Source organism: Cryptomeria japonica, chromosome 5 (genome assembly GCF_030272615.1).
Source record: "Cryptomeria japonica chromosome 5, Sugi_1.0, whole genome shotgun sequence".
NCBI classification, from domain to species: domain Eukaryota; kingdom Viridiplantae; phylum Streptophyta; class Pinopsida; order Cupressales; family Cupressaceae; genus Cryptomeria; species Cryptomeria japonica.
Window position 1 is genome coordinate 375,181,594 of NC_081409.1, and position 72,089 is coordinate 375,253,682.

Genomic DNA, 72,089 nt, shown 5'->3' on the forward strand with positions numbered 1-72,089 from the left:
TAAGTATGTGAATTAAGTATTACAGAGGTTCAACATGTAGGATTATAGACCATTATGTGTTCTCTTTACAATTGGAATGAAATTATCTATTTCAAATTGTAGTTGGAAGTTTGATGTATGCTATGGTCTGTACTATACTAGACATTGCCCAAGCAGTGGGAGTTCTTTTCAGATATATGTCTAATCCTGGTAGAGTTCATTGGGATGTGGTCAAAAGAGTCTTTAGATATTTGAAGGATGCCTCAAAGTATTCTTTGTGTTATCATGGTAATTTAGTTGGAGACATGATGCCCCTTGATATTCTTGGTTATGTGGATTCAAATTGGGTAGATGATATTGACAGCATACGATCCACTAGTGCTTATGTATTTACTTTATTTGGTGGTGCAATTAATTGGATGAGTAAGCAACAGACTATGGCTTCTTTGTACACTACAAAAGTAGAGTATATGGCGGCTACTCATGCTTTTAAAGAAGCCATTTGGCATAAAATAATGTGTTCAAATATTGGAATAAAACAAGGAGCAGTGACAATTTATTGTGACAGTCAGAGTGTGATTTGGATTGCTAAGAACCTAACATTTCATGCCCAAACCAAACACATTGATGTTCATTATCATTTTGTCAGAGATATGGTTGAGGATGGCAGGGTGAAGTTGGTTAAGGTAGAAAATTTGATGAATGTTGCAAATTCTTTAACTAAGGCTATGAGAACAAAGAAGTTCAAATGGTGTTCAGAGTTTATGAGCCTCATGGCCCCTAGCAATTAATTTATTGTGTTGATACTCCCTTTGCTCTTACAAGGTGTTCAACAAGTGAGAGAATGTTGGGAAAATGGTGTCTCAACCTTGCATTTACATGAGGTTACTATTTATAGTAAGTTTTCATTTGAGCACGAAATGGTGCAAAATTCTCCTAAAAGCTTTGGATTGGTTAGATAAGCATACTGGTAAATTTCCGTCGCAAGATCATAGGTAGTTTTGAAGATATTAAAGTTTCTGTTTTTGAAAGGTGAGATGAAAGGTTTAAAATTAATTTTGAGGACTTTAGAGGCTCCGAAATGACTTAAAAACTGGGCGAAACTAGCGTAGTGGGTTTTGAGGTGATAGAGCACTTCGCGAGCTTTTCGGCGCATCAAACAGTTCGTCAATCGAACACACGGTTCACAAGTTATGGCCTCCAAAAGTTTGGACTTCTGAAATAGAAAATAATTTGCATTGAACATATAAATGAGTTGTAAAAGGGAGGAACACGTGTTGATGTGTGTTTTGACACATCATAGGGTATCTAGAATGGAGATAAGGTCAACTATACTTTATTGGGTGGTTTTAGCCTATGGTTTTATAATGTCGTTTGATAGTTTCTTGTATTGTATCTCCTATATATGAGGTGTGTGAGATAGAGATTGTATGTGAGAGTCTTATGGCTATTGAGTTACCTTTGAATCTCTGGTTAGTGGTACTCCTATGAAGAGCTTGCTTTGCAAGTATATTGTGATATGTTATTGATTGTTGAATAATATATTGAGCTGCTTTTGGAGTGTGGGTTTTTTTCCCCCGAAAGGGTTTTCCCCACATAGATCATTGTGTTGTGGTATGCATGATATTATGTTTATTTCTGTTAAGTTTCTATAACTGTTGTAACGATCTGTAAAAGTTTTTTTGCATTACCCTCCTCTCGAGGTTAGTGTAGGAAGTTGTTCTAGTACTTAACCTCCTTATAGTAAGAATGTAATCCTATCTAACCTCTTTAGGGTTTGGTGTTTGGCAATTCAGTTGAGAATTATTATACTTTCTTTTTGCTCCTCCAACTCTTTTGACTGAGATCAAGGCATATAAAAAAATGCTAAATCAAAGAATGCTATTTTGAGTGGATTAGCTGATGCTGATCTTATAGAGGTGATGCACTACTACACTGCTAGAGATGTCTAGGAGAAGATTAGTGGTATTTATGAAAGGGATACTAAAGTCAAGCAAGCCAAGCTGTAGATCCACAAAGGAAAATTTGAAAACCTAAGAATGTCAAAAGATGAGGATATTGCTAGCTAGCTACTCTAGGTAGATGAAGTTGTCAATGCAATCAGAGGTCTTGGTGAGGAACTGAAATAACCGATTGTGGTGCAAAAGGTACTCAGGTCTTTTCCCAAAGCTTATAGTTCTAAAGTGTCGTCTATTGAGGAAGACAAGGATTTAAATAAATCTTAAATGGATCAATTGTTTGGTGCACTTACTGCTTTTGAAATGAGAGAATCTGATAAGGAAGACCTAAAGAAGGAAGCATCCTTCAAATTTGGTAGGAAAGAAAAGAATGAAGCATCTGATCAGAGCAATGGTTCTAATGAATAAGAATCAAATTTTGTAAGAAAGCTAAAGAAGGGCACTAGTAAATACAAAGGTAAGTTACCTTTCAAATGTTTTAACCATGACAAAAGAACCTACAAATCATCTCCCTATGAGACAATAATAGATATTCCCAAACCCTTTGCTAAATTTAGAAGCAAGATGACACATTTGAGGATGAGTGAGATCCCTTGTTTGAAAATTTTAGAATGGGTGGGAGTGTAGGGGATGACATCATTTAAATTATGTATGTTAATATCATTATTGTAATGATGTTAAAGTGATAGGTAAAATGAATTAATGTGTAGAATTAATGACAAATTGTGATGAAAATAACATGGAAAAATGTAGGTGTACATAAACAATTCCAACTTATAATGAGAATCCAAACATCATATTATGCTATTTTAACATCTAACATCAAATTAAAAATATTAGCCATCTATCACAATCTTTTTCATCTCCAACACTAATATATATATTTATTTTAATATTTCATTTTATCTTTAAATATAATATCCTAGATCTTTTCATAATATTTTTTTCTCATAATTGTAAAAATAATTGAAGACACACAATTAACTTAGACTTGATGTCAATGGGCCCTTGGTTTGCTGGTGAAGTCAAATGGATTTAAATGAGCAAGGGATGAAGTCGAGAAGATACTTGAGACAACTTTTATGAAATGGTGGAATAGATATGGGAAGGGGCTCAAATACGGTCCATGTTCCAATTATTGTTCATTGGATTTCACTAGTGAAAACCCCATTAAAAAAATCATTTAGTGGGCCAATGGGCACCCATTGATATACCCAAAAGTTGGAAAAATTAGACCAATTGTGCAACTTTATTAGTATCAATAACTCACCACAATTATTGGGGCATTTGTGCATAAGTATTTGATCATTTGTGCAAATTTTGTGGTGGTCAAAGCAAATGGTTAATAGGGCAATAGGGAATATGTTTGAAATGACACTTTGAAATGACCATTTTTTGACCCTTGCGTGCGTAATGGACCCCACAATGTTCGTCTTTACTACCCAAAAGCTAGAACAATAGTTGTGAGCATTAAGTTGCATATAAAGAAAACAATTTTTTTTGCCGAAATCTAATATACCACTTAACAACTTAAAGATGCACAATGTTAACTATAACAACTAATGATACCCTTTCCCAAATCATAACAACTAATGGTACCCTTTCCCATCATTACTTGCCTTGAGGCAATCTACTATTATAATGATTTTTTTTTTCAATTAACTACCTAGTTTCATAAAGCGATCTTGAGCTCGCATTTTTCCGAGTCGAAAGATCTTTTTTCTTCGAGAAAAATGTCCCTTTTATCTGCATATTCAAGGTTTTGTCATGGATTCTTTTCTACCAAACTTGTATAGCTATCCCGGCGATCAACAATTTTTGTTTTTGAAAAAGAATCTCCACGTGGATGTAGATGACAGGTGACACCTGGCAATAAAGTAATTCCCTGTCATTTTCGCGCTAAACCTCTTTGCCTGGGCACCTGAAATTTGGAGGAAGCTGCTTGTCGGGTTACCTGAATGGTAGGTTTGGTGGGCAAAGTCCTGTAATAGCACGTTCAAATAAATCCCCAAAACAGGCTATATAAATCTCACTTACAGGGAGAAAGAGGGTGAATGAAGATGACCCGCCCAAATACGCAGAGAGGAAGGCCCTCCAATGGGGCGGTCCCGGCCGAAGGAGCCTACACCTATGGGTACCCAGCAGACTCTTCATACTATGTGGTTCTGCCCCCGGCCCCGTACGACCCTGCCATAGGGCGCCGTCGCCGCTTCCTCGGCTATGGCGCGCTCTTCATCTTCGGGACCATCTTCATCTGTGTGGCCATCTATTTCTTTTGGCCCTCTCAGCCTCAAATTGAAGTCGTCCGCTTAAACCTACAGAATATCAGCTTCCAGACCGCCGATAAATCTGGCTCAATTATCCCCCACCTGTACATGAACATAAGCATGGGCATGACCATCAAGGTGAAAAATAGGGACTATTTTGGTCTGGATTATGATTACCTGAGGGTTGGGATTGGGTACAGGGGAAGGGCAATTGGGGTGGTTAATTCGCAGAGCGGAAGTTTGTCTTCCCGGGGCACGTCCTACGTGGATGCCACGCTGGATCTGAATGGAATCGAGGTGTTGAATGATGTGTTTTACTTGTTGAGGGATCTTGATAGAGGGCAGCTGCCACTTGATACTACTACGGTATTCCACGGTCGTGTTCGAGTTTTGTTCGTTAAGTTCACGTTAAAGGTAGGAATAATTTTCTGCCTGTTGCCTTGGATTTATATATTTTCTTTCCTAGCAAAAGATTGCCTTTTGAAAAATATTCCTAAATAAATGCAGTAATTTTGCTTTGTTTGACAATTATATTGTATCCGCTTTGTTGCAGAGCGCAGATTTGAGCATTAATTTAATCTTCATTTTATTTGATAGAATTGATGAATACTAAACAATGTCACCCTTCTCATTAAGTTTTTACAATATATAAGAATATTTGTTATTTTTTATGGACCAGTTATAACTCAAACCCTAATACCTTTGGTATGCTGGGGTTTTCTGCCACTTGACCTACCAGCCCTTTATGGTTTGGGGCGTGACTTATTTTCCAAAAATGCAACTATGCATTGGTGTATATATTCCTTATAAATTTTCCCACGGCATACACCCAACATTGCCTAGTTTTTGACAGACTTTTCTTCTACGTCATTGGCTCACGGAGTATGTCTCTGCTCGAGCTTAAATGGAAACCTGGAACATCTTGCTTTATCTTTAGACCTCAGTCCATTTGAGGATGCATTGTAGCACGTTCCAAAAAAGTGAATGGCTCTCTCGCAGCTCCTTATCTTATTAGAGAGGGTGCCTGAGATGCAACTAATATTTTCTAAGGATGCTCCTGAGTAATAACTGGGTTTAATTGAACAGAGTGAACAACTCTAGTGATGAATCAAGTGAAGGTTCAGTTGCTGAATGGTGATTGGTGGGAAAATTGAAGTCAAGGTGTCATTTATCAACCAAGGGGATCCTCTATGATACTCATATTCTCCTACTATTGGAGACGTCAAGTGAAGGTTCAGTTGCTGAATGGTGATTGGTGGGAAAATTGAAGTTAAGGTGTCATTTATCAACCAAGGGGATCCTCTATGATACTCATATTCTCCTACTATTGGAGACGTTTATGACATTTGATAATATGTTCGACCAAGTGAGGGGGCTAAGATTTGCCAGAGTTATCTGAAATCATAAAACTCTACGATGAGAGGATTAGATCCATTATTTAGTGTAGGCAGGACTATTGAACACATCCTTGCACACAAAAGCTCATTAAAAAAATTTAAGAGGTTATTAAGATCATGTACATGCAAAAGCTTGGCTAATTTTCAAATTGCTGTAAGTTAAGGCTAAGAACAGGCAAGTAGAGATTAAGTGTTTATATGTTGTATAGTGAATAAAGACTGTTCTGACGGGGTGCACCACTATACAACAAAGAGATCTAAGATCTATCTGGAAACGTGAAAATAAGAACATATCTGAGTTTTGAATGTGTTTTGGTTGAACCATGCAACAATATATCCTTTAATCTATTTCAATTGCAACAATATATCTGTAAAGTAAAATATGCAATACAACAAGTTAGCATTAACCATTATTCAACCACAAGATCTAATACTTCTGTTTTTCCTATTTCAAGAAATGTGAATGGTAGGGTTAGAGAATGTACTATTCAATATGAACAATAACAATTGTGTACAGTTAAAAATATGTACATAAGTAAGTAGACAATCCAGAGTTTTTCAATGTTGTTACTTGTATAGTGATTAAAAATTGTTGCTTTGGATTGCACTACCATACATCAAAAATATATCCACTAATCTATATCAATTGCAACAATAAAATGTAAATTAAAGCTTGCAATATAGTAAGACAACATTAACCCTAATTCAATCACAATATCTATCACTTTTATTTATTTAATATTTATAAATGTACATGATAGTGTTAGTGAATGCACTATTCAACATGAACAATAACTTGTATATTGTATATAATTTTTTGCATCCCTAACATGATAATAAGTTACACTTATAACCATCGATGATGCCGAAACTATCAACATGTAGGGCTTCTTATGTCAACTCCAGAAAGGAACATATAAAGAGACTAATCAATTTTTAAGAATTGCAGGGCTATGTGATAGTATAATGAGAGAAAGGCATTGACAGTTTAAGGTAGATGGCAACAAATTTGTTGTCTGAAACCTACTAGTGAACCAAAAGGAATATTTTTAGAAATGCTATATAGTATTGTAGGGAAGAGGCATGCAAGAGTCAGCTAGAAGTCTTGTGTATGATACCTGTAATTATTTTGTTAATTTTGCTATAGATAACAATTGATGACAAAAAAGAGCTAATAAATTCCTGTGTTAGTGAGAGTAATGAGATGTGTGGTTGTTACTTGTTAGAATGGTTTATAGGATGCAAATATTGTGATCCAAACAGTAAGAACCAAACTATTGAAATTTAAGGAACCATCTCTTCAATCAGTTCCCAAGACCCCAAATAGGGTCATCACTGGCATCATTGCGGATTTTTAAAGTTGTTGTGATGATGTGGGTGTTGATGGATAGCGTCGGTCGGATCCTCAGAGCCGACTTTACCATCAAATGTGTGAAGGACCTTTTCGGTCTTACACTTTTAATCAAAGACAATATATTGCCAACCTTTATATTGAAACGGTTTGTTAATAAAATATAACTAATATATAATCCCGCCATCTTTTGTGAAAAGTTGGGTTAATTGATGTCTAGCAAAAGAGGCGTGTTGGTTGGTGAAAAGCTGACCCTTGGTGGAAGACGTGTTGCTTGGAATAGAACCGACCCTTGGAGAAAGACGTGTTGCTTGGAAGAGAAGACGTATGTGTATATACTTAGTTTGGTTCCCTCTCTCCACGAAACATTGAAAATAATATCTACAGCAGTTCATATACACCTTCTGCAGATCAAATACACATCTACAGCAGTTCGAAGAAGAATATACACAGCACATTAATTAAACTCAAATCGGATCACCCTCCTTCACCTTGCACTCAGACTTAGGCGATTTCTATATCTTCATCAAGGCAGTAGATACAAAGTATAAATCGACACTATTGTTATAACAGATTGGTCTTGCTAGGGGCTTTATAACTGGCTATGTGTTGACCATATTGTAATCAATTACTCCAATATATATAAGAGATTTTTATAGCTGGGTTTTTCTCCCTCATGTTGGAGGGTTTTCCCAAGGTATATGCTGTGCAAACTTGATTGAATTATCTTCTATCTGCATTCTCCTAATCTGATCATTAAATTTAACATGGTATCAAAGCCACGGTAAAAGAATATCGTGATCAGATTCTCTACAACTTCTAAGCATTCTCTCCTCTCTCTTTCCTTCGAGTAGTATCTCTAAGTCTTGAAAATGGTGAACGGTCTTAAAGTCGAAGATAAGCTTGAAGGCTCATCCAATTTCACCTCATGGAAGTTTAGAGTGCTCATTGCACTTGATGAAAATGATCTTCTTCAATTCGTAGAGGAAAAGGATTTATTCGAACTTGAAGATCATGAGGAGAAGCTTCAATTTAAGAAAAATGCCATCAAAGCAAAGAAGATATTAATCGACTCCGTGAGGGATCACTTGGTGCCTCTCATCTCCAAGATGACAACTGCAAGAGATATGTTCAAGACCTTAGAGGGTTTATATGAGATTAACAACGTAAGTAGGGCTCTTGCCTTGAGGCAACAACTCCATCAAGTGAGGATGGCAAAGGGAGATTCAGTCATCACCTACTTCATGAAAATTTCAGAATTAAGAGATTAACTAAGCGCAATTGGAGATCAAGTGATTGATAAAGACCTTGTCATGCTAGCCTTGAATGGCCTACCTCATTCTTGGGAGCCATTTATCCAAAGCATAAGTGGAAGGTCTTGACCGTCTTCGTGTAGATTGTATTCAAGAAGAATCAAGATTGTTCGCTAGAGGAATTATCAAGAGTTCTCAAAATGAAGATACTCATGTTCTTACCACTCAATCTACCAAGAAACGTAAGTATTGGAAGAAGGGCAACTTCAAAAAGATTAGAGATTTCAAATCAGATTCTGCACCTGATTCTAGGAAGAGGAAGAAAGATCTCTCTCGCATCCAGTGTTTTAGGTGTGACAAGTTTGGTCACTTTGCAAAGGATTGTTTGACAAGACCTAATCATCAAGGTGCAAACATCAATGGAGTCTCATCTCAGAAGGAGGTTGAAGATAACTCCAATGGTTTTCTTTTCATATCAGCATTATCAAGCAATGTTCCTAAGGGCAGTGATACATGGTTAATTGATAGTGGAGCCTCTCGACATCACAGGTTTTCGGGAGCACCTTTCTGATCTAGTAGAGAAAGAGTCACATCTCCAAGTCATTATTGGGGATGATGCACGCTATGCTGTAAAAGGAGTTGGTGCTACATCTCTCTAAACTTTGAATCTGGAGTTTTTCTACACCTAAGTGATGTATTGTTTGTGCCAGGGATCAAGAGAAACCTTGTGTCTATTTCAGCCTTGGAGGATAAGGGCTATCAAAATGCATTTTTTGAAGGAAGAGTTCTTGCTTGGCCTAAGAACTCCAGCATCAAGACTGCTCGTGTGATCGGAAATCGACATGAGAGTTTATACAAACTCTCCACCCTCCCTGTTCAAGCTCTTATTCAAGATTCTTCCAGTTCCAGCGAACTCTGGCACAAAAGACTTGGACATCTTCACTTCAGGGCTCTTCCATCATTGGAGAAGATGGTAAAAGGTATTCCTAAACTTATTCATGTAAATGATGGCACTTGTCAAGGTTGTGCTATGGGCAAAAATATTAAAAGTCCTTTTCATAACAGTGAAAGTAGGTCTAAAGAAATACTAGATCTTGTACATTCAGATTTATGTAGTCCAATGTCAATTCCATCCCGAAGTGGATGTTTGTATTATGTAACTTTTATAGATGACTACTCTAGGAAGACTTGGATTTATTTCTTAAGGTCTAAAGAGTCTGACGAAGTCCTAGGTAGGTTTAGAGAGTTTAAAGCTCTTGTAGAAAATTTATTCGGAAAGAAAATTAAAATTTTAAGGTCTCATAATGGAGGTGAGTACACCTCGGGTAGCTTTCGTGATTTTTGTATTGAGGCAGGGATCAAGAGGGAGTTCTGTGTTCCTTACAACCCTCAACAAAATGGGGTTGTTGAAAGGAAGAACATATCTATTGTTGAAGCTGCAAAAGCTATGATTCATGATCAAGACCTTCAGACTTTTCTATGGGCAGAAGCCTCTAGAACAATAGTGTATGTTTAGAATAGATGTCCTCATCGGATACTACAAATATGACTCCTGAAGAAGCCTTTTCAGGTATCAAGCCTGATATCAGCCACCTGAGAATATTTGGTTGTCCTGTGTATGTTCATATTCCCAAGGACAAGAGAACCAAGTTGGAACCTTCTGGCAACAGAGGAATATTTGTGGGCTACAATGAAACCTCCAAAGCCTACTGTATTTACATTCCTGGTCAGAAGCAAATAGAAGTTAGCAGGGATGTCACATTTGAGGAAGATGTTGCATTCAGGAAATCAAAGGGCTCATGCATGGAGATAGATGATGAGACTCCTCAAGACATGGATGTTGATCATACACCTGAGATTCAGAGGGAGACTACATAACTTGATATGAGTAATGATCCAATTGAACCTTTGGATCCCACTGATGGGCCTAGAGATATTGTTGTGTCTCGAAAGAGACCTCTTTGGGCGCAAAACACTATGCAGGAAGCGGAACAGTTTGCCGCTCCTAGAGGCACATTTAGGGAAAGCAAAAGACCTCAAAGATTTTCTGGTTATGTTGCATTAATATGTAATCTTATTGAGTCTGAACCTTCTAGTGTAGAGGAAGCCGCAAAACAACAAGTTTGGAAAGATGCAATGGATGAGGAGTATCAATCCATCCCCAAGAACGATGTGTGGGATATTGTGCCTAGACCAAAAGGGAAGTTTGTTGTATCTTCCAAGTGGTTGTACAAGATAAAAACATGCAACTGATGGCAACATTGAAAAGTACAAGGCTAGATTTGTGGCTCGTGGCTTCTCTCAACAAGAGGGAATAGACTATGAAGAAACATTTGCTCCTGTTGCTCGCTATACTTCCATTAGAACCATTATTGCCATTGCAACAGCTAAGCGATGGAAGTTGCATCAGATGGATGTGAAGACTGCCTTTCTCAATGGTGTGATTGAAGAAGAAGTCTACATTGAGCAACCTGAGGGGTTCATGATTCATGGGAAAGAGTCTCATGTGTGTAGAATGAAGAAAGCCCTATATGGTCTTAAATAGGCTCCTCGGGCTTGGTATGAAAAAATTGACAGATACTTAGTGGGTTTGGGTTTTTGCAAGAATGATGCTGATCCAAACCTTTACTTCAAGGTATTCAATGGTGATACATTGATCTTGGTACTTTATGTTGATGACCTATTTGTTACCGGAGAAGATCATCTCATTGATAGATGTAAGGAGCTGACTTCCGAATTTGAGATGGACTTAGGACTTATGAATTTCTTTCTAGGGTTGGAAGTTTGGCAGAGGCCCAATGGGATTATCCTAAGTCAAGGAAAATACACCATCGATATCTTGAAGAGATTTGTGTAAATGTTATTGCAATTTCAATTTAATGAACAAGTTATATGCTAGATAGTGTATTTCTTATTTTGGTATTATTACTATGACAATAATATTATCGTATTTCTTTTCTGCAGGTTTGAAGGATGAACATGTATCGATTGTGATGTCATTCCTTTTCTTTTGAATGATGTATATATATCAAGGCAGTCATGATCAAGTGGCACCTTGATCGAACATGTCTTTTAGACATGTCCGACCAAGATGTCACTTGGTCGTGACTATCTACCGATTCACTTCGGTGTTTATCATAACAGTTCGGTGTCATTTGCATATGTTAATAGTTTGATATAAACACACCTGATAATGGATCGGTGTCAAGGCAGAGTATGATATAAGCACACCCGATAATGAATCGGTGTCTAAGCAGATTATGATATAAGCACACCCGATAATGAATCGGTGTCTAAGCAGATTATGATATAAGCACACTCGATAATGAATCGGTGTCTAAGTAAATAATAACAATAACTAATAGCATTATATGCTATCGGGTTAATACCCCGATAGCATATTAATGTCGATTCCGATTCATAAATGAATCGACATTAATATGCTATCGGGTTATCAGCCCGATAGCATTAGATCGACGCTTAACATAGTTAAGGAGGTTGTCGATCTAATCCATCTTTATCCATTATCATAATCAAGATCAAAGTTACAGTCTGATAAACATATTCAGTTCAGATAATCTAATAACATAGATGAGTAAAACAAAACAGAATAGAGGAGATTAATGAGTTAGGAAAATCTTATCTTGCAGAAGCTACTAATGCATTAACACTCCCTCTTAGCTTTGGAAGATAGATAAAGTAACCTGCATCACATTTCTTTTCCATAATGTTAGTCTCCAAGAATATATATCATCCATACATATGATATGAAGTACCATCAGGACATAAGATACAAATATAAAACATCTCTCTAAGTATGTGACATAGAGTATCACCTAACCATGTGATATAAAAGATTCATCATTTTATTATGACAAGATATCACCTGTACATGTCATATCAGTATTGCCTAAACACGCAATACTAAGGATAAACATATGAGGATGGTTAAATTCTCATCTTATCCAGGTTGTGATATGTGCACAAACATTTTATACAAATGTTTTATCACAACACCATCATGGCACATCCATGACATACCAGAGATCCAACATGATAACTGGTTTGAGAATCATAAGATCGTCACCTTATGATGTCTGCATACAAGTGTTCATAATCTGAGAGATCGTCACCTCTTAGATATGAACACAGGGGGTAAAACCCAAAATGTCTCAACATGACAAATGAAGTTTACATATTAAACATCTTATTTACAAAGCAAATTACCTTTCTATCATACCTAAACCCTTTCTGTAGTGATCAACCTTCACTCTGGAAAGTGGTTTGGTCAGAATATCTGCAGTCTGATCTTCCGTACTAACATATTCTAATTTGATCACATTTTTGTTTACCATGTCTCGTACATAATGGTATGGGATCTCAATATGTTTGGATCTATCATGGAACACTGGATTCACTGAAAGTTTTATGCAGCTTTGATTGTCGCAATGGATGATAGTAGGTTTCATCGAATCACCAAACGATCCCACGAGTAACTTTCTAAGCCACATTGCTTCTCAGGCAGCTATGGAGGCTGCAATGTATTCGGCCTCGGTGGAACTTTGCGCTACAGAAGACTGCTTTCTGCTGATCCAGGATATCATGGCTGATCCCAAACTGAAGCAGCACCCAGAGGTGCTTTTCCGGTCAGTCACACTTCCAGCCCAATCTGAATCTATGAATCCGTGTAGATTAAGATCAACTTTCTCATACTTGAGACCAAGGTTTAAAGTGCCTTGTAAATATCTCATAATGTGTTTTACTGCAACCAGGTGTATCTCTTTTGGCTCACACATAAATTGACTCAAAGCATTTACTGCATAGCAGATATCTGGCCTTGTATTTACTAGATACATAAGAGACCCAATCATTTGCCTGTATAGAGTGGGGTCAGTAGAAGGTGATTTTGCTGCTGCTTCTTTAAGTTTACGAAGATTGGTTTCCATTGGAGCGGTCATGGGTTTGCAGTTTAGCATTCCAAATCTCTTCAGGATGTCCAAGGTGTACTTGCCTTGGTTTAGAACAATGTTATCAGAATTCTGCCATACTTCCAACCTTAGGAAATAATGAAGGAATCCTAGGTCCTTCATATCAAATTCTTTGGATAGCTCTTTCTTGCATTGATCTATAAGGTGATCTTCTCCTGTGATTAATAAGTCATCAACATATAAAATCATTATTAGCATATCACCTTTATTTTGTTTGTAGTAGAGATTAGGATCTGCATCATTTTTAGAGAAGCCTAGTTTTGATAGATATGTGTCAATTCTTTCATACCAAGCCTTGGGAGCCTGTTTAAGCCCATATAGAGCTTTCTTGAGTCTACACACATGAGACTCTGCATGATGGATCTCAAACCCTTCAGGTTGCTCTAGGTATACTTCTTCAGATATCTCTCCATTAAGAAAAGCTGTCTTTACATCCATTTGATGTACCTTCCATCCCTTTGCTATTGCAATGGCTAGCACAGTCCTTACTGAGGTATATCTGGCTACGGGAGCAAATGTTTCTTCATAGTCTATTCCTTCCTTTTGAGAAAACCCTCTGGCTACAAATCTTGCCTTATGTTTTTCAATACTGCCATCTGCTGCATGTTTGATCTTAAAAAGCCATTTAGAAAAAACGACAGATTTCTTAGTTGGCTTAGGAACAATCTCCCATACACCATTTTTCATTATGGATTGATACTCTTCATACATAGCATCCTTCCATACTTGATGTTTAAGGGCATCTGTTACATTGTCAGGTTCGTTTTTAGATAGATCATTCATAAGAGCAACATAGCTAGTAAATTTATTAGGTCTTTTGCTTTCTCTGAAGGTTCCAAAAGGAGCAGCAAACCTCTGAGCTTCTTCTACTGTTTTGGTGGCCCATAGTGGTCTTTTCTTGAGATTTCTAGGTGAGTGTTCATTTTCATTTTCATTTTCATCTAGATTCTCCCTCTGAAACTCAGGAGCAGGATCTTCATCTAAGTTAGAGGTAGGGACATAGATTTCAGGTTCTATGAAGTTCTGAGCTCTTTTGAAGGCTAGGTCCTCCTCAAAGATTACATCCCTACTTAGTTCAATATTTCTTTGACCAGGTACATAGATTCTGTAGGCTTTGGAGGTTTCACTATATCCTACAAGCAATACTCTTTTTCCAGAAGGCTCTAGTTTTAGTCTTTTTTCTTTAGGTATATGGATATAGACAGGACATCCAAATATCCTAAGGTGGCTAATATCTGGTTTACTTTTAGTGAATACTTCCTCAGGAGTTTTGTCTTCAAGATGGGAGTGAGGGCATCTGTTTTGTATATATACAGCGGTGCTGGATGCTTCTGCCCAGAGATTTGTGTTAAGGTTTTGATCTAGAATCATGGCCTTGGCAGCTTCGACTATAGTCCTATTTATCCTTTCAGCTACCCCATTTTGTTGAGGGTTATAAGGTATAGTGAGCTCCCTTCTAATCCCATTATCTCTACAAAATTCTTTAAACGAATCTGATGTGTATTCTCCCCCATTGTCGGTTCTTAGGGTTTTAACTTTGTTTCCTGAGTGGTTTTCAGTTAGTGATTTAAATTCTTTAAACCTAGAGAGGATCTCTTCTGATTCTTTACTTTTCAGAAAGTAGATCCAAGTCTTCCTAGAGTAATCATCAACAAATATTACATAATACAAGAATCCCCCTAGAGAGGATACGAACATAGGTCCGCATACATCAAAATGAACTAACTCTAGAATCTTACTAGTTTTCCTAGTACTATTTTGGAATGTACCTTTGGTATTTTTACCTAGGGCACATCCTTTACATGCCCCTGAATGATCTTGCTTTAACTTGGGTAGGCCTGTGACAAGGTTTCCCATTGAAGATAAAGCCCTAAAATTCAGATGGCCTAATCTTCTATGCCAAACTTCATTTGCATTAGTGGCTTCATGGATTAGGGCTAGGTTGGGTTCCGTGCATAGCTCATACAAATAGCCCCGTCTCTGTCCAATTGTTTTTGCCTTCTTGATGGAAGAATTCTTTGGCCAGGCCAATACTTTGTTGTCCATGAATGTCACTCTGTATCCGTTATCTTCCAGTGCCAATATAGAGACTAGATTCCTTTTGATGCCGGGGACATATAGTACTCCTTCGAGCCACAAGGATATGCCTGTCTTCAATTTGATGGTGCAGGTTCCTATTCCTCTGATTGGATGTGTGGAGTCATCTCCGATGGTTACGTCCTCATCACTCTCCTCTGTTATGGAGTCAAGTACTTCTCTAAACCCAATGATATGCCTGGATGAACCATTGTCAATCACCCATGAGTTGATTTTGTTAGAAGCTTGGCTTGTGAGTGCTGAGTAGAATACGTATTTTCCGGAGTCATCTTCCCCTTTAGTCTTTCCTGCTTTGGCAAATGTAGCATGTTTCTTGGTTCTTTCCGGGCACTTTGCAACATAGTGTCCGAATTGATCACATCTGTAACATTGAATGTGGGATAAGTCCTCCTTTGAAGTATTCTTGCCTTGACGACCTTTTCTCTTTCTAAACTGCCTTTTCTTGTTTTGCTTGGTGGAGTTAGTGTTTAGGACTTGTAGATCTTCATCTATATTCTTATGTTTCATTCCCATCTTGTTCAATCTTGATTCTTCTTGGAGACAATCATCCCTTAGTCTTTCAAACTTAGGATATTTGGACCTTGCACTAATGCCTTGGACGAATGTGCTCCATCCACTAGGCAACCCATCTAGAGCAATGAGTGTTAACTCTTTGCTTTGGATCTCGTAGTCCAGAGTTGCTAGTTCATCTCTTAGAACTGATATCCGCATAAAGTAGGCGTTGATTGTCTCCCCCTTGTTCATGGTGATGTGATTTATTTCTCGTTTTAATGCTAGAGTTCGACTTGCATTTGATATCTCAAATGTGCTTTCAAGTGCTTTGAACATTTTATAGGCTATTTGATGTTTTCTTATGATGGGCATTATGTTGTTTCTCACCCCATCAACTATTATTTTTATTGCCTTTTCATTTCCCTCAATCCATGTTGTTTTTTCAGGTTCATTTTCAGGTTGGTCATTTTTAGTTTGAACAAATGAATCCACTTTGTTCTCCTTTAAGATCATTTGAATTCTGAATTTCTAGGCTGAAAAGTCATCGCCACCTCCGAGTTTGTCTTCGAATTTGATAGTGCTAGCCATTGGAGAAATGTGATGTAGTATATAAATTTGTTCTTAAATTTGTTTCACGAAATTGAATAGCCTCAAGTTCAATCAACTTGGCTCTGATACCATGTAAATGTTATTGCAATTTCAATTTAATGAACAAGTTATATGCTAGATAGTGTATTTCTTATTTTGGTATTATTACTATAACAATAATATTATCGTATTTCTTTTCTGCAGGTCTGAAGGATGAACATGTATCGATTTCGATGTCATTCCTTTTCTTTTGAATGATGTATATATATCAAGGCAGTCACGATCAAGTGGCACCTTGATCGGACATGTCCGACCAAGATGTCACTTGGTCGTGACTATCTACCGATTCACTTCGGTGTTTATCATAATAGTTCGGTGTCATTTGCATATGTTAATAGTTCGATATAAACACACCCGATAATGAATCGGTGTCAAGGCAGAGTATGATATAAACACACCCGATAATGAATCGGTGTCAAAGCAGATTATGATACAAGCACACCCAATAATGAATCAGTGTCTAAGCAGATAATGATATAAGCACACCCGATAATGAATCGGTGTCTAAGTAAACAATAACAATAACTAATAGCATTATATGCTATCGGGTTAATACCCCGATAGTATATTAATGCCGATTCATAAATGAATCGACATTAATATGCTATCGGGTTATCAGCCCGATAGCATTAGATCGACGCTTAACATAGTTAAGGAGGTCGTCGATCTAATCCATCTTTATCCATTATCATAATCAAGATCAAAGTTACAGTTTGATAAACATATTCAGTTCAGATAATCTAATAGCGTAGATGAGTAAAACAAAATAGAATAGAGGAGATTAATGAGTTAGGAAAATCTTATCTTGTAGAAGCTACTAATGCATTAACAATTTGGAATGACAGATTGTAAATCTATGTCCACACCAATGGAAACTAACTTGTAGAAATTGAGGGAAGCTGCAACTAGTTTAGATCTTGTGGACCCTACTATGTACAGGCAATTGATTGGGCCCTTGATGTATCTAGTTAACACTAGACCAGATATTTGCTATGTAGTGAGTGCACTTAGCTAGCTCATGAGTGAACCTAGACAAATACATCTAGTTGCAGCCAAGCATATCTTGAGATACTTGCATGGCACAGTTGGATATGGTTTGAAATACTCTTCCAGTGTGGACCTGATTCTTGAATGATATTCTGATTTTGATTGGACAGGGAGTGTTACTGATCGGAAGAGCACCTTTGGTTGTTGCTTCAGCTTGGGATCTGCTATGATTTCCTGGTTTAGCAAGAAGCAGTCTTCAGTAGCTCTGAGCACTGCAGAGGCAGAATACATTGCAGCATGTGTGGCAACTCGCAAAGCAGCGTGGCTTCGTAAGCTCCTTGCAGGATTGTTCGGACAATCATTGGAGCCTATTACCATATATTGTGATAACCAAAGCTGTGTGTAGCTTTCAGTCAATCCAGTATTTCATGACAGAACGAAGCATGTAGAGATTCAGTACCACTATATCAGAGATATGGTACAAAGGAATGCTGTTCAGTTGAGATACATTTGTACCGAGGAACAAACGACTGACATTTTCACCAAGCCTCTTGCGAAAGTGAAATTTGTACATTTTCGAGACAAGCTTGGAATTGTGGAAAACGAAGCCCTTGCTGAGAGGGAGTCTCAACATTAGTGATTACTAGATATGTATTATAATGCATTCTTCTCTGTGAGAGAAGTTTGAGGTGCAAGCCCTTGTCATGCATTCTTCTTTGTGAGAGAAGTTTGAGGTATCAGCTCTTGTTGAACATTCTTCTATGAGAGGAGTTTGATGTACTAGCCCTTGTTGTGCATTCTTCTCTGTGAAGTGAAGTTTGAGGTTTCAGCCCTTGTTCCACCCTCTGCGAGTAGGTATGGTGGATGTCATGTGAAAGGCTTCATGACTTAGCACTTGTGCTTATTCACCCTTTGGGAGTAGCCATAGTGAATGGCACTATGTGACTCAGATATTGAGAAGGATTCCTCCCTAGCTAAGAGGGAGTTTTAATGGATAGTGTCGGTTGAATCCTCAGAGCCGACTTTACCATCAAATGTGTGAAGGACCTTTTCGGTCTTACACTTTTAATCAAAGACTATATATTGCCAACCTTTATATTGAAACGGTTTGTTAATAAAATATAACTAATATATAATCCCGCCATCTTTTGTGAAAAGTTGGGTTAATTGATGTCTAGTAAAAGAGGCGTGTTGGTTAGTGAAAAGCCGACCCTTGGTGGAAGACGTGTTGCTTGGAATATAACCGACCCTTGGAGAAAGACGTGTTGCTTGGAAGAGAAGACGTATGTGTATATACATAGTTCGGTTCCCTCTCTCCATGAAACATTGAAAAGAATATCTACAGCAGTTCATATACACCTTCTGCAGATCAAATACACATCTACAGCAGTTCGAAGAAGAATATACACAGCACATTAATCAAACTCAAATCGGATCGCCCTCCTTCACCTTGCACTCGGACTTAGGCGATTTCTATATCTTCATCAAGGCAGTAGATACAAAGTATAAATCGACACTATTGTTATAACAGATTGGTCTTGCTAGGGGCTTTATAACTGCCTATTTGTTGACCATATTGTAATCAATTACTCCAATATATATAAGAGATTTTTATAGCTGGGTTTTTCTCCCTCATGTTGGAGGCTTTTCCCAGGGTATATGCTGTGCAAACTTGATTGAATTATCTTCTATCTGCATTCTCCTAATCTGATCATTAAATTTAACTGTGGGTACCCTTCTTATAATCTAGGTCAATAATTGGAAAGCAAGATCCAAGGGAAGTGGTGGTGGTATCTTTGCAGAAAGTGGAATCCACTAGTGGATTACCTATAAAACTAATATTAGTCATCGCATTTTCCCTCAAGGTGTGACTAGTCATTTTCTATAATAAATGATGCTGCAAGGTGACTAAAAGGAGTACAAAGGGTCATAATGATAAGTGTACAAGCTGTATACTCCTGCTCTAGCTCCAGTTCCAAATAGCACATAAAACAAGGACAAACAAGGAAACATGAATGATCGAGGATCTCAGTAACAAAAGCATCAACCTTGGTGTTTTGAGATAGGGGATATAGGAAATTTGACAGCCTACAAGGTGGGAAGAAAACTGTGGACTTGATTGGTAATGAGGGAAATCTCAATGCACTAGGCACTCTAGATCTCCTTCATTTGGGAGATGATTGACAAAGAGTCGAATATGACTGTAGTATGAAACTCGAAGCTCAAGGGCAACAATTATAACAATCCCATAATTGCTTAGTGTCTATTGAGTTATTTGTCTCATTAGGTAAGTAGTAATTAACTGCTGCAATTTTGTTATATCGAGAATTAGCAATGCTATTATCTTGACTTATCCCATCAGTATGGGTAACCACAGAGAACTAATATATGGAGGTTTAGAGAACAAACCAAGTTAGCAGGGAGGAACTGTCTCAACAATGGGATGATTAGTCTCAACAGCATCTAGATTCCCATCCCTTAACAGTAGAAGGGAATTTTCAAATTACAAAACAATAGGTAATGTATATTTTTCTCATAGCACAACCCATGATACCCATGTATGACTTGTAACATCCTATCACAGTCCATTAAAAACACAGCAAAACATGTTTTTGATGTTATGTCTCAACCCAAGAAAAAGTAACACAATAATCAGAGGACTAGCTTATTGCAGTTAATAGAAATATTATAGTTATACATCCAATTGAAGACACAATCCTATAATTAATGCCATTAAATAAAGGCTATCTTAGTCAATGTAATGCTATAAAATTGTTGCTAACACAGGCCAAATGCTATCACAATACGAAGGGATTTCTTCATGGTTTCAAAACCACAATATCATTGCTCACAATATGCAAATAAGGTTTTGAACAATTTGCTCAACCCAAGAAAATGGAACACAATAATAAGAGAACTAGGTTATTTCAGTTAATAGAAATATTTATAGTTCTAAATCCAATTGAAAATACAGTCCAATAATTAATGCCATTAAAGTAAGGTTATCTTAGTCAAGGTAAGGTTATTAAAGTGTTGCTAACACAGTCCAAATCCTATCACAGTCTAAGGGATTTCTTCATGGTTTTCTAAACCACAATATCATTACTCAACAATATCCAAATAAGGCTTTAAACAACTGGTTAGAAAATTTGTAACAGTCCATTTACGGACTCAGTTATGTCATATTCATTGCTCAACTTAATCCAAAAAAAGGCTAGGCAAAGGGTTTTACGCACCCGAACAGGGTTCGCCAGTTTTGGTCCACGCACCCAAACAGGGTTCGCCCTAGGTACGTACCCAGGTGTTTGGGTTTGCCAGGTACGAACCCAAGCATATCCAAAGGCACTGAGTGCTAAAACATAACAAAAACAGACTTTTTTTGATCTTTTTTTGCATCCAAAAACCCTAAAATGTCCCTAAAAGCACCCCTTCTATTGTTGGGTTTTCCTCACATCTAACACCTTGTGCAGCTTATCATTGCTACCCCTCAAACCCATTAGTGTCTCCACTCCCAAACCCCCACCAGTTAAAAAACTAAATACATTTAATAGTATGCAATGATAACCTGAGGGTGCATGAGGGCAGTTAGCACCCAAAAACCCTAGCCCATAGTCATCTTTTATGATTTCACTATTTGCATTTTACAGTTTTACATTTTAATTTAGCAAGAAAGAAGAGGATGGAAAACCAGAGTTGCATGGACACAAACATGGGTATAACTTGACATGACATTCATAAAAAAATCATATATATATATATATATATATATAGTCATGGCATCATATAACTTTCCCCACTTTACAAGGTCATCTCAAATCTTTGCTTCAACTCTAGGATCTGTATGCATCTTAAAGGCTTTTCTATATACATATACAAACTCTATATCCATATTTGGCATTTTTACATTTTGTATTGCAATATCTCAGCCTGGTAGTACTTGTCATTTAAAGAATACGTCAAAAGTTGCAAAGGGGTTGCCATTTTATCCCACCTCATTTTTACTATCTCACATATTTGCATATAAAAAAATTCAGAGGGTTCTGGCTATATTGCCATGATGATGTCTCTGATTTGATGCAATCATAGACATTGCTCAATATTGATTTATTTGTGTTGCCACTGTGAATTGTTAAAGATTTCAGTCCATGGTAAGCAGATTCTGCTCTCAAACATTAAAACCTAAACACTAGGAAACTCAAATCTGATAACTAAACTGCTGATTCTGCATACAAGGATCTTCAAACACATTATGCTGAAAATATGAATAGCAGATATACAGTAATGAACTCTCAAACTTGCAATTGTCTTCTCATTAAATCTGAAAAGAAATACATTTTACTTGCTCAAAATTGAAAAAAAAATTATATCACTTACTTGGTACTCCCTTTGACTTTCTTTTATAGATAAGTCTAGAGCAAAGTTCCCAGACTCGGACTCGGCTCGGACTTGGCAAGGCTGACTCGACTCGTGACTCGGCTTATGAACTTGGCAATGACTCGGCAATGACTCCGCAAAATAAAAAAACCCTTGAAATCAAGAGATTTTAACAATTTAAAACTTGTTTCATGCACCCATTATTGAATAAAGCCCAATTATAATGTGTGCTAGCTTGTTATGCCATGAAAGGCATGCTGGTAGAGTATCTACTTGTTTGGGGCTTCTGTTTAGTATTTTCTTTGGCCAAATTGAAATTTTGGGAGCATCAACATGAGACATCATGAACATCTTCACTTGGAACCTGTAAGGAGTGCTTGTGTATGGTAGCATTAAATAGTGTGCTTGTTGAACTTAGGTTTTACCTTGGGACTATAGTTGACCTTGGTCTTTCTTGGACCTCTTAGTTTTTAGGCTATATATATGTTGGATGGAAGGGAGAATTGTGAGGCCAGAAGGGTTTGAAAATATGCTCCTCAGAGACATGTCCCTTGCCAAAAATAACCTTGTGCCCCATGGGGGGATTTTTTGGGATGTGGGGACAGGTAGGAAATGTCCCCAACTCACCCCCTTTTTTCAAAATTTTAAGAAACATCCTTGTTGTGAGGTACTCACACATCGCCCCATTGCAAATGAAGACCCCCACTTTTTGCTTTCTAGGGTTAGCTCTTTTAGTTTTGTTGTTGGTCGTTTTAGTGTCTTAGCCTTTGCATTGTAGGCATTGAGTTTCTCAAAGGTCATCAAATCAGGTGGATCTCCTCAAGGTGTAGTGAAGGAGGTTAGGTCAGTTGAGTGATTAGGGGTTATTTAGATCATTCCTAGGGTTTTTGTGTACTATTTGGTCACGCTTCAAGTTGCTAAATCAAACCTTGGTTGAATGCATAGTGTCCTCCTAGGTCTCGTCCCTTACATCAAGGTCAGAGTGAACTTGCCTTAAAAGTCTGGAATGTCATCCTGATCCTGAAATGGCCTGAAATTTGACTAAGTCTGGAAATTTGAAGGATCCTCCAAAAACTAGATTTTGCATTATAACTCATGGAGGTTTGAAACCACTCTCAAACATCCTGATAATATATATGGAATATAACTTAAAGTATAAGTTCTTATACTTAAATGTTATATTCCATATATGAATCCCGGCGGAGAGACTAACTTGTCAAACAAGTCAAAACATTGACATGTCGTGGCCGAGTCTTGGAGCTTGGACTCGGCGAGTTTTGCCATAACTCGCGGAGTCTGAGTCCCGAGTCAGCAAAACTTGCCGAGCTTGGCTCGACTTGCCAACTCGGCGAACTTGCTTGACTCGCGGCGAGTTTGGGAACTCTGGAACTTGAATGCATAGTGTCCTCCTAGGTCCCGTCCCTTACATCAAGGTCAGATAGAGTAAGAAAATAGAACTATAGTTATTTATTAGTTGAAATCTTCAAAGGATAGAAATAAATTAAGAGGGAAAAAGCTGGAAGTTGGTAGGTGGGATTTAGAAATATTACCATATATATGCTTCTCCTCACTAAATAAGTATTTAAAAATATAATTAATATGAATTAGTATTAGAGCCTGATGATCAGGATTCTAATACATTTCAGATTTTTTGGGCAGCCTTTTCTTTTTCTTTTTGCTAGATATTGGGTCCAACTTTGAGCCTTTAATACACCTGGCATGTATTTGACACCCAGATCTCTTGCTGTTCAGATCACTGATGTCAATTTTCTGTTGTGAATATTCTGCTGTCAATTTTACTCATATAATTGTTATTATCAGTCAATTGTTGATTATCTTTAGAATTTCAAGTTTCTTGCTTATTGTTTGGCTATTCATGACCCAAAAGTGTGACGAACACCAGTTTGTCTAATTCTAGACCACACAAGTTACCAATAAACACCATATAATTTTCTTATAACAAATAGATTAAATAAAAACATTACATGTGCTCTTTAATAAGAATACAAAACATATTAAGTATTCAATATCATCAACTGAATATAGTTCCTTCATCAAGTATTGCATCTTATAAAGTATTGTTCAACAATTCGGTATATTAGTGTACATATTACAGGTGTCGTAGCAATGACATAAAGTGCAACTCATCAATAATACAATGTCATGTGAAATCAAGATAGTGCCTCTGATAAACCAAGTATTTAGCATATCTCAACTGCAAGAGGGAGAGCATCACCTGATCACTTTTTGTCCAACCACAGATCAGCAGTCCCCTGCACATATTCCATCAGGAAGTGGTCCTACCCTTCATGAGGGTAGCAGATCAAGTGAACCATCAAGATACCCTAGATACTCTGTAGCTGAGTATGACCTATCTGACTGATTTGTAATAAATAAACACCATGAAATGACAATGCAAGCAGTGATTGTGCATTACTTTGGCCAAAGGTTTAATAATAAAATAAACACATTCGGTGATGGTAACATGCGTTGTATGTTCACACACCTCTTTCTCAGACTGGTTATCGACAATTTAATTTCACATTCAAGTTCACAAATTGGTTTGGATAAACAATTATATGCGCATTAACATCAAGCTGAACCTCATATTTTTTTTTTATAATCCACCAACATACATAATTTTGCCTTTTAACACTTAAACATACCCTGACCAGACATTAATCTTTCAATTTAGCAGTAATCATAACTGACTCTAGTTCTAGATAATAATCTCATTTTTTGGCTTGTAATAGGAACGTGCATACACACACACATATACACATTGGCGTCAACAAGCAGTTTACACACACACATATACACATATTGGCGTCAACAAGCAGTTTAATAGTACTTGTATATGTATTTACAACTATACATATGTATATGTCTTGTATACATATCTATCCATATAAGTGTGTTAGTAGGGAAATCAACAAAGTATAGGACACAGCAGGAAATCCTACCACAAGCTATCACAAAAGGGTTGCGGATCTCTTACTTGACAAGACACCCCCTAGAAGTGTTGTAGATTGCAATGGTCACGACCCATTAGAAAACTGTACGTATAGAACAGAATATTATGTAACAGAGTAGAAGTATGATAGATGATGTAATAAGAAGTACATGCTAAGAATAGAAGAAGAATAACGGACCCATGTATGAAGAATAAGATGTATAATGGAATGATGGAAATGTAATAGATATCATATCAATATAGGGAAATTGATCAATACTTGTGTAACATGTCATGGATGTTATCTAATTTTTGTTTGTAAGTTATTCTATCACCTTGTCTTTTTCTGCATTATACACTAACCTCCTATCCCTCTTCTACTGCTGAGTTTGGCGTATAAATACAACTTATAGAGAATACTTGGGACACAAAACTCCTGTTTGTGATCCCCCACTTTTCTTGCTAACATTGGTTTTGTTGCTGATACCCTGTTTAGGTAGTATAGAGGAGATTAAAGAGAAAATCAAATGTCTGATTCAGACACGGACATTAGAGGACAAAATGAAAATTTTATTATAGATTGTGGCACTATCTCTCAGTGTCAGTCTCATGAGAGGGGATTAGGCATCAGGGGGACGGAGAATGTAAAGGGGTGATCTCTGAAAAGAATCCTTGAAAGGATGTGTCCTATCAAAACAAGTTACAAAATAACTACCATAGGATGAGATGAAGGGGTAATGTAACACCAAATCAAAAACACCCATGGAAAAAAGAGACAACAAGAAATCTTGAGAGTTTAGAGAAGAGATTAATTTGACAAGAAGAATTATCATGGCAAGCCAAAACACGGAGGAAATGAGACAGACAAAAGGTTGAAACAGAGGAAAGACATAGTAGAAAAATGAAGAATGGAGGGAAGAGGGAGAGAGTGAGTGTGCCGAAAAGAGAAAGTAATTGGAGGAGAATAATGGAAGAATTTGGAATAGATGACCTCCCATTTGGAAGAAGCAAGAGAAATATTGATAGATTTGGGAAAAAAGTATAGAGGAATATGGGGTATCAAGGAAGTTATTGGTAGATGGTTGTGGAAGCAATGAGACTCCATGACTACCGCATTTAACTAAAACTCCAATAATGAACCCAAATTTATCAAATATTACAATTAAATTAGACAAAAGATTCTTCAAATTCCTAAAATCTTCAGAGAATATTTAATCTGTTAAAGAAGAGTATTTAGAACAATTAGTCAATAGAAGCGTAGAAAAAATGAGACAAGAAGAAATAGAAAGGGAGAATAAAGCCATGTTTAAATTGGGAAATGTTTGTCATTAATAACTAATAAAATATCATTTACAAATAGAAAGGCATCACCAAAAAAGAAATGGTGTTGTGAAGAGACACAACCTTTGGACCCCGTCCCCTATGTTGTATAAAACAAGAAGGATTTCCATTCAAGAAGCAGCGCAAGAAGAAAGAAAGAGTCCACAGGAGCAATTTATAGTAGATTGTGAAGATACTCTGGGCAAAAATTACTTTGAGACAAAGTTAGCAAGGGATAACGGTCAAGAGAATAAGCCTGCAATGGTAAGAAGCATTAAGGAGAAGAAAGAGACACACCCCTCTGCAAACCAAAACAAGAAGTACACCGTGGAGCTTTCAATTAAATGCCCAGTATTTGGCAAGGATGCTATTGAAGCTGCAGAGCATATAATTCATACTGGAATGACTTTGGCAAATAAAAGGAGTGGACGAGACAAGAACAAATTGTTTGACTTTTGGATCTTTAAGAAAATATGCATTGGATTAGTAAAAGAAGACATACTCAAAGCATGTTAAGGACTGGGAAGATGTAAAAAGAGAATTTTTCGCAAACATGGACACTCTAGAAGTACCATCTGAGAGTGTAAGATAAATGTGAGACTTTGTACATAAGAAGGAAGAATCGGTGAAAGATTATGATTAAAGACTTAAAGAAGTCTCTTGCAAGTTAGATGAACCTTTAACAGAGAAACAAAAGGTTGAATGGTTCATCTCTGGACTTGATAAAGAAATAAGGGCAGCATTAGACGGCATAATCTTTGATACTTAGTCTGATGGGGTAGCACTGGCCTATTACATTGAGGCACAACCTTAGAGGAGGTCATATAAGGAGAGAGTGATAAGGAGAAAGAGAGTGATATACTAGAGAAAATGTAGTTGGCAATTGAACAACTAACTTTGTGCTAGGAAATAATGGTAGAAGAAGAATTAAATAAAGGCAAACAAAACATATGGTGTTCTTATTGCTCAATGGAAGGCCATATGAGGAATGATTGTCCAAAAGCACAAGGCAAGAAGAGTGTCATTGCATTAAGGGTAGAGCTACAAACAATATGACGAAAACTTCAATTAGTATTTTGTGGACTTGCAGCAAGTGGGATGATCATGAGATAGATGACTATCCTTCAAGAGGGTTCCAACTTGGAAGTTCAGAAACAGACCATGATCCTCGATGTCTAATAAATTATGGATATGATAGAGAAACTGATCAAACTATGGCATACATTAAGGGGCTTGCAGAATGTCCCTTGTAAAGACAATAGGTATAGGCTACCACTTTGGAGAGACAACAGCAATGCGAATGCACAATACTCCTTCGCAAACCTACGTGGATAACAGATCTTTCAATTATAGAGGAGGTAGAGGACATGGAAGAGGAAATTGTAGAAGAGATGATGCAAATTGTTTTAAATGTGGTAAACTAAGACACCATGCCACAAATGTTGGTCAGATAAGAAGAACAATTGTGCATTCTGTAGTAATGTGGATCATGATCTGTAGAGGAGCTAGAGTCATGAGAAAAATACCAATAAATCTTCTACAGGGAGTTAGAAGATGTCAGAAACAGGACAATTGGTCATTTAAGACATCTATCAGTGAGGATACCTCCGAAGAAGATTACCACCAGGAGAAATAAAAATTCAGATAAGTAAAAATAAAATATCAAATAATAAGAAAAACAAATCTATGGTAATCACTTGCTAAGGGACTGATATCGCCAAAAAAAAACATCATAGACAATAAAGATAATCCAGAATCTGATGAAGAAGCAAAACACTTTCAGCCTACTAAGAAACAACATGATAGTGTTGTTGAGAATACAAAAAGAGCAATTATCCAACAAAAAAATGATGAAAGTGGTTGTTTTTCAGAAGAGGAAGTTATTGCACTTAAACAACTTTCCACCATGGTAACAAAAGAACCTCTTGGAGAAACTAGAGCAAATTTTAAGTACTGGAATAAACAAGCAAGCATTTGGTCACAAATCCACAAAATACAAAGAGATCAGGATTGGAAGAATAGGCCACTAATGATTACATCACATTTCAATCATTGAAAGGCAAATTTTTTTATGGTAGACTTGGGGGCAGACATCAATATAATACTGTAGAAGACTTGGGAGAAATTAGAAAGGCCTGTGTTAACCAATAACCCCTATAGTATTAGCTTAGTGGATGGTTCAGCTATGCAGACCAACATAGAAATATTTAAAAGTAAATGTACAAGGTATCAAACTAACAACAAACTTTGAAGTGGTAACTATGAAAGAACCTTTCAATACATTTCGGGCTCTACTAGGATTGCAATGGTTTGTCAACACAAATGGAGTCGTTGACTCAAGAAAAGAAGAAATATTTTTTGCTGATGATAACAAAGTAGTCCACATTCCTCTAGGAGAAAACGAAGAAAACTCTTATTTAGAAGAGGTTGTTCTAGAGGAGGATGCGGAAGATAATACTAAATCGATCTGTTTCATTTCTAAGCTACCTCAAACACACATAGTTGAAGAATTGAAGTATCTATTAGTGAAGGAGAGACTGGTTTGGAGAGTGAGGATGGTAGCACAAATAGTGAAGATGTGTTATGTGCATGGATGCAGGAAGAGCCAGAGCCAACTTTTTGGAAAGTGTGTGGGTTTAGAAGAGTGTTTATGATGCATAAACAATCTGACAATGTACTGTGAGATACTCCAGATAAAAGGAATACACCGCAAAGATCAAAGAAGGTAGCCTAGGCCTTGTCCTCGGAAGAACAAAACAAGTGAGCCATAGTCAAAGGGGAATATCACCATTAAGCTGCAACAGTTCTTTGGAGTTGGTGACTTAGGCGGATACCTACAAGACATGGAGAATTTTTTTACAAAAGAAGATTTTCAGATGGACACGTTACAAGATACATTGATTAGCAATGTCTCATTGTGGTGGAAGACACATCAAGACAATATCTATGAATGGCGTGCCTTTAAATCCTTATCAAAACCTAATACATAAAGGAAGAAGGAGAATACTCTATAATGACTCCAAGGACCAATATTATAATCAGCCATTAAAAATAAGTGAAGAAAATATAGCATCTGCAGCACACACTAAGATGGCCGAAATTGGTGATTATTGGGATGATCAAGTTGTAGGCAAATTGAAATCCTATCCGCATATGAAGATGTATTTCCTTGTGTTGAAATGTAGCTAGATCCTAGCTTAATTAATTTTAATGTGGCCCTTGGCCTTAAAATTAATTATATTGATGTAATCATTTAATGCATAGGGCTGGGCCCAAATTTGAATGCTTATGTAACTTGCATATTGATTAATTATATTGGGCTGGGCCCAAATGTAACTTGTAAACATTGAAAGGGCAGGCCCTATTTGGGCGCTCAAGGAAATTGTAATTAATTAATTAATATTTGCATCTTGGCGGCAAAAGGGAAATGGCCGACCTAGGTTCACAAGGCATTGCAATCATATAAAATAAAGGCAATACATTGTCAACTGATTATGAGTTTGTGCAATTCGATTATCCCTGCAATCAGACTTGGGCGATCTTGATACAGCAGTCAGCGAACTTGATTGTGCGTTAGCAAACCACCTTGTGCAGCAGCGAAATTCATAGAAGGCCTGCGGATCAATCTTAAGGACCAGCGAAGGCCAGTCAATCTTGTGGACTAGCGAATCACCCCTGGAGTCTAGCGATTACCTGTGAATTTCATCCTAGACTCAGTGAATATCATTAATGCTGTGTAAATCCATCCTTCACCAAAGTCGTTAGGTTCTGAGTGCATTACATCAGTCTAATCTGCTGTGAAGGCGATCTCCAGTTCAGATCTGAGATTGTGAATCAGATAAGCCAGCTATTCTTGTGCCCTAGGTGGCCGAATATGTAATTGTATCATTACTGATATTAATATATATGATCTGAACTTTGTTGCTGGGTTTTTTTCTCCAAGAGGGAGGTTTTCCCAGGGTATCCTTGTGTTCGTGTGTGTGCATTTTATTTATATTCTGAGTTTTATTAATTCTGATCACTAAATCAACACCTTGGACATCTATTGATATGAAGGGTATCAATGAGGAAGATGGTGTCATGAAGATCCAGCTAAACTAAGGGGTAGAACCACAAAGTAAATGGCCATACCAACTTAATCCAAACATGAAGAAAAAAGGAAAAAATAATACGGATAAAATGCTTGCGGCCAAGATTATGAAACCAGTTGAGGATGTTGAATGGATGTCCAATAGTCATACAAAATAAGAAAACAAGGGAAATAAGGGTTTGTGTTGATTTTTGGCAGGTTAACAAAGCTTGTATTCACGACCCCTTTCCAGCTCTCTTAATAGAAGAAATATTAGAATCTATTGCAAGAAGAGAAGTCTACTCCAACAATGGTTTCTTTGAATACCATTAGGTCAAACTCCTAGAAGAAGATCAACCAAAGGCCACTTGTGCTACAAAATGGGGGCCTATTTATGTATATAGTCATGCACTTTGGCTTGAGGAATGATTCGACAATATTTAGTTGCATTAGGGTCAATGCAATTAAGGATTTCATTCATGATTTCTCAGAAGTTCATTTGGATTTGGATGATTGGACAGTCTACAGCTTAATAAAGATGCTAGAGCGATGTAGAAGTTTACAAATTTCAGTGACTATCAAGAAGTGTATCTTTGTGGTACCTTTTGGGACATTATTAGGACACATTATCTTTAAAGAGGGTTTAATGGTTGACCCCATGAAAGTATAGCCAATCATGACATTACCTCCACCAAAAATAGCACCAAAAGTAAAACCTTTCTTGGCTATAGCGGCTACCATCTTAAATTCATAAGGGGTATGCAACTTTTGTGGCATCACTAAAGTTTTACTAAAGAAGAAAACCAAAAAATATATCAATTGGATAGAACAGTGCCACCAATCTTTTGACACCGACTGTTGCCACCAACAAAGGTTGGAAAAGATACTTGGGGTTAGTTGTTAAGGCTACTCACAATTTTAAGCTTCTAATCTAGATGAAATTGAGACGGTATTTTGCATCTGCACTTGACAGCTATTATAAAGGATTACTTAAAACAAGATAAAAATAACCTCGTAGGATCACCTCAGAACAAAAAGAGGTTCACTTAGGAATATGAATCTTTAAAAAGATTAAAGACACCAACCTAAAAACTAGAACAATAAGCGCAACTGATGCTTATTTGCAGTTATAAAGTTAAAGACATCAGTTTTCCACCATCTATCATGTTACTTGCTGCTGTTTCTGGATTTGATTGTGTCTGTTTTTTGCAAAAAACACAGACACAATCAAATCCAGAAACAGAAGCAAGTTATTAAGGTATTTAAATTTATTGTTAGCAATGGTGATTGCAAAAATCTAGAAACACCAAGCATCAATTAGGATGGCAAGCACAGATTATGCTTGCTGATGATCACCAAGATATGCTTGTAGTACAAGACAGAGAGAGAGTGTACAATTTGAGAGTGGTCCTCGTTTTGATTGAAAAACAATTTTTATTTTGAGACAAAGAATGCATATTATCAGCTCACTTGATTACTTTAACTAGCATTATACATTTCATATAGTGTTTGTCAATGGGTCTAGTTGTCACATGGATATGCTAAATAACTCATCAGGATTGTTTTTTGGTTAGCTAGAAAGATATATGCTGATATATATTAGCAAATTCTGATCCTGATTTTACATGTGCAGGAAGTTGCATCTTGTGAAGTAGTTGTGAATCCCACAGAGCAAGTTATTGTTGCTCAAGATTGTGATGTAAGTTATATGAATGTGTTTTGTATCTTATTTTCTGGTATATTTTCAATGGTACACACAACAAAAATAACTTATCCTCTTTCATATGTAGTTCACCTTAACCAGCTTCTATTGAAGTTTATTCTAGTCCTGTTTGTACGCTTCTGTGTGTCTGTTCAGAGGTAATAATTTTTTTGTTTAAGGTGCAGATGTAACCTTTTTTGTCTTTGCTGTTTTCTAATATATGTTTTTTTCTTTTTCTTTTTCTTTTTACAGTAATGCAGCTGGCGACAATATAGTCTTCTTTGAATTACTATAGGAGATCAAAGGAGGAAGTATGATCAGGATCTACACAAATCCTGTCATGTTATTGTCTCCAACTCTTTAGTAACATCTTTAGTGAGAATAGGAATATTCTTGTCAAGTTGATTTGCTGATACAAGAAGTGTATATTTTGAGGAAGTACTCATGCAAATATGTGGTTAATGAGAACAATGCAGTAAACCGTTTATCTGTTTCATTATATCTTTAATCTTAATAGCAACTTAAGGCCTCCTTGCCAGACTTCAAGTTATTGTGATTACTTTGTGCACCGTTGGAAACCCGATAACATGCCATTTCGGTAGCAGGAACTGAGAGAATGGAGTTACAAGATATGAATGTAGGCAATTGAGTTAAGGTTGGTGCCTCTCAGCAACAAGGTTGTTAGTTTCAATAGGATAAGCTAAGATATATGTTTGGATGATCTAAGGTAGAAAATAGTGGTTTATTTGTTGCTTATCATGGTTATCTTTTAGCTTTTATGATTTATCAGGGATTATACTTTGAGACTGAATTAAACATCAATGTTGGGGATCCTTAGTGGGAGTCGTCTGAAGGGTTAAGCATGGTATGGACACTTGCATGCTCATGACGTTCTCAACAAGAACCAGAACTTATGCTACAAGCCTACATTTATGCATTTAATCTGCAATAAAATATATTCCAAAGATTGAATGTTATTTGGTAGAGAAGGCAATGTCCACGAATATATTGGTCTCTCTCTATAGTCGAATTCAATGTGAGTATTTATGCAACTTTTAAACACAGCAATGATTGCAGTAACCTGCATTGCTGTACATAGTGCCTGGGTCCTGTTTCTATTTTGTAATTTTACGAGTAAATATATATATTCTTTAAGAACTATCCAACGCACTTATATTGAAGAATGAGTGGATGGATATAGTGTTTCTCTTACATAAAGTGTAAAACATATGCAGATAATAAAATATTTGGAAACTAAAGTTGAGTCATATTCTCAATTACAATATTTAGCAACGTCTCAATGAGCCTTTTGTAACCGCTTAATTTTGGAGTCGAGAACATTTAGTGATGCCAATGCTATTTGAATATTATTTATAATTTTGTATGATAATAGTATATAAATCTCTTCTTAATATATCGTGTGAAGATGCACTAGTCTAGTCTCAGTTGTAAGGAGGCGAAAAATGTTCTTTCATGGGCTTTTTTTTTGGACTGATCGTTTTAAATTTTGTTAGTGTTTTATCATTTTTTTTAATTCTTGCCACATTATTTGAGCATTACATGAATATATTTATTTTTCGTAGTATTTTTGGACTGATTTTGTTGTGTTTGTCTTTAATACTATGACTGAAGTGCAAAATAATGTATTTTACACAAAAGTTAAAAAACAACTTGATTTGTACAATATCGTCTATACTCACTCTTATGGTTTGGACCCAATATTTGATTTAAGTCAATTTTGTAATCTGTAGAAATGAATTTAGATCTCAAAATTCAAATTTAACTTTTGAGCCCATGACATTTCTTGTAATGTCCCAACTCACACAGCAACTTAATTCGCAAAAGATAAGATGTAGGTTTCTAAAAAGAGATTTTTTGTAAACACATAAATATAAAACATGTAAAATACAGCATGTATGGAAACACACAGCGCTGATCATGGAAATCCCAGATTATCCGGATGATCTCCTCGCAGAATAGAGTGAGTCTCCTTTAGAAACTCTGTTTTAGCTGTTTCTATTTTCTGTAGGTTGCGCTGTTTCCACTCTTTGTATTTATCCTAACAGTCATTATTTAAATCACCTTAACCCAACGTTTTGGGTAAGGGAGAATATACAGATCATTTAGTCTTCTCATGGTATCCGAGCAAAAATCCTCTGCGTTGCTGCTTGCACACTCTCTCCTCCTCTTTGTGTTGCAGCTTGCACACTCTCTTCTCCACCGTCATGGCCACCAACAACACTTTCTCTACCACTAGTGCCGCCCACACACCCACCTCCCCACGCTCCCCACGCTCCCCATCTCCACCCTCCACTCTCCAACCGGTTCCCCTTCACCACGCGATCTCTGTCAAACTTGATCGCCAAAACTACCTCCTTTGGTGCACGCAGTTACTTCCGCTTCTCCAAGGCTATGACCTGGAAGGCTACGTTGATGGTAACATTGCTTGTCCCCCTCGTACTCTCTCTTCGACAAATCCAACATCGAATCCTGCATATCTTGCCCGGTGCAAGCAGGACAAGATCCTTCTTGGATGGTTGCTCTTTGCACTTGCTAACAATACTCTGGCAACTGTTGTTGGCCTTGATACCTAATGTGCTGTTTGGATCGCTCTAGAGAAGCGCTTTGCTTCCCGTTCCAAAGATGACTCATGCAACTTTGTCGTGAACTACAGACCTTCCGTAAGGGCGCTCTCTTTATGCCTGACTACCTCTAGCGTGCCAAACAATTGGTTGACACCCTTGCAGCTTCCAGACAAACCGTCTGCGATTCGGTTTTGCAGCAGATTATCTTGAGCAGTCTCGAGTCCGCCTACGATGCTGTCGTCACTTCTCTAACAGCCACGCTTGACACCATTGACATGGATGATTTTCAAGCCCATCTCCTCGCTTTCGAGATGCGTATCAATGCCCAACAGAGCCTCCTTCAACAGCACTCGGTGGTCAATGTAGCCAACCGTAATCGTGCTCCCAATCCTTCTTCTCAACAACTTCCCTACAATAATAATCGCAGAAGGAACCACAATAATCGAGGCCGTGGGAACAACAATCGTGGTCAACGCCCTCCACCCATGCCTATTCAGGCGACAGGGCCGTGCCAGCTTTGCGGGCGTAAGAACTACACGGCCAACACTTGTTGGTTTAGGTTTGATAAAACCTATCAGGAGATGCCCCAATCGGTTGCTCCCCCCTCTGCATACGTGGCAACACCCTATCCCTATCATCACTTTGGTGTCCCTCATCAACAGTCTTCTTCCTATGCGCCGTCTCAGATTTCGGCCGATCCTATCTGGTACCTTGATAGTGGAGCTACTTATCATGTCACTTCGGACTTGAGTAACCTACAGATTCACCATGAGTATGATGGCCCTGACACACTTTGCGTTGGTAATGGCTCTAAACTTTCTATTTCTCCCATTGGTAGATCACAAATTTATCATTCCTCGTGTTTATTTCATCTCAATGATATTTTGCATGTCCCTAATGTCACGGTTAATCTTCTCTCTGTTTCAAAATTTGCCTCTGACAATGACATCTTTTTTGAATTTCATCCACACTTTTTCTTTGTAAAGGATCGACGCATGGGGATGGTAGTTCTTCGCGGGCAACGTAAGGATGGTCTCTACCGCCTATCTTTGAGTGTTTCTCCACCCTTTCAGGTCCCTTCTACAACCTTTGTTGGTGAATGGACTTCTCTTGAGCGATGGCATTAGCGTTTAGGTCACCCTATGCCACAGACTGTTAGGAATATTGTCGGAGTCGAGTCGCTTCTTGTTAGTCAGAATAAATTGGGTCTTTGTAGTCCATGCCAAGTTAGTAAGAGTCACCAATTGTCTTTTAATTTTAGTTCTACTGCTTGCAAACATCCTTTGGAATTAATTGTTTCTGATATTTGGGGTCCTTCTCCCTATGTCTCTTATGATGGTTTTCGTTTTTACTTTATTTTTGTGGATGTTTATAGTAGATACACGTGGCTCTTTCCATTATCTCATAAATCAGATGCACTACCTACTTTCATTAATTTCAAGACCAAAATTGAGAACCTTCTTGGCCATAAAATCAAAACCTTCCAATCCGACAATGGGGGGGAATTTATTAAATTTAAACCCTTTTTGGCCTCCCAAGGAATCACCCAACGTTTTTCTTGTCCCTACACTCCACAACAAAATGGTTTAGCAGAGCGCTGACACAAGCACATTGTGGACACTGGTCTTACCCTCCTTCATACGGCTTCAGTTCCCTTCACCTATTGGATCGATGCGTTCCTCACGGCCTGTTACTTGGTGAACCGGTACCTACCCCCATCCTCAACAATCGGTCCCCCCTTCAGTGTCTGTTTAACACGGGTCCTGACTATCAAGCAATGCGTGTCATTGGGTGCCTCTGTTTTCCCTACCTTCGACCCTACAACTATAATAAGCTAGAGTCACGTTCTCTCCCTTGTGTCTTCTTGGGTTATAACTTGGTTCACAAAGGCTATAAATGCCTCCATCTTCCCACCAACAAGATGCATATCTCTTGGCATATTGTGTTTGATGAAGGGACCCATCCATTTGCTGCTCGCCAAAACGCACCATCACCGGGCTCGACCTCTCCACCATCTCAGGTATCCACTCTCCCACTTTTTCACTCACCTGCATCTAGTGTGTCTTCACCTCCCTTGCAAGGAGCTCACCATGGTCTCTCTACCCCCTTAGATGCCTCACCTTCTCCTAGCCGTGACCCCCCTACCTGAGTTGAGTTTGCCCCCCCACCCCAGTGATTTCGGCCCCACCGTCTCCTAGCCGTGATGACCCCCCTTCATCTCCTTTACCGTTACCTTCGCCAAGCTCGATGGTCCCTCCTACGAATGTGCATCCCATGGTTATAAGGTCTAAACATGGCATTTTTCGGCCCAAGGCATACAGTGCTACTAAGCACCCCTTATCTTCTGATGATATTGATGAGCCCACATGTTTTTCCCAAGCCAAAGTAGACCCACAGTGGCGCTTGGCTATGTATAATGAAATTAATGCACTTCTCCAGAATGGGACGTGGAGCCTAGTCCCTCCCAAGTCCCAATTAAATGTTGTTGGGTGGAAATGGGGTTTTAAATTGAAAAAGAAAGCAGACGACTCAATTGATCACTACAAAGCACAGCTAGTTGCCAAGGGGTTCAATCAGCAGGAAGGAATTGACTATGGGAAAACTTTCAGTCCTGTGGTCAAACCCTGCACCATTCGTACAATTCTCACTATTGCACTCTCTATGGGCTGGCCACTTCACCAACTCGATGTGCAAAATGCCTTCCTCCATGGTGTCCTTGAGGAAGAGGTTTACATGAAGCAACCACTTGGCTATATTGATCCCCAGTTTCCTAATCATGTGTGTAGACTCCACAAGTCTCTCTACGGTCTCAAACAAGCTCCACGGGCCTGGTACCACAGACTGAGCACCTTTCTCCAACAGGTTGGGTTTGTTGGTTCCAAAGCTGACACTTCGCTATTCATCAAGCGAAACGCCCACTCCACTGTTTTCATGCTTGTTTATGTCGACGATATTATTATTACTGGGTCTACTGTGGACTGTGTTCAGGATCTGATATCTCAACTTCAGTCAGCTTTTGCCATAAAAGACTTGGGATCTCTCCATTATTTTTTGGGCATCGAAGCACTTTCAACTCCTACAGGGCTTCTCCTATCTCAAAGGAAGTATACACTTGATCTTCTCAAGAAGACAAAGATGGACGATGCAAAACCGGTTCACACTCCTATTTGCGGCCAAGAAAAGTTGTCTAAATTCATTGGCTCCGCCTTCAACGATCCTACTCTATACAGGAGTGTTGTTGGTGCTCTTCAGTATCTCACCCTTACGAGACCAGATATTGCTTTTGCCGTCAATAAGGTATGTCAGTTTATGCAGCAGTCCACTGATGATCATTGGAACTCTGTCGAGCGTATCCTACAGTACCTAAAGTAAACTCTCTCTTATGGATTGCAACTCAGCAAGTCTAGCCCTCTCACTCTTAATGCCTTTTTTGACTCAGATTGGGCTCGCTGCCCCGATGACCGCCGTTCTACTAGCGGTTACTGCATCTTCCTTGGCCCAAACCTGATTTCATGGAGTGCTCGAAAACAAAAGACCTTCTCAAGGTCTAGTACTGAAGCTGAATATAGAGGAGTTGCCATAGCCACCGTTGAGCTAATTTGGATTCAATCTCTCCTCTCTGAACTTGAATATTCTCCCACTGCTCCCCCTGTTCTATGGTGTGACAATCTTGGTGCTACGCATCTCACAGCTAATCCAGTCTTTCATGCACGGACTAAGCACATTGAGATTGATTATTAGTTCGTTCGTGAGAAAGTTGCTAACAAAGGCCTTGATGTTCGATTCATCTCTACAAAAGATCAGGTTGTAGATGTCTTCACTAAGGGGTTGAGCTCTGCTCAATTTGCATTACTTCGGGACAAGTTGATCGTACAAGCACCCACGCTCACCTTGCAGGGGCATGTGTTGATATGTGGCGACTAATCAACAAAGTGCTGTACACTCAACACGTATTCTCGCAGGAGGTAAGAAATGTTCCTAATTTAAGAAGAAATTTAATTTCTGCAGGACAACTAGGTAGTGAAGGTTGCATAGTTACCTTCTTAGACAGCATCTGGAAGGTCAGTAAAGGATCATTAGTAGTAGCTAAAGGTGCGAAGGTAGGCACATTATATCTGTGTACTGGTAACATTTACTTTACCCTAGCTGCTACAGATAAAGTTACTGCAGGGACAACAACAATAGATGTTGCAAGAATAGATTCGATAATGTGGCACCATAGGCTTGGGCACATGAGGGAAAAAGGGATGAAAATCCTTCACTCCAAAAATCTATTGCCAGGACTAAAGAAGATTGATTTAGAGTTTTGTGAAAACTGTGTTTATGGTAAACAGAAAAGAGTCAGATTTCTCAAGGTTGGGAAAGAGAAGAAGAGTGAGAAGTTAGAGCTTGTGCATTCAGATGTATGAGGACTGGCTCATGTATCATCTCTTGGTGGCTCTTGTTATTATGTTATTTTTATTGATGACTCAACCAGAAAAACATGGGTATATTTCCTAAAACAAAAATTAGATGTTTTTGAAACTTTTAAGAAATGGAAAGCTTTGGTTGAGAATGAGATAGGAAAAAAGTTGAAGTGTCTTAGATCAGATAATGGAGGTGAGTATTGCAGCAAAGCATTTGAAGATTACTGCTCCTTAAATGGGATTTGAAAGCAGAAGTCAGTTCTAGGAACTCCACAGGAAAATGGTGTGTCAGAGAGAATGAATAGGACTATCATGGAACGCGCGAGGAGCATGAGATTGCATGCTGGATTGCCCTTACATTTTTGGGCAGATGTTGTACATACTGCTGTCTATTTGATAAATAGAGGACCTTCAACCCCTTTGGATGGTGGTATTCTAGAGGAGGCATGGACTGGTAAAAAGGTAAATTATTCTTTTCTGAAAACCTTTGGTTGTGAAGTTTTTGTCCATATTGATAAAGAAAACAGAACCAAGCTTGATGCTAAATCTCAGAAATGTACCTTCATTGGATATGGGATAGATGAATATGGCTATCGATATGGGATTTTGAAAATAAGAAAATAATTAGAAGTAGAGATGTTATATTCAATGAGAAGGTTATGTATAAAGAACAGACGCAGGAAAAGAAGCATGAACATGACAAACAAGAATATGTGGTGTTGGATGAGATTCCTGAAAATGAAATGCCACAAGTACCTGATGCTCAGCAACAACAGATTGTCCCACAAACTCCTGCAAGTGTTAGACGTTCTACGAGGTCAAGTAGACCCCCTGAAAGATTTTCTCCTTCTTTGTATTCTATTTTATTAACTGATTCTGGTGAACCAGAAGAATATGAAGAAGCAATGCAGGTGGATGCCAAACAATAGTGGGAGATAGGCATGAAGGAGGAGGAAGGAGGTCAGAAAAGATATAAGGCCAGACTTGTGGTAAAAGGTTTTGCACAGAAAAAGGGTATAGATTATGATGAAATATTTTCTCCAGTTGTAAAAATGACTTCAATTAGAATTGTACTTAGTCTTGTGGCTACAAATGATTTACATCTTGAACAATTAGATGTCAAAACAACTTTTCTCCATGGAAATTTGGAGGGGGAAATTTACATGTTGCAACCACAGGGATATGAGGTCAAAGGTAAGGAGAACTTGGTGTGCAGGTTGAAGAAAAGTTTGTATGGCCTAAAACAAGCACCTCGACAATGGTATTTAAAATTTGATAGTTTCATGGTTGAACACGGTTATCATAGATGTCATTCTCTAAGAGACTTCTAAGACAATGCATGATTTGGTTCCCTCCAGCTACAAATTTTAAACTCAATTTTGATGGGGCTATCAGGGGGGCCTAGTTGGTGGTGGTGGGGTGATCAGATTCCATCTGGGGGCCCTCGTTGCTGCTTATGTAGGCAACCTTAATGGTCAATCCTCTAATCAGGCTGAAGCGATGACCTTAGCCTGGGGAATCCGCATTGCCCTTTCCATGGGAATCATAATTATGGACATTGAGGGGGACTCCATGCTCATCATTAATGCTGTCAAAGGGCAGAATAAGCCTATTTGGACAATTGAGGGAACCATCAGGGACACCATGAGGCTCATCTCCGGGCTTGACTCGTTCAGAGTTATGCATATCTACAGGGAAGGCAACCATGTGGCAGACGCCATCGTAGCCATTGGCCTAAACCTCTCAGGGATGAGATGTTGGAGGAGTCACAAATCACTCCCATACCATGTTAACTTCCTCCTCCAGGAAGAGAAATCAAGAATCCCCACTAATGATTGAGTGGCTGCTAAATGCTTCCCTCCCCCTCCATTTTTCCCTCGGGTCTGTCTGGAGGTGGTGGATTCATAATTCAAATAATGGGAATATTCCTCAGATCCCTTCGGATGAGGTGGAGACTCGTTTGACTAGGCTGGAGATGACGCACGCATTGCTGTGCTAGCATTTCACTTGGGCTTGCAAAGCCATGATGAAGTACGACTGGATTGGAAATGTGTTCGTTGCTGCCAGTATCTGCTGGCTCTTAATGCCTCATAACCAACAAATCATTACTAAAAGTGACTTCTTGTTTTTTCATGCGCCCAACCTCATTTCTCATTTATTGACGCTAGGCTCGCACATTCCCCATTTTCTCTTCCTGGCTTGCTTCCCGAAGGGTCTTTGCAACTTCATCTGTTTTATGACTAAGGAAGCTTTGTTGGCAGACGAAATGGGCGACGATAGAGTGAGATATGAACCAGACAATCCGAATGATTTTAAAAATGACCCTCTTGTCTGGAATTTCTGTGTTGAAGGTGGAATTGCTGATTTTCTGGATTGCCTAAAGGGCCATGATGATCAGCTCTCGGCTGCTTTCGCCTCCTCCTGGTCTGGAAGACGAGTCTCGGTTGGCGACATTACCTTTGATGTCTTTGAGGAGACTATTGCCCAAGCTACGAAGCTGACCCTAGATGGCTGTCTCTGGAAGCGTACCAGTCATGTTGCAAACAATGAGGGTTTGAAACGGTTTTTCCATAACCGTGAGGAACTTGTCAAGCTGCAAGGTGGGTTTGCTCGGGAGGAGCTCAAGCACCCATGGAACATGATCTGCCTCATGATCATGAAATACTTCACTCTCGAAGGCAGGTATAAGGTATTCAACTACTACCATTTGCCCCTCCTCAATCACTTCCGCAATAATGATTTGCTTTGTCTATTGTTTTATTTACTGTACTCCTTAGAGAGCTCTGTTAAGGACACTATGGACCTAAGCATGGGGATAAGCCTCCTTTCCATGAGGCTCTCTACCCCCTAAGAATCTTTCGCTCTCTCATCCCCCAATGCCGACTCCCCAGCAGCTCACGACCCTATCTCTAGCTTTCCCTAGATTCTTCCAATATCTCCAGGAGGGCTTTGCCACAACCACCATGTCCCTGCCTGCCTATGCCTCGACTGTTTCTCTTTCGGCGGTCTCCCCTAGCTTAACTCTACCTGCCTCTCCCAGTGCTTCTCGCTCCCTGTCCAAGGGAAAAAGAAAAACCCTCACTAAATGCAAACGCATTGTCTATGACGACAATTCTTCAGCTAAGGACACAAAGAACGAAAACCCTTCCCTGGATTCAGAGGTTAAAAAGAGATCCTCCAGACTTGCTTCCAAAGGCCGTAGGAAGAAGACCTCGGTTATTGAGAATTTGGACTCCAAGGAGGACCCCATTGGGGACAAGAAGGATGAGGGCCCTAAAACTAGGGGGCCTCCTGATGGGGATGCTGATAATGTTAATATGACTAGGGACCCCATAGTCCCGACCACTGTTGGTGCTGTTGACATGAATACCCCTAAAAGGAAAACCCATGAACTCATTGATGATAAAGATATGACCCCTATGAACACGGACACTGAGGGTCTTATGGGTGTGGAAATCTCTGACAACAATGCTCTGGATCTTGGAAATTTGGATACAGATTTAATCTTGGCTGAACAGGTATGCATTCTATCCCTCCGATGGACATGGCTAAGGATACTGATAACTCCATTGCTGGTGGCGAGCCCAAAGAGACTATTGAAACTACTGATGACTTGGCTGCTGAGAACCCCCAGGAGGCCCCTACTCTGCAGCAAATGGAAAAGCTGAGCACGGATGTGGTGGACATCACGTAGAGAATTTAAAACCTCGGCCCTATTCTCGATCTGCAGTCTATCAAGGAGGAGGTCAAACAAATCAAGAACAAGATGGAGACTTGGGAAGCCCAAATAGTAGGCCTCAACAAATTCCATATGCAGGTGTTACACAACTCTGCTCTCACCCTCTCTCTGTTGAGGGAACGCTATGCTGACACTGAGGAGGACAAACATGAGGCTAGGGACCTCTACAAATTCCTATCTAACGAATGGAGCAATACCATGGAGGCCACTGGAGTGCGCAAGGCACCCCTGTAGTTTTTGATTGTTAAAAAGACTTGGCTCCTTTTTGATGGTTGGTGCTGTTAATTGCTGTTATAGTGCTGTTTCTACACTATGATTGATAGTTCTGCTATATAAAGGGTCAGTGCCCTTGTTCTCACTACTCTTTTAATAAAAAATAATACATAATAAAATATCACAATATTGGCCCAATTGCACAACCATAGAGAATGGCTTGTGTGACAACTTACATTGTTTGCACAACAATTGGGATATAACACAACCCTTAGGTCACTTATGCAGCCATATCAATAGCTTTGAATAACTTATCATGGCTTACATAGCCATTAAAATACTTTGAACAACAATGTTAATGAAATTAAATTATAAAATGTAGCACATAAGTTAAATATACAACCATAGATTGATTTATAGCTCATGCTAAAGTATTGCAAATATTAAAAATGAACTAATTCCTTGTCTATCATGCACTAACTTAAATGTTTTAATAGGTAAATATGATAAAATGTGGTAGAGTACTAAAGATACTAGATCAGCCATTCAAATTCATTCGAGAAAATCTCTTTTGCTCAAATTTTAAAAAAGGTTAAAAGACTTTTTAAAGTAAATGTGATTGTGCATTGTGGTAGTCCTCTATTAGGTGAGGTGGTTCGTATGTTGTTAATTTTTTAAAAGGATTAAAAGATTTTTAAAGTAAACGTGATTGTTCGTTTTGATAGCTCATCCTTTTAAAATAAATGTGATTGTTCATTTTGATAGCTCCTTAAAATAATTTGCATGATTCTAAGAGTGCAAGTTATTTTAGGGAGACGAGAAAAGCATAAAATACATAACCAGATGTATTCATGGAATGCCATACTTGGCAATAAGGTTGGCACATAAAATGCACATCACTTTAAAGAACATAAAGGGATTCAAAGATATGGGGTCAATGCTGTTTCAATAATAATATATATAGATAGATACATGATTGATGAATTGACATTACTACCCAAATACATTGGAACAAGTACAGAGGAAAAAGATTTACATGAAAACTAATAATATTTTTGGGTCAACATGTAAGAGACTTGAATTTTTCAATTCTTTACCTCATCCCCAAAAGCAAAATGTGTGACATATAGAAGAATGATAAAACATATATAAGAATTTGTTAGAGCATATTTAGCTATTAGTTGTTTTTTTACAACTAGTTATGCTTTTTAGCTTAAGTTCACTTAGGAGTGCTTGCTTCTAATTTAGCTTTTGTGCATCTAGCTTTAGTAAAAGTTGAGCTTTATTTAGCTCCTCATGCTTGCAATTTAATTCTCCTAAATTTAGCTTTGTACTTTTTTTATAAGCACCTCATTGTACAATTGTAATTTATTCTGTATTCTTTGCTTTTGAGTAATATTGCATTCTTTTGTGGAAGGTGTTTTGTTTGCCATTTGATCTTGCAGGCTTGTGTTGCAAAATTCAATATGGTATTAGAGCTTTGAAATTTCAACATGGTATCAGAGCTCAACCTTTACTTCAACATGGTATCAAAGCTTTGAAACTTCAACATGGTATTAGAGTGTGAATTTGACAAGCCCCTTCTCAAGTTTTGAGGGTTTTTCATTGCTCAGAAGTGTTGCAGGGTCCTAGAATTTTTTTTTGTAGATCTAGAGGTTGGATTTTTTTTTTAATAGTTTAGGAGAAAAACAATCATCACCATTGCATCCACAATGTCAAAAAACCCTAAGATCAATTGTTACTTCATCAAAATTTGAGTAGTTGAGATTTGGGTTCAAATTGGCTCAGGGCACAAAAATTGAGTAAAAATCTAGAGGTAGTTAAAAAATATGGGCATTTTGGAGCAAAACAGAGGTCACCATCACACCCAGGAGGTTTGAGAACCCCAAAATCGCTTGTCAATTTGGTGAAATTGGATATTAGGGAATTCTTTGCAAAAATTTTCAAAAAGTATTCCTTTTCGAAGAGTTTCGTTTTTGGAAAGTTTCCATTTTTGGCAATTTTTCATTTTTGGAAAGTTTTTTTCGTTTTCAGCAAGTTTTTTGTTTTTGGCTAGTTTCCATTTTCATAAACTTTCTATTTTTGGAAAGTTTTTATTTTTTAGAAACTTCCTATTTTTGGAAAGTCTCTATTTTTTTTGGAAAGTTACTATTTTTGAAAACTTTCTAATTTTGAAAAGTTGCTATTTAAAAAAATTCCCATTTCTGGGAACCCTTCAAGCCTTCCAAACCAGAAAAAGCATCAGTTGGTTTTTTGCCCATAATTTTCTCATACAGAGAAAAAATGGGCAAACGAGATATCATTGGAAAGCTGGTTCAAAGGGATATCTGATTTTATAGGTGTTTTGATAAGATTTTGCACCAATTTTTGTACTAGGCTTCCAAATTCAACCTTCAATTTTGTACTTTTAGGGCCATAACTTGGCAAATGGACTCCATTTTTCAACTTTGGCATATCATCGAAAAGCTCTCAGAGTCCTCTATTTAGATCCACTGTTAATTTTTCCATATGTTACCCCAAGTAATTTTTATTTAGTCTTCTATGTTTTAACTTCATGACTGATTACTTGGTCATTTTGGCTCCTAGAATCTTCCAGTTTGTAGTGGATGGATTCCTTTGGGATGTCTTACATGTATTTGTAGTACTTTTTCATATTTGAGAATTTTGAACATCCTTATAAGCACTTCTTTTCTTGTAGACACACTGAGATAAAGTGCCACTCTTGTCTATGGTTTTTTGGGAATTTTGCACATTTTGTTGTGTCTTATTTTGTACATGCACTGTATTATAAAGTGCCATGGGGGGTTGTGTAGTACTTTTTGTTTTTCTATCACACCTATATCTAGTGAATCCCTCCATGACAACATTGAATCCTAGTGATTCTTGTCCCATGCCTGTGTGCATTGGTTGCATACCCATTTTTCGTTGCAGGTACCTTCTTGAGCACATTTAGATTCTCCTTCATGCACTTCATGGTGACACAATTTCTATGCACCTGACATGCCTCTCCCTTGTTAACATTATTGGGGGGTTTCTACTATTGGTGCTAATGCTTCCTTGGTTTTTCTTTGCAGTTAGACACTATTGCATTCCAATTTTATGGAGGCAAACTTTCATTTTCAGTTGGTCAATGTCTTTAGACTATTGGCACTTGTATTTTTTACTAGCAATTTTCTCTTGCATGGTTGAGTAGTGTTGATGGATTCACTCGTGTAGATTCATGTGCCATCTGTATCTTTGATTGTTAGATGTTTTTGTTGGATATTAGAGTTGTTGGGATATGTTGTTGTCATTGATGTCAACATATTCCTATGTTGTAGAGAACTGGTGTATTGCAGATAGTTTTTTTTGTGATCTGTTACAAATGTGCTGATGCAGTTTAATGGGTTTTGAGATACCTATCTCTAGTTGATTCAATATGAGGTTCATGATGCTATGTGTTGATCTAATCGAGTTATGTGGGCCGGTATGTGGACTAGTTTTTCAGTGTCCTGTGGTTCGGTATGTGGACTGGTTTTCCAGTGTTCTGTGTTGGAGAGTTGATCCATATTGCTCCAAAATGATTATATCTTGTGTTGTGGATTTTGGAGACTGTTTTGAACGTTCATGTGTGTCCTGTGATCGGATAGTTCATGATTTGGAACTTCACAAGCATATCTTTCAGTTTGTTAGTTGGTGTTCTTGAGCTTTGGTGATGTAGTAATGATGAATCTCGTTATTTGAGCGGTTGCAGTGATTCCAGTGGATTTCAAGTTGCTTGTTGATGTTCTCTGGTTGTGTGCTATATGTTTTGGTGGTCCGTGTTGATCGTGGTGTGCGTTATTGAGGATCTTACTGGTATGGTGTTATTCTTTGTGTTATGTGACATATTCGGTGATGTAGCGCGTTGTAGATGATCTTGGCAAATTATTTGGTGATGTAGCGTGTTCGAGGATTTGATTTGGGTCCATCCTATGTCCTTGCTGACATTGTATTGGTCTGGTTATAGATTTATGTATCATGTGATATAATTTTGTAATTAGGTCTTATGTGTTGAGCCGACCTTAAGGTTAAGGTTGATGAATTGTATAAATATGTAATTTAATCATGTTAGTTGTGTGTCTGCGGTTGTGTTTATGATATGAGAGTATATTTTATGTGCAAACAAGCAAATTTATCATTTGGAAGTGTGGAAGAGAAGAGAAGATTTGTTGTGCAGACAATGTGCGTAATTGGAACTGTGATCAGGCATTTGGAGATGTTATTCCCTCAGTTCATGTAATCTGTATTGTTGTCCGATCTTTGTATGACAGTGAGCCTTCCTCAGGGTTGTATCCCTCCTTGTTTTTGAGCAGTGAGCTCTAAGCATTGTGCTTGAATGCATGTGCATTCCCCATTGTAATATTTACACATACTAATGCAGAGTATCATCTTATTGTGAGTAGGTTCCCACCGGGGTTTTTCCCTTAACCGGGTTTTCCACGTAAAAAATCCTTGTGTTATGTGTGTTGTTGATGTGGTGGTTATTTTTGTTATTGCTATTCCTAATCAAATCTAAAGTTAAGTTTAGTCTACTCGAGTTTGCTGAAAATTGATTCACCTCCTCTCTCAGTTTTCCTGCATTGTTGCTGCCCTGCTATCAACAATTGGTATCAGAGCTAGATCCTCTGGAAGAAGGTTGACTGCTTGAGGAGATCTGAGATGGCAAAAATTGTTTTCAAGAAGGAGAGTCCGAGATTTGATGGAACTAATTACTCTATATGGAAGAATTGGATGAAAGTTCACTTGAACCATCTTGGAGAAGATTATTGGAAGATTACAAATAATGCATACATTGTTCCTGCAAATGGTCTTGTTATTGCTGATGAGATCAAAGCTGCTGAACATAACATAAGAGATAAGGAAGCTTTTCTTTGTGTCCTGACTGATGCAGAGATGACTAATGTGATGGGATTGCAAACTGCACATGAGATATGGGTGAAGCTTCAAACCCTGTATGAAGGAGATAAACATGTGAAAGTTGCTAAATTGCACTTGAAAGGAAAATATGAGATGCTGAAGATGGGAGAAGATGAGAATATTACATCCTTTATGGCTAAAGTGAATGATCTTGTGCTGGACATCAGATGTGCCGGTGGAGTCCTTGAAGAAGATGAGATTGTGGCTAAAGTATTGAGATCCTTGCCTCCTACTTATAAACATAAAGTTGTTACTATAGATGAGATCCAAACTATGACAACCGTGACAAGAGATATGCTGGTTGGTAAACTTTCTGCTTTTGAATTAAGTGAACTTGGTGAATCACATGGTAAAACTAAGACTGCATTTAAAGTTACTGTATCTGGAAAGCAGAAGTATGATCCGAGAGAAAGTTCAACTAGGGTGTCTAGATATGAAATATAAATGAGAGAGATAGAAGAACAAGAAAGATAGTTGGAAGAGCTTGAAGCACTTATTGCCAGAAGATTTCCTAAGGGAGCCGACAAGTATGACGGGAAGTTACATTTGAAATGTTTTTCATGCAATAAGATTGGTCATTTTGCTTCTAGGTGTCTTGATAGAGCAAAAAAAGTGTCAAAGTATGATAAGCCTTACAAGCCTAACCAAAAGTATAGATATTAGAAAAAATGTTATTATGCTGCTAATGAAGGTGTGACTGATGAGGAATCTGAGAAAGGGAAATCTGAAGATGAATTTGTGTTCATTGCTATCAAGGAAGATGATCCGGTATCTGCTGATTCTACAAACTATACTGTTGAAAAGAAGGCTTTGGCTATCAAGATTAATGAGAAAGATGAATGGGTAATTGACAGAGGTTGCTCAAATCATATGATAGGTGATAAAGGTAAATTTGTGAATATGGAGAAGTATGATGGCGGTGTAGTGAGATTTGGAGATAATAAAGCTTGTGTAATCTGTGGTAGAGGTTCTATTTCTCTTGATGGTAAGCATAATATTGATGATGTATTATATGTTGAAGGTTTGAAGCATAATCTTTTGAGTTTTGGACAAATGGTTGATAAGGGATATGATTTGAAATTTAAGAATGGGAAGTGTAAGATCTTGAATAGCTCCGGTATAGAGATTGCATAAGGTACTAAAATTAAAGGTAATATCTTTCATCTGAATGCTGGTGAGAAAAGCTATTTGATTGCTTAGATTGATGAGAGTTGGTTGTGGCATAGGAGAATGTGTCATTTTAACTTTGATTGCATGATTAAGATTAGTTCTACTCAAGCTGTTAGAGATTTGCCTAAGATTGTGAAGCCTACTAATCCGGTATGTAAAGAATGTCAATTGGGAAAGCAAACAAGAATTTCATTCAAGAGAAAACTGTATACATCTAATGGGTTGTTAGATCTCATGCATACTGATTTATGTGGTCCTTCCATAGTGAGAAGCTTGCAGGGAGACATATACTTTATGCTGTTGATTGATGACTATTCAAGGATGATGTGGTTTACCTTTCTAAGGGAGAAATTTGAAGCATTGGAGAAGTTCAAAATATTCAAAGCTAGAGTGGAGACAAAGACTGGATTGATGTTGAAGTGTCTGAGGTTTGATAGAGGTGGAGAATTCACCTCCGGTGAATTTAATTCCTTTTGTGAAGAGCATGGAATCAGAAGACAATTATCTGCTCCGAAAACCCCTCAACAAAATAGAGTTGTTGAAAGAAAGAACATAATAGTTTTGGATGCTGCTAGAAGTATGTTGATTGAAGGAAATGTTCTGCATATCTACTGAAGAGAAGTTGTTAGCACTACTGTATACACATTCAACCAGGTGCATATAAAAGGATATTTTGGGAAGATCCCTTATGAGCTGTGGTTTGGTCATATTTCTACAGTTAGATATTTCAGAATCTTTGGAAGCAAATGTTATATCAAAAGAGATGAGGATATAGGAAAGTTTGATGCAAGATGTGATGAAGGAATTTTTTTGGGATATTATACTAAGAGAAAAGCCTATTGGTGTTACAACAAGAGACTAAGAAAGATACTGGAAAGTACAAATGTGAAGGTAGATGAGAATCATGAAAAACAAATCAAAGCATGCAGATACGATTCTGATGATCAGGATATTACTACAAGGCAAGTGCAAAGTTTGATCATGAAGTAGAGTGATCCGGTAGAGATAGAAATAGTAAATGCTAATGTTGCTGCCGATGAAGAAGTTCAAGAGCTTGAAAATCAGAATAATCAGAAGACCTCGAGGTATGTAAGATTAAATCATTTAGAAAATTAGATTATTGGTGATAAAAATAAAGGTGTGGTGACTAGGAGAACAATTGCTGTTGAAGAGACATGTTTTCTAAAATTGAGCCTAAAGATGTTGCTGAAGCTTGTAAAGATGAGAATTGGGTAAAAGCTATGGAAGAAGAGTTAGATCAGATTGAAAAGAACAAAACATGGGAACTTGTTTCGAAACCTAAGAACAAGAATTTTATTGTTACTAAATGGGTGTTCCAAAATAATCTGAATGAAGATGGATAGGTTGTTAGAAACAAAGAAAGACTGGTATGTAAGGGATATTCATAAATGGAAGGTATTGATTTTGAGGAGACTTTTGCTCCAGTAGCAAGCATTCAAGCTATTAGATTATTTCTTGCATATGTTGCTCATAAGAAATTCAAGGTATATCAAATGGATGTGAAGTCAACCTTTTTGAATGGTGAATTGGAAGAGGAAGTCTATATTGAGCAACCAGATGGATTTTTACTGACAGATGAAGAAGACATGGTATGCAGATTGAAGAAAGCACTGCGTGGACTTAAACAAGCCCCTAGATCCTGATATGCAGATTGGATAGGTATTTGATGAGATTGGGATTTTGTAAAGGCACTACTGATAGTAATTTGTACTTCAAAATTGATAATGATAATATTTTGATTGTTGAAGTCTTTGTTGATGAGATTATTTTTGGAGGAGATGATGATTTGAGTAAGAAATTTACCGATGATATGCAAAAAGAATTTGAGATGTCTATGATAGGTGAGATGAAATTCTTTCTGGGATTTCAAATTACATAGATTAACAAAGGTATCTTCATATCTCAATCTAAGTATGTGAATGAATTGCTGAAGAAGTTTGGGCTAGATGATTCCAAACCTGTTGGAACTCCTATGGTGACTGGATCTAAGATGACAAAAGATGACGATTCTCCGAAGGCTAACCAGACCTTGTATAGATATATGATTGGTGGACTGCTTTATTTGACTCAGACTAGACCTGACATTATGAGTGTTGTATGTCTTGTTGCAAGATTTCAGGCTGATCCTAAGGAAAGTCATGTTACTGCTATAAAAATGATATTTAGATATTTGAAGGGAACAATTGATTATGGTCCGTGGTATCCGAAGGATGATGAATTCACTTTAAATGCTTATACTGATGCTGATTGGGCAGGTGATGTTGATGACCGAAAGAGCACTACCGATGAAGAATTCTTTTTGGGAAATAAGTTGGTTGCTTAGACAAGTAAGAAACACAATGCTATTTATTTATCTACTGTAGAAGCTGAATACATTTCTACTGCTAGCAACTGTACTCAGGTTGTTTGGATGAAGCAGATGTTGAAGGATATTAGAGTTGTTTACAATGAGCCTACTGTCATATATTGTGATAATTCTAGTTCTATCAATATCTCTAAGAATGCAGTGTTGCATTCTAAGACAAAGCATATATCAATTAAGTTTCATTATTTGATAGAGAAAGTCAGTGATAAGGAAGTCAGATTGGAGTATGTCTCTACAAAGGAACATATTGCATATATCTTTACTAAGCCTTTGCTTGCAGAAAGATTTGTATATCTGAGAGAGAAGTTAGGGGTGATTACCCCTCCTGCTATGAACTAGATGCATTGAGTTGCATCGATCTGGTGGACTTCATTGTCTTATCTTGATATTCGAATTGATGAGTGGGTGTTGCTGCTCCAGACGAGTAGTCAGTGTATGTTTCCGTTGTTTAGATTGGTAATATTATCCTAAGGGGGAGATATTTTCCTTATTAGAGTGAGAGATGCATGTTTTGTATATGTCTTTGGCATTGCTATCAAAGGGGGAGAGAAGCATGTGAAAAAACCTGAAGTGTTCTAAGTTGCTTATCAAAGGTGGAGCTGATCCTTATGATCTCAGGGGGAGATTGTTGGTTATTGATTTCTTTCTTTGCATTGATTGTTTTTCACATTCATATGTTGCCATCAATACTAAAGGGGGAGATTGTTGGATATTAGAGTTGTTGGGATAGGTTGTTGTCATTGATGTCAACATATTCCTGTGTTGCAGAGAACTAATGTATTGCAGAGAGTTGTTTTGGTGATCTATTGCGGATGTGCGGATGCAGTTTAATGGGTTTTGAGATACCTATCTCTAGTTGATTCAGTATGAGTTTCATGATGCTATGTGTTGATCTGATCGAGTTATGTGGTCTGGTATGTGGATTGGTTTTTTAAGTGTTATGCGTTGCAGAGTTGATCCATATTGCTCCGGAATGATTATATCTTGTGCTATGGATTTTGGAGAGTGTTTTGGACATTCATGTGTGTCCTCTGATCAGATGGTTCATGATTTTGAACTTCACAAGCGTATCTTTTAGTTTGTCAGTTGGTGTTCTTGAGCTCCGGTGATGTAGTAATGATGAATCTTGTTATCCGAGCTGTTGTGGTGATTGCGGAGGAATTCAAGTTGCTTGTTGATGTTATTTGATCATGTACTATATGTTTTGGTGGTCCATGTTGATTGTGGTGCATGTTAATTGAGGATCTTTTTGGTCTGGTGTTTTTTATTAAGGCAAAAACAGGTTTTGCAGGGACCCAAAACCCTTTACAACCATATTTTGAATGGATCTGGAACCCTCAATCAAAATGTTATCATACAAAAAGAAACATGAAAACACTAGAAAACCATGGGGTTTTTTGGATCCCATAGCCATATACATGGGTTTTAAAAATAGGATCCCACAACCAAAACAAAAGCTACTAGAATCACAACCAACAACTAGCCTAAATCCAGAAAGAAGACTAGAAAAAATACCTGCCTAAGATCCCTCAACCAAAAACCATCAAGATTTACATTTAGCACTACTCTTATGGGAGCGGAGAGTCATATCAAAAGAGGTCTTAGAAAACTTAGCTTTCTTAGTCTTAACACTAATCCAACCTCCTTCCACTTGCACAACCTTACCTTGCCAAGCCAACAAACCCATCACTAGTCCACCTTCATCCCGAGAATGAATGCCAACATCATCCACCATCTCAGAGGTAGCGTCATTTTTCCTCCCTACAGGCTTAGCTTTGTTAGAAAGGCCACCAGATTTGATATCCAGAACTCTATCACAAGAATTTGCAGCTCGGGGCCCATTCCCTCTCTCTTTAGAGTGCCAAGGTTTAATCATCAACAAAAATCTATCCTCCCAACTAAATTAATGATCATATATGATTATATTTTTGTCCTGAGCATTCTCAAACTTTGCAACAAAAAACCCTTTAGCCATGGGGTAAATGTGAACTTTACCAGTAATGAGTGGCTCCCAATGTTTTGAGATCTAGGAATGCATCTCAGGGATGTTAGGCAATGTAAAGCGGAAAAATCGAACCCTAGTCGTTCTCCCCTCCCCAACTCCAAGGAGAGAGAAGGGAGAGTCACTAGGGTTGATGGTTTTCACTTAGGGGAGACTTTACATTCAAAAGAGGGGTTGAAACCCACAAGATCCAATCCCACGCAATGCAAGATTGGATTCTATATGAGTTTCAAGGGTTGTGATAGCAAGGATACCCTCTTTTGTAAAGAAATGTAGATAGAAAGATTGAACTAGGAATGCATGTAAAGTGGGAAATATTCGCTTATAAACAGAGATAGGGATATGATATGAAGCTGTGGACTTGGAATTAGCAGTAAAATGTCGAGACGGTGCTGTTCTGCAAATTTGAGCAAAATTTGATGGGACGATGGCGCCCGGCGTGCACACGGTCCTCCAAAAAATCCGCGAAACGAAGGGGGATCTGTTTGTCTCTGCACAAGGATTCCAGATCTTCAATTACAGCCGCGTACCTGCAACCTACACATAGAAAAGAGAGGACGATTGGGGGGTTAGGGATGAGGGATTTGCCTTTAGGTCAAACCCCGATTTTTGGAATTAACCAAGAAATGAGAAATGCTGTAAATGTAATGTAAAACAAGTACTAATACCTTGTTGTAAGGATGTTTGTATCCTTATATGCAAAGGTATAGATGTTGTTGTATGTTGTATGTTGTATGTTGTAGTATGTGATCTCCTCTTCAATGGTTGAATCCTTGTCTTGAATGCAACACTTAGCCTTGAATGGAGACTTAGAATGATCAATTGCTTGAAGGAATGCTTGAATGCTTGAATGCTTGAATCTTTGAATATCGTTTTCGTGCCTTTTCCCTCTTTTTCATCTTCCAAAATGAGAGAGGAAAATTAGTTTATATACTTGTCCATTAGGGCTGATAGATTGATTTTCCCGACCTTAGGCCGACCAGGAAATGCTATTTTCCAATTTGCAAACAAAAAGACCCGATGTCCCATAGGAGACCGGGCCCAAAATAGGGCCAGGGACCAGGGCGCTGGGTGCCATGGTCTTGGGGGACCAGGGCGTTGGGTGCCCTAGTCCTGAAGGACCAGGGCGCTGGGCGCTCTGGTCCCACCTCCCGAGACAGCAGGGTGCAAGGAGGATCAGGCCAGGGTGCTGGAAAAATGCAGTTTTTGGTGTCATGAACAAGTTTCGGGGTCTCCATTCAGGTTCCGTGTTGCATCGCCATCGTGAAGACCCAAATGCAGTCGAAATTGCAAGTGTCGCAATTTTAGGACGCTACATTTAGCCCCCACTTTAGCGGGAGTATAAGCGTACGCCAATACTTCCGGTAAAGTACAAGGAAACAACATTGAAAGACTTTCACCACGTCAAGAAGGCAAGATACACCAAGCCCCCAGTGGACTAAGGATCTTACGACTTCGATTGACAAAGTAAAAGGGAAGATCACGAGGGAGAACCATGACTGTCAGTGGTAAGGTTCCCTCACTATGAGTCATGCAAGAAAGATATCAAAAATTTTCAAGGCAAAGCTAAATTTGTCAAGAAATTTTCAAGTATCTTGAAAAGATATGAACGGGATGTATGCCCCCCTATGTTAAAGCGATCGCACACGCCTTACCGGGGGTGATTGCTTTAAGGTAGTGATACATATAAGAATGAGAAGGGAAAGGAGCACGTTATCACAAGGATTTAGCGCCCAAGTGTGAGATAAGCCCAAGGATAATAGACACAAAACACAAAGCACAAGGTGACTTTGCTTTCCTCGGGGTCAGTATGCTGTATGATAATTCATGTATATCATATGTATGTATGCATAATTGTTCTTCATTCCCCAATCAAGGAAGGTCACCTAGAAGAAGGGAACACATGTGTCTTTTGAGTCAACATGAGAGAGACCAAGAGATCTCAATGCTTTGCATCGTCCTCAAGTAGACAACACCAAGGACAACAAATAGAAGAATGAGAATAACACATAGAAGAAGTAACGAAAGAGAGGAGGAGAGAATCTGCTATGCTAATGAACTAGTCTAGCACGTCATCTACCCCCCGATCTTGCTGATCAGTATTTCGAGAAGGTAGGAAACACGCTAGAGGAGGAACATCCAACACAGCAGATGGAGCTATCACAAGATCCAAACAAGGGCTATGTTCATGTTCCGAGCCACGTTGTTCTTGTCTAGGAGCTAGGATAAGTGGTTTAGAAAATGCGTTAGATAAATGGTTATCAACATCAACATATTCATATTCACTATCAGAATGAACAGGAATAACATTTTCATCATGAATAACATTTTCAGCTATATCATCATCAAGATTTATAAAAATAGGATCTTTAACTCGCACAGGATCAAGACCATCATGCCTCTTATGTTTAGGAGATTTCGGCTCAATCGTCGGCTGAGGAGAAAATGAAAGAATACTGGCTGAAGGTGTTTTTGGGGATTGCAAAGTTTGAGAAGCAGCTACCTGAGCTCTAAGACGACGCTTTCGTCGGCATTCACGTGCAGAACGATTTCGTCTAGTCTTAGTAGGAAGTTGCGAAGATTGAGGAGGAGGAATGTTCTCATCCTTATCACTTGGGTGTTTAGGTTGAGGTCTCTTAGGTTGAACAATAGGAGAAGAGGAAGGTCTCTTCTCTCCATAAGAGGAAGGAGGAGGAACTGCTCCATATAAAGGAGGAATATTTGGTTTAGGAAGGAGACCAAGTCCATCATGACGAGGAGGTATAGGTCTACCTTTAGAAAGTTTATTAGACATAGACACATCCATAGGGATGGGTTGGGAATCTTCTTGAGGAAAGACATTAGTTTTATCTTTCAAAGGAAGAACCTCCTTCTCAAGAACGATAGGAATGTCAAGTTTGGGTGTTCTAGGTTCACTTAGAGATAGGATCATATCTTTTTTCCACTTTTGATAAGATTTGAAAAGATGATCACTTTGCGGAGGAAGAGATTGGAATTGTTTAGGCCAAAAGTAATCAATAGGAACGCTAGAAATTCTTTCAGCTGGTTTAAAGAGACTATGATTGACAGTAACAACTTCACCATTATGGGGAAATTTCAAACACTTGTGAATAGGAGAAGCAATAGCTTTCATGGAAGATAGCCAAGGATAGCCTAGCTTCACACGAAATTGTTCGGATGATGGAATAATAGAGAAGTCCACATCAAGGGATTTGTTATGGACCTCAATAGGTAATGTAATAGAACCAATTGCAGGAGAAGAAAATGCATCAAATAGTTTCACAACCACATTTGTTTCGTCATAGATCACTTGATTCAATTGCAAAGTAAAAAGAAATTCTTCAGTAATGATATTAACCATGCAAGAAGGATCAATAAGCACTCCATGGCAAGGTGTATTCTTGACTTTTGCAACTATATATAAAGGACCATCAGGTGCCCTGATAGTTTCATTGGAATCAAATGTGATGGAAGGTTCTTTAGGGATTTTCTGCTGCTCCACAAAGTTAATCACATTCGGAGTCATAGACACAAGATCATCAGGTGAGACAGAGGAATTATTAGTATCAATCGCATTAGAGGTATGAGAAGGCAATGGATCAGTAAAAATCTGAAGATTTTGGTTAGGAGGGGCTACAGATGTGTTTCCTTTATCATTCACTCCAGAAATAGAGATAGTATTATTATCAATCAAATCTTTAATTTTACCCTTCAAAGCAAAACATTTTTCAGTATCATGCCCAGGATGACGATGGAATTGACAAAAAGATTTGTTATCAAAATAGGGTGAATTAATCTTTGCAGGATCTATTTGCCTTATAGGAGGAAGAGTAAGCACATTTTGTTCCAATAACTTATTCATAATACTATGCAATGATTCATTCAAAGGAGTAAACTTTCTTTCTTTCTTGAAAAATTTAGAAATGGGAGGCACACCTGATGCCGCATTCACATTGTTGTTGATGATGTTTTCATTGAATTTAATGGACTCTCTGTTCGGTTTAAACTTCCCAAATGGTTGTTGACTACTATCACCCTTATCACTCGGAGCCATAGGATTTGCTTGTTCCATTTGACTCACAGTCAGTTGATAATTGTGAAGAGTTGCACACAACTGTTGGAAAGAAGTAAACTCAGAAAACAGGAGTTTTTCTCTAATATCTTTTTGTAAATTAGAAATAAAGATTCTTTGAATATCATTGTCAGGCACTGGAAAAGAAATTTGAGCATACAAATGCTTATATCTACCAATGAAATCAGTCACTTTTTCTTTAACACCTTGTTTACAATGCATTAAATCAATCAAAGTAACCTTAGGACTTATATTGTTTTGAAATTGTTGAATAAAAGCATTTGCAAGTTGTTCGAAAGAAGAAATAGAATAGGAAGGCAACGAGAAATACCATTGTAGGGCTTTGTCTCTTAATGTTCTAGTAAACAATTTTGCAAGCAACCTTTGGTCATAAGCAAAATCAGTACATATTGTTTGAAAAGTCTTAACATGTGTTAGAGGATCACCCTTACCATTATAAAGTTCCAAATGTGGAATTTCAACATGTTTAGGGGGGATAGCTCGAACAATGTCAAGAGAAAGTGGGCTCGCAACATCAAATGTGGGCACACTAAACTTAGATTGATTCATAGAGGCAATTCGTTGCTGTAAGGAAGAGACAGTTTGTGCAAGATTATTAATGGTCGCTTCGGTCGAAGAGTTCATATTAGACGTGTTAGATTGTGATGGAGGTGTTATGTTATTGAAAGAAGGTAGAGAGTAAGGTGGTGGGACACTATGATAGTTAGTCATAGGAGATGATTGGAAAGGAGGAACACTACAAGGAGGAATGGACAACGAATTGCCCCCTTGCGTCACGTTCATTTGTGGTGATATAATAGGAACACTTATTGAAGGAATGAATGAAGAAGTCGGATTGAATGAAGGAAGAGGGTTGATTGAAGAAGAAGGATTTCCCCCATGACTGGTGATCATAGGGGGAATATCTTGTGTTGAAGTAGTCATTATGTTTGATGTAAAAGTAGGTATACTAGCAATAGGAGTCGTCAAAGGAATAGAATGATTGACTTGAGTAGGAGGTTGTGTATAACCCAAAGTTTCGGCACAACTCTTCATAGGCATCACATTCGAATCCACAATGTGTGCAATACCACGCAAAATATCAATTCCATTCTTATCACTTTGAACCATACGTTTCAGACCCTCAATTAATGAAAGAGCTTCGCTATCGGGGTATTCTTGAGACATCCATTGTCGAAAATCATCAAATTGGTTATCCAATTTTGAAAGTTGTTCTACAGAAACCTCATGGAGAGCTTCTTCATCATTAAGAGGATTAGAGGAATTACCCATGTCCTCGGTAAAAAGGCCATTCAAATTAGGTTCCATCTCCTCGGTAATTACACCTTGGAAAGACTTAATTCTAAGGCTTCGTCTAACGGGAATAGTGTAAGTAGGGCTTATTGTTGTAAAACTCATGCTCAAAAGAGAGAGAGAAGATTTTGAATTTTAGAGGTAGCAAATTTCAATAAAATCAGCCAATCTCCTAGATTTAAGCTGTAAAATGCAATCAGGACAATCTCCCGAAATTTCGGAAAAAATGTCCGGGGCCGTGGCGCTCGGAGTGCACACGGTCCTCGCAACTTGTTTCGAAATTTTCAGGGATGAAAGTTATGATGATTTTAAAGCCAATCTGAAAAAAATTGAGTGATTTTACGATCTGTAGATAGGCCAAATTAAAGTTGCAATCTCAAAATTGAACCCTACCCAGATTGTCGAAAAATGCAAATTTTGAATTTTGAAAAAGAGAGGGAAATTGAAATTTTGAATTTTATGATTTTAGAGGGAACACTAAAAGCAATGCAAGTTTTGAAATTTAAAAGTTGACTCGATTTCATGCAAAATTCGAATTTGAAAGTGGAAATCAAGGTTGTTGTAATTAAACACCTAATTTCAAAAATCACAAATTGCAAGAATTTGAATAAAGCACTGAAATTTCAAATGAATGCTAACACACTTTTCAGATTTAGGACAGCAAGAAACACAATTTTGATATGAATTTTAATTTCCACAATTTTTGAATGATTAGAAGCCTCAATCCAAGCAATCGCTAGACCAACTTTGACTTTAATTTTGAAGGTATTAAAATTGATAAAATCAGCCAAAATTCTGGATTTTAGCAGAAAAATACAGTAAGATCTAGCTCCCGAAATTTCGGAAAAAATGTCGGGGACGATGGCGCTCGGGGTGCACACGGTCCTCTCAACTTTTTTCCAAATTTTTAGGGATGAAAGATATTGTGATTTTATTGCGGAATCCAAAGTTACAGCCGATTTGGAGGTGTTTTGATTAGTGAAATTATTAGTCAAAGGTTGAATCAAGAAGGTTTTAAAAATTAGGGTTTTGACATTTAACCACTTAATTTTCAGAATTAAAGCACAAATATGAATTGGTAATTTGCAATAGAAGGGTAGATCTGAAACAAGCATTAACAATTAAACATTTCACAAGTTTAATTACTAAAAAGAAAATTTTAGGGTTTCTATGCAATTAACCTCTAAAATTTGCAAAAGATCCAACATGGAAATGTAATTAAGAAAGCAAATTTTTCAGATCTAACCATGAATAATCAGAATGAGGATGTTCACGTCAGGTTCACCAAAATGTAAAGCGGAAAAATCGAACCCTAGTCGTTCTCCCCTCCCCAACTCCAAGGAGAGAGAAGGGAGAGTCACTAGGGTTGATGGTTTTCACTTAGGGGAGACTTTACATTCAAAAGAGGGGTTGAAACCCACAAGATCCAATCCCACGCAATGCAAGATTGGATTCTATATGAGTTTCAAGGGTTGTGATAGCAAGGATACTCTCTTTTGTAAAGAAATGTAGATAGAAAGATTGAACTAGGAATGCATGTAAAGTGGGAAATATTCGCTTATAAACAGAGATAGGGATATGATATGAAGCTGCGGACCTGGAATTAGCAGTAAAATGTCGAGACGATGCTGTTCTGCAAATTTGAGCAAAAGTTGACGGGACGATGGCGCCCGGCGTGCACACGGTCCTCCGAAAAATCCGCGAAACGAAGGGGGATCTGTTCGTCTCTGCACAAGGATTCCAGATCTTCAATTACAGCCGCGTACCTGCAACCTACACATAGAAAAGAGAGGACGATTGGGGGGTTAGGGATGAGGGGTTTGCCTTTAGGTCAAACCCCAGTTTTTGGAATTAACCAAGAAATGAGAAATGCTGTAAATGTAATGTAAAACAAGTACTAATACCTTGTTGTAAGGATGTTTGTATCCTTATATGCGAAGGTATAGATGTTGTTGTATGTTGTATGTTGTATGTTGTAGTATGTGATCTCCTCTTCAATGGTTGAATCCTTGTCTTGAATGCAACACTTAGCCTTGAATGGAGACTTAGAATGATCAATTGCTTGAAGGAATGCTTGAATGCTTGAATGCTTGAATGTTTGAATATCGTTTTCGCGCCTTTTCGCTCTTTTTCATCTTCCAAAATGAGAGAGGAAAAGTAGTTTATATACTTGTCCATTAGGGCTGATAGACTGATTTTCCCGACCTTAGGCCGACCAGGAAATGCTATTTTCCAATTTGCAAACAAAAAGACCCGATGTCCCATAGGAGACCGGGCCCAAAATAGGGCCAGGGACCAGGGCGCTGGGCGCCATGGTCCTGGGGGACCAGGGCGCTGGGCGCCATGGTCCTGGGGGACCAGGGCGCTGGGCACCCTAGTCCTGAAGGACCAGGGCGCTGGGCGCTCTGGTCCCACCTCCCGAGACAGCAGGGTGCAAGGAGGATCAGGCCAGGGTGCTGGAAAAATGCAGTTTTTGGTGTCATGAACAAGTTTCGGGGTCTCCATTCAGGTTCCGTGTTGCATCGCCATCGTGAAGACCCAAATGCAGTCGAAATTGAAAGTGTCGCAATTTTAGGACGCTACAGGCAAAAACCCCTAAACCGATAGATCACACCTCGTGCGAAAAAAATAGAAACATTATAATCTATTTTCTCTTCCATCTATGCCTTCAGCTTAATAAAAATGACATTTGCAACATGAATAAATCCTCCATGAAACGACCATCTCTTCAACCCTAACCGTTCCCTCAGAGCCTCACCAGTCCACACAACACCTCCCTCATTAGATAGGCTGCCCTTATTATGTCCTCTAGAACATGCAGCCTCACAAGAGCCAAAGGCGGTAGTCAGTGAAACCCCTGCATGATCGGTAGACAACAAAGTTTCGACAATAGATGACATAGTTTCGACATATTCGATGTTATTCTTCATGTTATGCGACATATTTGGTGGTGTAGTGTGTTGCAGATGACCTTGGTGAATTATTTGGTGATGTAGCATTTTCAAGGATTTGATTTGGGTCCATGCTATGCCTTTTCCGATATTGTATTGGTCCGGTTATGGATTTATCTATTGTGTGATGTAATTTTGTAATTAGGTCTTATGTGTTGAGTTGACCTTAAGGTTAAGGTTGATGAATTGTATAAATAGGTTATGTAATCATGTTAGTTGTGTGTCTATAGTTGTGTTTATGATATGAGAGTATATTGTATGTGCAAACAAGCGAACTTATCATTTGGAAGTGTGGAAGAGAAGAGAAGAGTTGTTGTGCAAACAATGTGCTTAACTGGAACTATAATCAGGCATTTGGAGATGTTATTCCCTCAGTTCACGTAATATGGATTGTTGTCCGATATTTGTAAGGCAGTGAACCTTCCTCAGGGTTGCAGCCCTCCTTGTTTTTGAGAAGTGAGCTCTAGGAAGTGTCCCTGAATGCATGTGCATTCTCCATTGTAATACTTACACATACTACTACAGAGTATCATCTTATTGTGGGTAGGTTCCCACTATGGTTTTTCCCTTAACCGGGTTTTCCATGTCAAAAATCCTTGTGTTATGTGTGTTGTTGATGTGGTGGTTATTTCTGTTATTGCTATTCCTAATCAGATCTGAAGTTAAGTTTATTCTGGTTAATTTTGGTGAAAACTAATTCACCCTCCCCCCTCTCATTTTTCATGCATTGTTGTTGCCCTTCTATCAACAATTTTGCCTTCGTTTGCCATCTGATTGTTCGAGTAGTGTCATTGGGGGAACTCATGCAGATTGTTGTCTTCTTGATCTTGATCATCATCTTGGTTTTGAGGATGTTTTTCATGTTCCCATTGTTTTGGGATATTTTCTTGGAGGCTTCGTAGTCCTTCATTCCTTTTCTAGTAGTTCATGTTTCTTTTCATGCATTGCATATCTCACTTTTGGAGAGGGGTCTTTTCCCACATGGTTTTTTACCTTTTCTCCACTTAGAGAGATTTAATTGCTTTGTACATGGGTTCCTAATAAGACCTTTAGTTGCTGAGACCCATTTTTGCATTCATACATTTAGATTTTTTCTACTAACCCTAAGTTTCACTTGGGGGTGGCGGGGGGGTGTTAGAGCATATTTAGCTATTAGTTGCCTTTTTACAACTAGTTATATTTTTTAGGTTAAGTTCAGTTAGGACTACTTTCTTCTAATTTAGATTTTTTGCATCTAGCTTTATTTAGAGTTGAACTTTATTTAGCTCCTCATGCTTGCACTTAAGTTCTCATAAATTTAGCTTCGTTCTTTTTTATAGGTACCTCATTGTACAATTGTAATTCATTATGTATTATTTTCTTTTGAGTAATATCACATTCTTTTGTGCAACTCTTGTTTGTGGAAGGTGTTTTCTTTTCCATTTGATCTTCCAAACTTGTGTTGCAAAACTCAACATGGTATTAGAGCTTTGAAATTTCAACATGGTATCATAGCTCAATCTTTACTTCAACATGGTTTTAGAACTTTGAAATTTCAAGAGAATTGACAATAGATTATCCTCCCTATATTCATCTAATTACAAGGGTAACATGGGTCCTCTAGGTAAGAATCACAAACATAAACATACAAGTATGGGGGAGCCACAAACAAACAAGAAAATGTCATCATCGTCCCAATATCTATCATATGATAGGGGAGGGATAGCTTGTAAAGGTATTACAACTAATGTAGTACTAGGGGTCTCACTTGATGTAGCAACAAGAACATGATTGTCCTCAACATTCTATGAGGTGATTGTCAACGATCTTGTAAAGATAGTTGACAGTGTTAGAATATGTTTCTGGAGAATATTGTGTTGAATTCAAGGTAGGATATGATGTAGGAGGAATATGACTACTAACCACTAGAGGAGTAGTGAAAAATACAAAAGAAGACAAACTTTTTCTATAATAAGAATGAATGCAAAGAGATCATGGTTAGATGAAGAAAGTGGATTAAGCTTATTTTTGTGATGTGCTGGCTGGGGCTTTGCTCAAAATTATGGTTAAGTAGTTGATGGTAGGGATAACTTTAAGAAACCACCCCTCGGGCAACTGTGTAAAATCCTGGTGAATTGGACTTTATTTTCGAGGGGAAATTTTCATATCGATGGCAAATTTTTTTTTTAAAATGGGGAAAAAAATTATTTTATATTGGCGATTTTTTTCTAAGGTACGATAATTCCATAAATTTTTGGTGAATAATACCTTGTTCTATGGGGAAATATTTATTGTGGGAGGCGAATAATTTTTGTTAAAAGGAACAAATATATAATTGTATGAGCGAAAATTTTTACTCCAAAAGAAAAATTATTTAAATGTATTGGCGATTTTTATCCACCGCTTGAAAATTATTTAAATGTATTGGCGATTTTTATCTACTGCTTGAAAATTATTTAAATGTATTGGCAAATATTTTGTTATTTATGGAAAAATATATAATTTATTGGCGATTTCATGAACTCATTGCCATTAATAGACAAGGCACATCACATCACATCAATACATCACATCACATAAATTCATAATACAATGAGTCCGGACTCTGCATGATGTATCAATGAGCGTGACCTCTTTGACACGTGAAGGGTGACACATACCTAAAATATATCAATGATTTTAAACCGTTCGATGATCGTAGATCAATGGCCGAAGTATTATTTCGGCCCAATTTTCTGAAGAGAACATAGCTCACCAGAAAGTGCCCGGAATGGAATTGGATTCAATAGACACGTATCAAATGTCATGAATCACGATCGATAATTTTGATCATTTAATATATATCTATTCACTTACGACAATCCACTCTGTCCCCACGACTTCCAATGTGATACTTGCCAATTTGGTACTGGTTCATAGCTGTTTCCATTTTCACACAATAGTGCATTTATGGGAAAGATTTGCAGAGATACGAAAGATTTAAATTTTTTTATAGTAGTTAATACGGTTAAAGAAGTAATTATTACAATCAAGAGCTTCAACAATTTATATACGATCTCTGCTTCTTTCATCTTCAATTAGCCTTTGCCATTTGGTATTTAAATCGTCGTAGCTTCAGCTCACGATATTTTAGGTTTATAGGCTCAGGTAACCAGGTTGTTTACTTTGTTAATTTGTTTTCTCAAGATGGACACTCCCATCCACTTGAGAAGCATTTCTGCAGAGGACCAGAGGGCCTTTCTAGGCTCCATTAGAGACCCAACCCTCCAATCAGTCTGCAATGAGGTTGGGTCGTTCACCAATGAGGCTGTGCGGATGGTGCTAGGTAGAGAGTTTCTGCGAAACGAAAATAGGTACCGTATTAACACAAACATTATATCCTGCTTCTTAGCGTCTCTTCTGGACCTAGGAGGAGACAAGGTGGATATGTTGATGCTGTTGAAGAAGGTTTTTAAGGAAGACTTCCTTGGAGACGACATTACTCTTGTCTTCCTTGCAGAAGTAGGGGTGGGGATCCCTTGGGCGAGTGAATTATCCAAGCTTCTCCTCCTTGACCAAGCAGTGCCAATGGCCAGGCAACCGTTTCTCCTAAACCTGAATGTGAAGCAGCTGGCGTGTCACAAAAAATGGGTGCAGATTGGTAGGGACTTCCTCCAGAAATGGTTCCTCCTGGACCACTTTCCAAATTACATGTGGCTTGAAGAATTCTCTCAGCTTATGCTGTCTGAAGAATTCTACATGGAAGGAGGGTCAAATTCTTAGGGCAAAAGTGTAAACAATTCCACTACTTGTGCCCTAGTCCGGCCCACCTGTAGTTTTTTTTCCTATGTCCTCGAACCCTAACAGGTTGAGTGACAGTGGCTCACTCATTTTGGCTTTTAAGTTTTTGGGGGACTCAAGTCTCAAACGAAAAAATTGTAAATTTCAAAAGCATAAATATTAATGATAATTTTTCAAATTCCAGTTTGTTTCAGTTTGCCTCTTATAGTCTTATGGATATAAAAATGCTTTCTATGATTCTATTTCATTTTTATTAATTAATTTCTTTCAAATGCATTTTGTATATGAGCTACGTTATTTCAATTATTTGTTAAACAATGGAAATAAATTTAATACTGTGATCTTTTTTATGTAATGCTATAAAAAAAAATTCAGTTCGTTTCATTAATTATTTGTACATTGAATATGGTTGATTATAATTTTGTAAATATATAGTCATTCGAAATACAAAATTTCAAAAGTTTCAAGATACACAAGTTTATCGGTAAAGGTTTTTTCATTCTATTAATTCAAAAGTTTCAAGATACAAAATTTGCAGTCATTCATGCATAAACGCAGACAGAGAGAAAACCATACTGCCCACAACTTATAACAAGCAAACAAAAAAACCAGTTCATTGCCGATAGGCCGCTCACTCAGTCTCACTATCCCCCTGGGTCGCCTCTTCCTAGTCCCGCAGACAACTCCTTCTGCAACAATTAATCACCACCTTGGCATTTGTACTTTCTAAATTTGCTCGCCTTAACAGGTTAAGGACTGCACATTTTTTTAAATTAATACACTAAATTTATGTTGAACATTTATATATATTTTTAAACTATTTTTTAAAATTATATATCGTAAACATATTTTCAAAGAATTTTGTTAAAATTAAATTAATATTTTAGATTTAATATTGAATGTTTTCTTTTTTATATTAAACTTTTACCTTTCAAATTGTATATCAAAATTTATATTTTTATTTAGTTATTTGTTTTATTCTAGAATCTAAGTTTCATGTTTTATACTATTTTTGAATTTCAAATTTTTACAAATAATATTAACATTATATTTAATTGTTATCTCAAACTATTGCACATCTTTAATTACAAATAATATTAACATATATTTAATAGTTATCTCAAACTATTGCAGTTTGCACATCTTTAAAATTTAAATGTCTCTTATTATGGGACCGACGACATTTGACAATACTCAAGTTCTCAACAGGTATCATCGTCCGTCAGATGAGCAAAGATCAACGACTTAGGGTGGATTTCGGCCCAAATGTGGGTATTGAACACATTTGTGAGAACTTCGCCCGGAATTGAACATTGTAAATTTAATTAAATATAATTAAGTCTATAGTCTATAGACTATAAATCTCTTTTTCGGGTAGAATTTTAAAATGATTAAATAGACTTTAAAACAGACCCGAAAAGTGTCACGAGTATGGTGACGTGCCAGAAAAATGGCAAAAGTCACGGGACCCACTTCATCTCAAAACAGGTACCATCGACCCGACGACCGTTGGATGAACAAAGATCAACGACTTATGTTTGAATTTCAGCCCGAATGTGGGAAATGAACACCTTTCTGAGAACTTCGCTCGGAATTGGACATTTTAAATTTAATTAAATATAATTAAGTCTATAAAGCTTTTTTTCGGGCGGAGGTTTAAAATGATTAAATAGACTTAAAAATCAAACCCGAAAAGTGACACGTGTCCGAGTATGGTGACGTGCCAAAAAAATGGCAGAAGTCGTGGGACCCACTACATCTGCAAATAGTTACCATCGACTGTTGGATGAATAAAGATCAACGACTTAGGGTGGATTTCGGGGCGAATGTGGGAAGTGAACAACTTTCTGAGAACTTTGCCTGGAAAAGTGACACGAGTATGGTGACGTGCCCGAAAATTGACAGAAGTCATGGGACCCACGACAACTGACAACAGGTACCATCGTCCGTTGGATGAGCAAAGATCAACGACTTAGGGTGGATTTCGGCCCGAATGTGGGAAGTGAACACATTTGGGAGAACTTCGCCTGGAATTGAAACGTTTTAAATTTAATTAAATATAATTAAGTCTATAAAGCACTTTTTTGGGTGGAAGTTTAAAATTATTTAAAAGACATAAAAAACAGACCCGTAAAGTCACAACAGGTACCTTGGGGTCCCTTGTCCGTTGGATGAGCAAAGAGGAACGACTTAGGGTGGATTTCGGCCCGAATGTGGGAAGTGAACACATTTGGGAGAACTTTGCCCGGAATTGAACGTATTACATTTAATGTCCTCATAATTTATACAACATGATTCATAATGTCCTCGGAATTTATACTAAAGTAATGAATGTTTTGTCCTTCGGCATCGAATAGTTATTAACAGTAATTAATAAAATTACAACATGATTCTAGATATTTTGCCCTTTAGGTTTTACTTTTCTACTTTTCAGATTTTTCAAAATAAGACCTATAAAGTATTTTGCCCTTTAGTCTTTCATTTCATGGAAAAACTTGTAAATCGAGGGAGATTCAGAAATAGCTACTAGATTGAGGAATGCAAGTTGCAACAGAGACTGTCTGCACCGATCTAGTGAAATAGAAATTCCAATTTCTGGGTAAAATCTAGAATACCTACATCCCGCCTTTTTTGGTTTTGGTAATCTCGTGGTCCAATTTGAGGGTTAGCATTTTTAGGTTTTTATCCAACATTATTTTGAATTAATAACAATAATAGTGATGGGGAAAATGGGAAGCAGTAGTTCAACAAGAAGCAAAGTGAAAAACAAAATGTACCTAACCGAATTGGTTAAAACACCAGGTTTCACTGATGAATACCATGATATTTATGACCCTGCTATCCATGGTGAAAAGCGTATCATAGATATTAGATATACATTGTCTAGTAAGGCGGGAGATGCATCCAGGGCAAAATTTACTATTTTCAACCCAATGTTACAACAAAAAACAAATAAAATCGCATAGTGGGATGTTGGATTGGGAAGCATGGTGTTACCTGAAGTATTCCCTTGCCTTGATTTTATCATGGTCTGCGCTGAAAATTATGATGAAGATAAAAAAGCAATTGTCAATAAAAATACAAAAGAGGAAATTCTATCATAAACGAGGGAGAATTTGCTCGTTTGTTGAACCTAGTATTTGAAGCCCAAAACTCAAACGTCCAAATTGACCTTGAAAAGCTGGCAGAGAATTATGAGAGTCTCGATCCAAGTCACAGAGATTCATTTGTCAAAGCTCTAATAAAGAGTGGTAGTGGTACTGATATTGTGTTGGATCAGAATCATAAGCCTCCTTATGATTCTAATATTTTTGTTCCATGGGTTGGGGATAGTATTTCCTTGTTGTCATTTTGCTTGGTATTGGAAAATGATAGGGAAGTGGGTGCAAGCTTTCTTGAAATGATTTATAATATCCATTGTGCAGGTCAGCAAGTAAGATATAATTTTATTGAGCACATTGTAAAATCCATTCAAAAACAATTACTAATGATCAAAAAAGGTTCCCGTAAGACATTTAGGTTCTCATCCTACTTGTGCTATCTCTTTCTATCCAAGTATCGTGCAATATTTGAGACCAACAAGCTTCAAATTGTGAGCTATAAGATTGATGAGAAGACTGGGAAGAGAACAGAGTGTCCAATATATGATTGGACCCCAAAGATAAGGATGTATGATAATAGAAAGAACTACAACGATTTTGTAGACTTCTTTTTGGCACCAATGTATAATGAAATTACAAGCACTCCAATGCCTAGGTTGCCTGTGTCTTGTAGAGATTGCATTCAACTTGGAAGTCAAATAGAATTGGCTGACTGGTTCTTCATGGAAGAATTCACCATGTTAAGGTTTTACGGTTCGGCAGTAAAACCATACAGACTTCCAATACATGTGACAGAGAGGGTATTTGCATTAGAGTATGTACGACAATTGGAGAGCACAGATAGGCACTTCCATGGTCAGCAAAAGAAGAACATATTTCCTTCCTTGCCTTTCTCATGTGGAGGGTTCACATTTGAGAGAAGCATTCAATGTGGCACATGATTTTTTGACAGTTTTTAACTTTGGTGATGAGGGTCTCTGGCAGTATGATCCAATCGGTGTAGTTCAAGAAAGGCTTAAGAAAAATGGGAACTCTTCGCCATTATGTCAACATGAAAGTAAACCATTGCTAGAAAATCTTAGAAACAAGGACTCCTGGGATGAGGTTAAAAAAGAGATGGAGAAAATTGCAGCTGACAATAACATTTCAACAAAAGAAATTTCATCACAAATTATGGCATTGCACACACAGAGGACAACAGAGGAGGGCTAGGGCATCCAAAATAGGAGGTCCTACAATTTTCACCTAAAATTTGCTAATCCATCTAAGAAAACTATTCCCAAATCAATTCTGCATGAATGTAAAGAGAATTATTGGACTCAAACCAAAATAAATGATTTTTGGACTATGAGGAGGAATCTCGGTGAACCAAAGACAAGTGCAAAATTTGAGAGCATCGACGAGGATGCAGAGTTTAGCAAATTATGGAATACGGAGCATCCCACAACATCATATGATAGGAGTGAAGATGTTGATCAGTATGAGCCCGAGGTTGAGCCCACTCAAACAACTACTACAGTCCCTAAAATATTAGGTGCAATCCATGAGGCAATGAAAGACAGATATAGCAAAGGGGCAAGCATTGTGGAAAAAATGGGATTTGAAGGTGGTGCTCTAGGTCCCAGAAGAGAGGGCATTTGGTATCCACTTCAGGTACAAATTCCATCAGGGTCAAAATCAAAAGGTCCTTATAAACCAGTCATTGGACGTGATTTTTTAGATTCATCACCGATAGCTCATTACCCTCAGAATCTACCTACATTTGTTTCAGGTTCAAATCCACAACCACCACCACATCATGGTATTCCTATTGGTGGTGAATCAAGTGCCATTGCCATTGGTGGGGAATTTGGGGATAGTATTCCTATTATTATTCAGTCAAGTGTCACTGTGATTGGTGATGTTGGCATGGGTACTACTATTGATACTAGTTGTCTTGGTGTTGGACAAGGGCAGCAACAAAATATCTCTCGCAAGAGGCCACTAGAGGTAGATACTCAATCTCATACTATTGAGAATCCTATATCAAGTGCCACTGACACTACAAATCAATCATTTGCAGCCTCAGATCACACACCTCAAAAGACTATGAAAACTACACATGAAAGTGTCAGTGGGAGTGGGACAACATCAGGAACTGTTGCTGGTAATCCTTGTCAAGCATTAGTTAAAACCACATGAATAAGTGGAACTGGAGCCTATGGTATTCCTATGTCACCTTTCAAACATTCAATTGCTTTAGCAAGCCTAGATTTTCAATTTCGTGATTACTATGAAAAATATGAACACACAACAAAAGAAAATAAAGAAAAAAAGAAATCATTTCATAGGGTTTCCGTGTCTGAAGTTGTAAATGAACAACCTACAAGGAACAAGGTATTTCCAACATATGACCCACATAAAGATATGATGGAGTTCATGGTTGTTATGCCCCCGACCCCATCTAAAGATAAAAATCCACCACACAGTCAGATAGATCCCTCTTAATTTCAAGTTAGCACCCTCCAAATGGATTTTTCCAAAGTACATAATGTGGACAAAATTAGTGTGTCAAAAAGGACTAATGAAGTGGTCTACACTTCACTGCTAAAGGTGGAGAGAGAAAAAAATAAACTGGAGAAACAAATAGAAAAGTTACAGGCAGACGTAGAAAATAAAAAAATCGAGGAAAGAAGCAGATAGCAAGTGCAATGATTTACATAAAAGTATAAAAAATTCAGGCTCTGCAGTAGAAATTGCAGAGTAGGAGAAGAAGGATGCAAAATTGAAGGACCTGGTAGAAAAACTGGCTAAAAGCAGTAAAAAAATTGTTGAGGAAAAAACCAGTTTTCAAAAATTATAAAAAAGTTATGAGTCTGCTGCCGCCAAAATGAAAAAATTACAGGACCTATTGGATCATGGGAAGGAAAAAGAAAAACTTTTGCAAGAGGAAGTAGAGGAAGAAAGAAAAAAAGGTGCACAAATGAAAGAAGACCTGCACAATGCAAATGATAAAATAAAAACTTTGGAGGATAGATTGAAAGATAATATGAAAAATACAATGAATTATATACAAGAAAACATTTGGCGGCAAATAATGCAGAGGAGTGAGAAGTTGTGTGAATGGTTTCAATTGACTGAAAGTATGAGACTAATTTTTATAAAAATCAAAGGGCACTATGAGAAGAGCATACATGTTTATTCAAAAGAGGAAATAGCAAAAAAGATTCTGAAAGTAGTCTACAGTTCTAGTGATAGCTACTTGGCATCCAAGGGAATTAAGAGCCGCATTGATTCCACAATTAAGACATCATCTATCATTCAAAAATGCCAGAAGCTAAGGGAAACATCAGAAGTTATAGAAAGTTGTGGAAAAAAGATAGCGAAGCTGCAAGAAAAGAAAAATAATTTGATTAAACTTGGTTTGCCTAAGCCTGTTGACACATCAAATAAATTCATTGGAGAAGAAGCTTACAAAAAAAGCATGGAGATAAAAATGAAGTCTGATTTAGACTTGCTTCCAAAGGACACAACTCCCAAAAGATTTCTGGAATTCATCCAACCATTTACAACTCTAAATTCGGTATTGGATGAAACAGTGATGTCAAGTAAATCTTCTAAATATGGAATGTTGACAAA

The 72,089-nt window shown here is 37.8% G+C and overlaps 1 protein-coding gene across 2 annotated transcripts; it reads left to right on the forward strand.

The window, feature by feature from the left end:
• The first annotated feature begins 3,639 nt into the window (after positions 1-3,639).
• LOC131035112 (uncharacterized) lies at positions 3,640-32,385 on the forward strand. Of its 2 annotated transcripts, XM_057966753.2 has the most exons (4): positions 3,647-4,618; positions 31,767-31,832; positions 31,924-31,993; positions 32,088-32,385. In XM_057966753.2, the coding sequence occupies exons 1-3, from the start codon at positions 3,992-3,994 to the stop codon at positions 31,945-31,947; spliced, it is 717 nt and encodes a 238-aa protein (XP_057822736.2). In that variant the 5' UTR covers positions 3,647-3,991; the 3' UTR covers positions 31,948-31,993; positions 32,088-32,385. The 2 variants fall into 2 exon arrangements, with proteins under 2 accessions (XP_057822745.2, XP_057822736.2); XM_057966762.2 differs by lacking the exon at positions 31,924-31,993 and having other exon boundaries at positions 3,640-4,618.
• Positions 32,386-72,089: the final 39,704 nt, after the last annotated feature.

What these genes read in the sequence shown, in the direction of transcription:
- LOC131035112 (XM_057966753.2), top strand. Translation starts at nt 3,992, where the DNA reads ATGAAGATGACCCGCCCAAATACGCAGAGAGGAAGGCCCTCCAATGGG. An exon ending in TCGTTAAGTTCACGTTAAAG is followed by an intron (nt 4,619 to 31,766) that starts GTAGGAATAATT and finishes TTACATGTGCAG; the next exon opens with GAAGTTGCATCTTGTGAAGT. An exon ending in TTGTTGCTCAAGATTGTGAT is followed by an intron (nt 31,833 to 31,923) that starts GTAAGTTATATG and finishes TTTCATATGTAG; the next exon opens with TTCACCTTAACCAGCTTCTA.